The sequence below is a fragment of the Callionymus lyra genome, chromosome 6 (assembly GCF_982586985.1).
Source record: "Callionymus lyra chromosome 6, fCalLyr1.hap1.1, whole genome shotgun sequence".
NCBI lineage: Eukaryota > Metazoa > Chordata > Actinopteri > Syngnathiformes > Callionymidae > Callionymus > Callionymus lyra.
The window spans coordinates 22747321-22819409 of record NC_141823.1 but is presented as its reverse complement, the minus strand read 5'-3'; the positions used below and the strand labels follow the sequence as shown (position 1 = coordinate 22819409).

Here is a 72089-nt window from a genome sequence, read left to right as displayed (position 1 = left end):
GACCAAGCCAAGAAAGTGGGAAGTTTCTCCAGTTTTCAGCAGTTTATTATGTTGCATTGTATTTATGTTAGCTGGTAATAATTCAGTTTAAATTACATAGATCTGCAAAGTAGATTTTTCTTCAACAGTGTACAAGCAAGTAATTACAAAATGAGTTCACAAATTGTTTGGTTCCCAAAGATAATGATGTTTCACTAAAAGGAAATTTAAAAAAAAGTATTTAATTAGCATCAAAAGTACTTTAAACTTCCAGAAAACGGTTTTAAAGAAAGGAAAGGGAGTGTATTCAAAGACACCTTGCATTTATGAAACAAATCATTCTCAGTTATGCTTCATTAACACGTGAAATATGACAATAATTCCGTAGTTCATGAGTGTTGGACTTATCTTCTTTAGTGCTAAACATTGTTCTTGTATAGATGCCCTAAAACAATGAACAAAAGTTACATGAAATTATCATTTTATTCAGTTATTTGCTTATTTTATCCATTTTTTTATTTCAGTTATTCTTAACAAAGGAGTCCCCTGGAAGACATACAAGTAAAACCTCCTAAATCCTGAGAAAAATCAGCTAAAATGTACTCATTAGATGTTGGCCAGTCAACTATTCCGCAACATATATTACAATATCTTCCAAAATCCTGGGGGATGACGCTCACCCAGCCTAGCAACCAGCCAAAGATGGCAACGTGGGACCAATTTCCATCGGCTCACCACTTGTGGGAGGGGCCAAAGAGGTCAGGTGTGATGCTAGCCAGGTAACAACCGAAGGTAGGGATCTTTGTGATCCCTCCCTCGGAAGCTAGCTCTAGGAACATGTAACGTCACCTCTGTGGCAGGGAATGATGCTCGAGATCGAGAATTCCATCTGGATTCAGTCGAACTCACCACGATCCACAGTTTGCCTCTGAATCTAGCACTCTCAAACCATTTCTCCACTCTGAAGTTAGCAAGTGACTTAGTATTTATCAACAACAACAACCCTCCAACATTGTTGTGCAACATAAACATCAGGCTTTCTCAAAACTAGCAAAGAGATCCAATGAGTTCCATCTTTTCATTCATGTTCAAGCGGCCTCTCAGTTTGCACGAGCAGGCCTGGGAGAAATCAAAACATCACGCGAGAGCTGCACGCAACATGACAGACGTCTGTTTTTCTACTCTTGACGGAGGGCCCGCTTTTAATGGAACGTTTCAGCAGCAAGACAAACAGACTTAGACTTGGGTTAGCGTAAGTCCCGTCTACAGCGGCGCGACGGGCAGCGAAGCCAAAGCCAACCGCCGGGCGCGGGCAACAGCGGCGGTTTTGGCGGCCGCGTCAATTGCAGCGTGGAGCAAAACTGTGGTTCATCTGCAGGATCCTCAAACACTCGCTCGCTTTTCCTTCAGGCCGGTCACGGACGAGCTGCTCGATGAAGGGCTTCTTATGACACATCGTTCGAGTTCAACACTAGCGCTTGGGTGGGCTTCCTCCTGAATCACGGGCTAGAAGTCTACTTGTCTGGATCAGGATCGGATCATGGACTATTTAGACTGGTCGCACTTTTTATCCATTTGAAAATTGTCTTTTTTCCTTCATGTGTAGATTGAAAGTAACCCGTAAGTAAATAAGTAAGTAAGCAAGTCATTTTTATTTGTATAGCGCTTTTCCAGACCAGGCTCACAAAGTGCTTAAACAATCAAAACAATATTCAATAAAGTATATATTTTAAAGATCAAGATAAAACTGATAACACAACAGGAGTTCCAGAAAATCAAGTAAAAGCCTGAACAAATAGAAACGTCTTAAGATGTTTCTTGAAGGAGTCAGTAGATCCATCAAACACAGAGAGAGAGGAAGATTGTTCCAAAGATTAGGAGCAACAGCCTGAAAAGATTTCTCTCCTCTGGTCCTGAACCGTGTGTGAGGAACCATCAGTAGATTCTGATCCACAGACCTCAGAGCCCGAGCTGGGGTGTAAGGCTGGATCAGAACAGTGATGTAAGGAGGAGCCCGACCATGAATAGATCTGAAAGTAAGAACCAGAATTGATGTGTTCACATTCAATTATCATTAACTAATATTAAAAATTCAACTATATTTAACTTATGCTATGTTTTAATCCACAACATTGATTCTAATTTTTGGTTGTTTTGAGGAATTTAATTCCAGAATACCAGTATTGTGTTTATCTTTGTGTTCAACATTGGTGTTCTGCTTGAATCTGCACTGAAGCCTTTGTCCTAAATTAGTAGCTCCGCACTCCAGTGGGAGTTTGATGCCAATGGGATCTCATTATATCAGGAGGCAAGACTGGTAATATTCCGACGTTGCATCATCCTGTTCCCGAACCCTGCCTTGCTTGAGAGACTAATCACAGATCGGTCCGAAAGAGCGACGTCCCAGCAGACATCTTGTTTAGAGCCGAGATAAACAAGAGTGAAAAACCAAAATGACAAGTTGCTGTAAGTTCCTCACGTGTTCCTCAGATGATTTATAAATATAGACCGGGCTAGACACGGCTTAGTGACAGCCTTCATCGCAGCCGTAGTGTTATTGAAGTGGGAGTTGTGCAGTCTGTAATTAACGGTTTATGTATTGTTTCTTATATTGTTTCAACTCAATATTGTTGAGTCATTTATGCTGATTCAGAACTTTATGAATCCATAAGTTTGCATGGGAGTAGTCACTCTAAACAGAGGACTTTAGAAAAGGTGCTATGAAGTCAAACAAAGAAGTTTTACTTCTGGTTCTATATCAGTGGTTAATTTAGATGTTTCTGCTATGGCTCGACCGACATTTCAAATACACAAACAGTTAAAATGATGAATAATTTTCTAGAGATGCAAGTGTGAGTTTGTAAACTAAGAGCATTTCGGACACACTTTATCACATTTAGTGTGTTTGAGTACAATGTATAAGATATATAAGACCCTATAAGACAAATTAATCATGTTTACTTTTTTACTTTTGTGGTTTAAGGATGTAATTAATTATCCTTGCATGACAAGAAATATTTTGGCAGCTGCACTTTTCCAAGGTGTGTTTTGTTTTGTTTTTTCTTTTGAATTAACATTTAAAAGTGATCCTCATACCTTTGGATCAATAAAAACACTTTGGATGTTCGGATGCAGTTTTTTCGACAAAAATATGTCCTATAAATTAGAAGCCCCTAAGACCAGTGCAGGTCTGTGAGGCATTTGTTACCGAACCACACAGAAATATATATATATTTTTTAATAATTGCAGTTTTATAGATCATTACTGTCTTAAAGAAGTTTTGTTTTGAAAAAAAGATGGTGTTTTCTGTTAAGTAAGATTATTTTGAGGTTAAGATTATCTTAAAAATAAACTAGTATAAAAATGTTTTTATACGAGAGGGCAGTCCATGAATAGAATCCCTCTCATTAAACCAGTCTGCAGTGCAAAAAACATTTTTATCAACCACACCCAGCATGGATTGATGAAAAAAGGTCATTTAAAGTGTGTGCACAGCAACACGTGGACTACAGTCGCATTAAATCCGTCTCTTACTCCCAGTAACCGAAAAGACTAATCAACTAGAAAAGACCTTTGTGTTTTCAGGTCAGAAAGTACTAATCTGAGAATTTTATGAAGCACAAAAATATACGAGGCTGGGATGTAAACAGATCGTGTAAGAGCGTGATAGCATTCTGGCAGAGAGACGTGCGATACACCCACACACCTGCTGCTCGCCCTCCTCTGCAGCCCTTGGTGTTAATGGATGAGAGTCTAATTACTGCTCTCGCACCGGGACTACTTTCCTCTCACTTGTCTCACAGGATGTGTGTGTGTGGTGTGTGTGTTTGAAAGCACGTGGGTTAGCAACCGCCGGCTCACACACACACACACACACACACTGCTCATTAGCAGACTTCCTGCTTTGCTTTGCCTGATAATCTTCGCAGGAAAAGATTGCGATGAACGTAAAACACCTCCCGAACTCAAACTACATTCATGATTATTGTTTTGAAGATCTCGACACCGGTGCCGGTGGCGGCTGATCCGAGGTCAGTGTTATGACACATCTGTGACGCAGCCTGGGTTGTAGCATAAACTGTTTCTGTAGTGACCTCCCCCCACCACTTCCTCTCGGTCTGCCTCTCTGTTCCCCCGAGGCGTCAACGCTCGAGGTCTAAGTGGAGCTCCGAGGAGCTGACAGGTCTGCGGAGAAAGATTGCCGCTGGAAATCAGCTCATGAGCAAACGCCACCTGGTTCCACCTGTCTGATGGACGTGTTGTTTGCTAGTGCACGTCTGGCTCATTGATCAGGTCCAAACTCAGGCCTCATTAGTTCTTCATTTGTTTTGTAGCCCCATAGTTTACTTTGACTTCCTTGGACGTGTTTCTCGCTCATATCATGGTCATAAGAATGTGTTTCTCTATGGAAGTAGATCCGTGCTGTCAGGATATTGTATGTTTGAATTAACATTTCATTTTAAATGTATATTATTTATTAAATAATTTAGTTAGATGATATACATAATGAAAAGGTTGCATTTGTTTATATTAATATAAGTTAATTTGATAATTCACATCGTTCATATTTTTAAAATACCCTCAAGCTTTGACAGCTTTTTCATCCTTTATGCTAAAAGTTTTTCCTCATAAGGTTTGATATTAGTTTTGCAATAAATAAATACTAGAAGAATTAAAGATGTTATAGATCATGCATCAGAACAAAATAACACGTTTAAGAAATGTCAAAAAAATCGTATATTTAATTCAATTGTTTTAATGTTGTAAATCATGTATAATGCTCTTGCATACCACCCCTTCACCTTACGTTTACAAAGACACTGTTTCTTTAAGTGACATTACAGACTATAGATGTCACTCAAACCCTTGTGGGAGACAATGTCTGAATCAAACATGTTCCTACATGATTTAATAGGATTTATTCTGTAATTTTGGTAGTTAAACTAAAACTAAACTTGACCAGCCCGGAACACATGTTATGAAGAAACTGCTTCCTTTTACTGAAACCGCTTTTAAACTAAGAGGTCAACTTGCTAGCTTACTTGGGTAACAACAGTACTAGCTGCAGTCATAATTCTCTAATTCTGAAATTACATATTAAACCTATAACTAATTGTTTTTAAACTAATGGAATTTTCATGAGATAAAATCAAAATCAAAGTAGGTTATTAAAATAAATAGGATTTATTATTTCTCAAATAATGGGAATCTTGTGTGTAATGATATGATTTAATCTCGTAAAAATGACCCCATTAGTAAAAGATAATATTGCTTTATACATTTTTCATTTGAACCTCTTGTGTCGGGCATAATGTGAATATGGTATTTTTAATGTTTTTTGGTGCAATGGAAAAGTAGCACTGGTTAGTCATTTATTTAGCCGAACCTCCTGATGTGTGGGTCTCCAGTCATGCAACAGACGGGCGGACACAGCCGGACTTAACAGCATCTGACTGACCTTGTGGCTGCTTGCTGTTGACGGTCAACCTGAGCACAGGTGGACTGACACGCCGGCTCGATTGCTCAGCCAAGTCGAAAATGTGCTCAGAGATCTTTCCCTGGCAGGTCGCTGGGAGTGTGGAGAAGTTTGTGTGTGTGTCTGTATGTCATGTTGTTGTGTGTGTGTGTGTGTGTGTGTGTGTCAGGGAAGACTGGTGCTGGAGACAGCTGGACATTTCTTTTGTCTTCATCTTTGTTTGGAATGTCATCGCATGGTTTAGCAAGGATCAGAATAGTCGCCGTATCTTCGATAATGTTGTCAAGTTTGTTTATTTAACAGTCTAGCAACACATGTTTGGAGGATTTCAAAAATACTATCTATTCAACATGACTTATTATGGGAAATAATAGTAAGAAAACAAATTCAACAGGGTAAAAAAAAATGATAGAAATTCATGATAGGATGTCAAGGGTCATTATCATTGCTTCAGGATTTTGGCAGTAGGTTGGACACATTTTTGATTGATGGGCTGAAATAGATTCAGGAAACTCCTCAGCAGAAATAAATAAAAATGAATGAAAATACTATTGTAACTTATTCCAGCCAATCTTTTCAGTGTTTTGAATTTTTAATGGAAGCCCATTCCTGACAGGTGAACAATAAAGTTAGATAAAGAAATAAAAAATAATAGAAATTATAATAATAATGATACTACTACTACAACTACTATTACTACAACTACTACTACTACTGCTACTTATAATATATAATATATAAAAGTCTTCCGTATTCATTACACAAGGGTTTCTTGTAATTTCATATGGATTTTCAGACAAAATATCAAGTATGCTCTAAACCTAAATACAAAATAACAACATACAAACACCAGCAACAAATGTTTTACTAATAAGTACATTTCTCTCCCTACACTTTAATAGCTACTGTTTTTTAGTGACTCTTATTTTCTTAAAGGGCAACTAATATGTTTAAGTGTGTCTTAAATAGATGTTGGACTTTATTCTACTCATTGGTATGTGTCTGTTTGTACAAAACTCTCTTTTCATTAAAAATCCATATTAAAATTATTACATTAGTGTCCACAAATGTGTTTAAACACGTTTTTCTTGCGAAATACATCTTGCCATAAGACACACCAACTCTGCTGTGATTGGTCGAACATCAAGGTTCGTCACGCAGCGTCATCAATCTCGGAAGTCTCCACCTCCAAGCGACTCGTTGTATAAACAAAGCGGGACGTGATTACAGCTGGTTGGAGGAGGAGTGAAGACATTATAACATAGTATTCAGATCTCGTAACCTCTTGTTCGCCGAGATTTTATAAGGGGGAGAGCATTTTATTTGTAAAAATGTCATGGCCTTGTTTAAGAGCGCAACCGAAAAATACATGCGTTCCATGATAGTTTTTTAGCTCATTTCATTGTTGAAGCTGACATTTGATTGGAAGAGTAAATCATTGCACTGACAGTAATTGAGATCACTGTGAGTCTAATGAGCAGCGAGAATGAAGTCACTTTCTACAGATCAGCAGGAAAGTGACTCCTGTTGTTTTGCAGAGAGCTGCCGCCCCCCCCCCCCCCTCACTCCCTCATGACTCAAATGTGATCTGTCATTCTCTCTGTCATCTCCTCCTTCTCCCTCCAGACTTCCATGGCTCGTCCGAGTGAGAGTGGCATGACAGTGATGTGATGGGCCTCTACAGACTGTCAGGATGGATTGAAACCCTTGGTGATTCACTCACACACAAAAGATACACACACATCAGCGCCGGACACACATGCGGGCATGTGACACTCAAACATACAGACACCGGGGCAATCACCCATATTCACAAAGGCAACGCACACAAGCATAACACACACACACACACACACACTCACACACACACACGTACACGAACGGTTCAGTGAACCTCGAGGCCTGTCAGCCGACGGTCGCTCAGTTTGACACTGTTCCACTTGGAAACAGACCCACAGAGGAATCTCAGCTTCCTTTTTCTAAACATCAAAAACACAAACTCACCTGTTTTTTTTTTCCAAAAACAACAACTTTAGAAACAAGCATGAGGACAGAGGAAGGTTGCTGCTCTTACGCCTGTCTGCGGGTCAACTGATTTGAACTACTGGTGCCAATTGTATTTCCGCCACACTTTATCTATATAGTTAAATATATTTTTTAGAATCAGAAACAAGTAAAAGTAAATCAGATGGTCCTTGTTTCATCATTGATATTTCCTGAGAATGTTAGGGTTTTGAGGCACTAATAGTAGCAAATAGTCACACATTTATCTCAGGTTCGACTTGTTCTGGCCGGTACTTTAGGTGAAGGTACTGGACAAAAATATTATTATGTTTATACTTTTTGAAAACTGAATGCATTCATTCATTCATTCATTCATTCATTCATTCATTCATTCATTCATTCGTTCATTGACAACCGCTTTATCCCAGGGTCGGGGTCGTGGGGAGACTGGAGCCTATCCCAGAACCATAGGGCGAGTGGCAGGGGACACCCTGGACAGGATGCCAGGGCACACAAAGATAGATAAAATGATAATGGATACCTTATGTAGCTGGAAATGATCTTAGAATATCTCTTAAAACTAACTGGACCCAAGAGAAACTACACACAATCAAGAGTATTTTTATAATTAAATCACACACATACAACCACACAAAGGTATCAGGACATGGGAGAACATAAGGCTCCCTGACACCGGGAGGAAATACACCAAACAAAACTGATAAACCTAAAATGACATGGCAGTCAAAACAAGAGTAATAATTATCACTCTTGGAAGAAACAATAAGATATACATGCACCAGTGAAACATGAGAAAATACAAGGAACAATATTACCAGCATAGGAGTTTGGAGGATTTGACACAGCGGACTGGAACCAGGAAGTTGAAGGGCCTGCTGTCATTATAATATATATTACCTGTTAAGAGAAAAGCACAGCTGAAGAAAATTGTAACCAACAATGTTACTTCTCAAGTCCTTAATGTGTGCATACAACCTGGACAGATATATAATGTTATTGGTGTGACTTTAAATATTTAAGATAGCACAGTCATTGACATACTCTCTCCACGTGTATTATTTTCCTAATCCCCTTTATATGTTCGCTCTGGAATGACATCGGTATTTGCCTAAATCAATATATTTGAAGCATATCCAAACATTTTTTGGTACCAGACTGAAATCCTTTTCATATACTGAGGTTCAGTCTCTGTGTCTTTGAAGCCATATCTGTATCGTTTCTTAAGTAAGTAAGTAATTTATATTTTAGAAGGCTTTCCCTAAGCTTCATTCGTCTGTAATACTATAATAATAATACTGTATAATTGCAATTGGATTATGCGTCCCGACATGAGTGGCATATTGGACTCTGATGTTGGACGGCGGAATATAGCTTTGATTTTCCTCTTTCAAAGAGAAATAAAATACACCTTCAGACACTCTAACCTCTGGCTCATTAAGGCTTTTTTTTCATTTTTCTTTGAATTTGTCGCTTTATTGCGTTAACCTAAGAACATTTGCAACTTTATTGACACTACATGGTTACAGATGCTATGTTTGTGGAACTGCAGCCGATTGGCCCAGACTTATACCAGTGATAAATGGACCCAATGACGGCTAAAAGATTAAGTTGGATCCACCAGCTGTCAATTTCAAACAGCTGATTTGCTCTTTCTAAGATCTGGATTAAAGTAATGAAATGTTGAAGAAGTGACGCGTCAATGATGAAACCCAGCTGCACTCCTCAGCGTGAATCCCTGACGCTTAAACCTTCACTGTGCATCCACCGAAAACCATATCTGGCCAAACTCCCAAACCAAAAAACCCGGATCCTATTTCAGAGCTCACTCAGTTCCACGACTGCGGTGATGTCACTCAGCTGTAAATCCAATCAGCCGCTCGTCCAATTACGTTCAAACGTGGCCTGTGACAGGAGTTCTGAGGCTGCGGTCGGCTGAGACGGCGAGGAGGCTCTTGGCTTGTTCTTCTTGTCAGCTGCTACTTTGAATGGAACTCTCCTGTGAATCGTAACCAGATTGAGCCTGCACTTCTTCATCCTTTTATGTGCTGGCTCCAGGAAAACCTCTGACACGTTGTTTCATCGTTGCAATGTAAGGCCCAGATGGTCAGTGTTGGAGGAGCTTGTGTAAAGTAGAGTTCCTGGATCAGATGACAACATCGTTTTCATGTGCAGAACCTGAATCAACAATACTCTTGTCAGGGAAATATCATGAAATGTTCCTCCGGGGGCCACATTTATTACAGTTATTACAAGCCAAGAAAAGGAGGGAAAAGTATACAATCAAGAAATAAAATCATGGTTAACCCTTGTGTTATCTGAGGGTCAAAGTGACCCGAAGGCACGTAAACAAATGAAAAAAACACATTTGTTTTCTAGCCTCTGGGTCACCTTGACAATGAGATAACACAAGCGTTAAGATGTTAAAATTATTATTTAACTGTATTTTATATACAGTAACTTTAAAAAATGTGAAATCTTACATAAAGAAACTATTTTTCCAAATATATTTTATATTCACTTGAATATTTCCGAGGGGCAATAAGCAATAAATGCCAGAAGCTATGGACAAAAGTCCTAAAACAAAAACCCTTAAGTCATATTTAGAGACTATAACAAATAGAAACGAATACAAAATAACATTGCAAGTTTTTTATTGATATTTAACCACATGAACGCCACGTAAAAAACATTCAAACAGATAAAATACACGTATTAAAAGTAATGAATACAGTCAATAAAATAATAATAATGATAATGAATGTAAATAATAATAAAATACATTTAACTAAGCAAAATAATAAATAAAGTGAGGAAAAATATATAAACAACATCAAACACTAGTACACGTCCAAAAGTACATAAGTGTGGGGGTAAAAAGGTACAACACGAATTAAAACATTGTATTTTGTATTATCCCTTGTGTGATCTCGGGGTCAATATGACCCAAAGGCCAGAAAAATGTGTTTGTGGCATCGCTTGTGTTGCTTCTGGGTTAAGGTCAACGACCTCTCTGGCTTCTATAAATACATATGCAGTGGTGAAGGTCATATACCTTGACCTAGATACAACACAAAGGATACCACAAACACACTTGTATTCGGGTCTCTGGGTCACCTTGACCCTTGGTTCACGTTCTTGGAGACGCTTCCTGTACTTTCCAGGTTTCTGTGTCATATGTTGTGTCAGAATTCTACTTTATTTTTATTTTTATTTTTTCAATATAATTGAACGTGTTATTTTTTGGACTATGGTTCAGTTTGTCATCTTGTGGACCACAAACAAACAAAATAACAATTATATCGAGAATAAAAGATGTTAATAATCCTGACATGGAAGGGACTCTAACAATGTATTCATATATCTTATGGTGTATAAGATCCTAATGAAGATAATTGCGTGATTAGCGTCTTTGTGTTGATTCATCGCTTCATTTTAAAAATGACAACACAACACTTGACGCACACACGTGAATGAGATCTTCATTATGACAGACTTCCCCACACCGTGATTAATGGCGTTCATTAATTTATGTTGATGTGCTTAATCACCCCCGGGTGTGAGAGGCCAGGGTTACCTCAAGATGATATTTCCATCCTGGACACTCAGCAGAGTGGGACGTTACAACACTGGAGTGAGTGATTAAACTGAAGAGGCGGAGGGTTTTAATAGGCTCTGATTGGGAACACAGCAATCGATACATCATCCATCAGGATGCGGTGGAGTGTGCAGTGTATTGATCGTGGCTGGTCAACCGAACTTCATCAATTAGTCTGAAGGTGGAGACTTTCTGAAGGTAGAGATGCTACAAACGTGTTGACAGCAGGTGGATACACACAGACAAGTGGAGATCCAGGGTTCATTTCGCTTAATTCAAGTTCAATACAAGACTTTCAAATCCTTTTCTTAATATCATTTTAATTTAAATCAAGGCCATGACAATGAACCAAAATAATAATAATAATAATAAAAATACCAGCGTTAATTAAATAGGCTTAGGAACAATTTGACCTAAATGTTTATTTTAAGTTTAATTTTTTAGTCAACAGTTAAGCTTACATTGACTCTCAGTGTGCTGATTCAGAAAGGTTTCTTGCACCACAACATACACAGTGCCTCTTACATGTGCTACAGTTTTTTAGCCATAAAGAAAATGTTGGTCAGACAATTCTCATTAAATTCACATATTTCTATGTTGCCCAAATCAGACGCTTCTTTACGAAGTTCTACATGAAACCTGTTGTAGTAGAAAAGCGACGCTTGTCTGATGTAATTGCACTCATTTTCTATAAATATATAAATACAGTACATTTTCCATAATATAATGGGATTTGAAACGAACATACAAGTAAGTTAGTAAATGTCATTTGTAAAACACCTTTCTAGACCAGGGTCACAAAGCGCCTGAACAATCAAAAACAATACACTGTTAAAATATACAATTTAAAAGATCAAGACACATAAGACAAACACATGAGTCCCAGAAAATCAGGGAAAATCCTGCTCAATTAAACATGTCTTAAGATGTTTCTTGAATGAGTCAACCTTACCAGAATATGCATAACTGAGTTAGAACCATGTAAAAAACGTAGTAGTTTCCTCTTTTTTGGGATTCAGAATAGGGTCATGTATGACTAGATGAGTGATATAACGATGGAACACGCACTTGTTTTTTTTATATAAGAAATGGTTGTTTTAGACTCGCACAGGTACTATATATCAACACACAGACACACACCCATTAATGCTTGCTCCACACAGACACTCACCAGCTAATAACATTGTGGGTCTGGACTAATGGCTTCCTCTCTATCTGCTGACCTCAGACTGCTTTTTTCGGCGTCTCTCAGATCTTTAATCTTGTTAACTTCTATCTTTGGGAGCTCTTCTAAATGGCCTTAAGGCAGATGATTTGGTTTAGAACAGATTTAATTCTTGTTGCCTCTTCGACCCACACCAGCGTCTCGACACTGAAGGCATACCTGAACCTTTTCTCCCGCTTGATCAGGATCGAAGTGCTTGCTGTTAATGGAAGATAATCTATCTGTCAGTCAATGTAGAATATTTCTATGATAGTATTGTCAATGGTCATTTTTTCTAATCATTAAATTGTCGTTTGTCATTTAACACGATTAATAGAGGAATCTTTTAGGAAATGACGTACACCTGCTTCCTTTATGGAATAACTGGGATAATCTAAGCAAGACATGTATGTTAAAATTCATGCCAACTTATTTCAAGTCTTTTTAAGACGCTAGTGTTGAAGATGAGATTAGAAACATAGATTATCAATTTCTACAATGATACAGAACCTTCCATTCCCAGTTCAAATTATGTTGATTAAAAGGAATTAGTTTGGTGAATGTTAAAATCAGAATCACACTGACTGTTACGGACAGTTGGGTTTGTCTTTGTTCGGGCCTAGATTTAGAAGGCTAAAAGAGAGTTAAGTTTATACATTCTGTTTAAATCATCACATTGCATTCGTTCCCGTTGTTTAGTTAGTTTTTGTCAAATTTGTTGAAACAAGGATGGAAGTTTTAAGTACTTCTTGAGTCGTAGTCCTTTCACAACTGGAGACAGTTGCTGTGCTTTCCATATAATAAAAGTCTAAATCAAAATAAAGTTTCAAAGTTTTTTATAGTATGCTATATCATTTAATCCTGGAAATAGAAAATGTAAAAGTTCCCTAATGGTGCATATTAATTAGACCAGCATTTCCACAAAACATCTGCGTGTCAGTCCTTCAGCAGTTATAATGGAAAGCTCAGAATAGCTCGTCCTTTACGCGCCATAAAGGGATCAGATGACACTTGAAACCCGCCAGCTCTGGATGAGCTGCTGTTCTTTGTCCGTGGCTCTTTGATTGAAGCAACCGCTGCTGAAGAGCCACTTGAATCTGTCTCTAAAACACATTTGTGAGTGATGCTACAAAGAGCCTGAAGTAAAGTACACACTCCTGACGCTGCCAAAGCTTCACATCGTGACCACTGAGAAGTTGTTGATCACGTTTCGTAACAATCTCATCTCGTCAGCCGCGGAGGATGAAGCAGCTCGAGGACTTGCTCTGTCATTTACTTACCGCTACTTGAACCCTGCTACCAAGGAGACCCAGGTACTTCCCAAATGCCAATTAATGAGAGAACGGCTTGGAGTGGGTGTTCTTGACTCTGGTACTGACAGCTTAATTGTAATTTTGGGGCTCCTCTGGCAACAATCCTCTTTGCCTGACAGCCCAATACGCCTGATTCAAAGTGAAGGCTCTCCTTTGCATACTCATTTAGTCACTTGTCGAATTAGAGCCCGAATGGTCTGTTTCACACACGCACACTGTTTTACAATTCTATTGCTAAGAGAAATGAAGTTACTCATTTAAAAATGAACCTTAAATGTATATAGAGACAAACTGCTGAATTTGTTGCCCGAGCAACACTTTTCCAAGTTCAAGATTAGGTAAATATAAATAAAGTAAGAGAACATTTAACCCATATCACTAATACCTGATTACTGGCAATGATGCTGCTTCTGATTCTGATTACAAATCTTATCTGGTGACGCTTTAAAAAAAATGGGGTTCCGGTGATTCTTCAGTGACAAACCACCTACACATATCCTGATAACCTCAGATATGCGAAGTATCCCATAACAAAAAAGACCCAGGAGCGGAATTAAACAAGGTAATCCCAAAACCAGGGTGGCAGCCAGACACACTATCATCCACAGATGCAATATAACGAGCTGACGCCGGTCTGTGGAAAATCTGGCATTTAAATGAGGCTTGGCTGATTGTAAGTAGCTAACAGCCATTCGTCTCTGCCAATCCCAGTCAGAAACCACCTACGACAACGAACAGAGGAAGCAAAGTGCGAAGCAGGAAGCTAGCAAGAAAAATAAGATAAACAAGAGGGAACGTGAGAAGTTGTTTCCTTTGCTCTAATTTTCCCATTAACACAGTGTACAAGGATTACTTTTTCTTTATTTGACTTGACAAGTGAGCATATATTAGGCCCCTTCACTAAACTATACTAATGGCGCGGTGTAATCGCCCAATCACAATTAAGCTTGTCTGTTTTTAATGTTGTCTAGCTAAACAGTACTAGATTTCCAAGATGGCCACGGCAAGAAGTTATTTTGCCTTCCAGGACCTGAATTACCTTCTTCACCATCGCCCTGACTCAAGTTATAAACTCTTCTATACATCTTATAGGTATGATGCTGAATAAAACTATCCTGTGTTGGATATAGGGAGTTATAGTAAACGTTTTTTCCAGCATTTTAACTTAAAAACGTCAAAAATGTAATAGTTGGAAAAACCAGGTCCCCCGTCCCTTGAGTCCCTTAAAGGTTTTGTCTTCTGAATAATTAGCTTTACGTCAAGTAGAATCTATATGTAGCAGCATTGTTCATATATTAGCTTCTTAGCTGAATGCATTTTTTGGAATAAATAATGCAAGTAAGTGAGATGTCGCTTTACATGTTCTTTGTGTGCAAATCATGTCGGCCCGCCTCGCTGAAGTAGGTGTCCCTAAAAGCCTCTCTTAAGTGCACTGAGGTGGACGGGTGATTTTTTCTTTGAAAGAGGCAGAGTGGTGTAAAAATATGAATAACTCAGTGCACTGAGAAGACATAAGAGACTCTCCTGAACATTCGCTCGTCAAAGGATCCCAGGAGGACGTATTTGTTAGCGATGATTGCTGCTGAGCTCCAGACTCGCCGTATCTAACGGGGATATCTGCCGATGTAGGCAAAAATATACTTGGATACATACGCTTGTGTTTTTCCACATTACTTGAATTTTCACTGTCGCCTCAACTTTTGTCTGATTCTGCGAATCAAACTAACAATTGGAGACGAAGCATAACACGAGTGGATAGGAGGTAACCATTTATAACGTCAATCTAAGAAGCTAAGAGCCCTGGGAAAATACTTTTCTACTGTCTGGTCAAGGTAGATGAATAGATATGTTGGAATAGAAAAGTAAAAAACAATGGCAACAGTGTTGTATCAGGTTCCTATTCTTTGGGCCGAGAACTGTTGGATTGAACGAAAGATCCCAGGAGGACTTTTTATCGCATTTCTTTACAAAATAAAAGCATTGTTTCTACATTTACAAAAGCAGGTTTTCGTTAAAACATTGTATTTAGGAAGAGCCTGGAAACCTGAGGATGGGCGCCTTACAACTTGGCAGTGTGTAGGAAAAGACATAAACAACTGAGGACAGTAATATTTGTTTTAAAGGAAGGGTAGGTGAGGTTTTCCTGGAAAACGACAATTAACCGTCAAAACATCTTTAAATCATCTTAAGTGCCATACGTCAATCAAACGCAACCGCCATTAGGTTGTGAGGATTTGGAGGTTTAGCTTTAGGGAACATTTTTAAATAGACTTTTGAAGGAACGTTTTGAAGAACATCTACCCCTCCTTTTGAGTGTTATGTTCACTAGTCATGTGATTGTGAACGTTACATCAAGTCTTAATAAATCCCTGATTACCATGTTGTTATTTTTCAGCTGTTTTTGTTGTTTTTATGTTACATGTTACATGAACACCTTTTATTTAGGACTATTTAGATTTAATAAGTAAGTAAGTAAGTAAGTAATTTTTATTTGTATAGCGCTTTTCCAGACCAGGGTCACAACAAGACCAGTAAATGGCACTTTAAGGTTTTTCTTTTCTAAAGAGTTATTATAGTTTAAGACAGCATGAGGGTGACATAGAATATCTGAATGTCTGAATATCTGCACCACAGCTTTCTTTGCTCACAACTACACAAACGGTTATTGCTTCTTAATGACAGATGATTCCATTAAGATTTCTGGTGTCAATTATCCACATGTGACCAAGTTGAACGAACACATGACAGTCGTGGTCAACTGGTGACCTGATACTTTGCACTGGTGTGAAACTTGTGTGTGTCGAAAGGCCAAATACAGCTGAAATTGCATCCAACAGCGCATGACTCCTGCTGTCTCGGACAAGTGTCAGCAACACATCCGTCCCTGATGTGCAGAGGGTTCGCCGTGACGAAGGTCATTTTCATCAGGAGAGGGTTCTGTGTTTGGATCTACAGGACATACTATGACTGAATTATGCTAAGAATAGTTGAACCCAGAGTCCCACAAGTGACTTGGGTTCAAATTCGTTCTGATCATCACACTGTTTTTTTTTCCGATGGCCCTAGAATAGACATCAACAACAATATAAAGTCCCCGCAAACAAGTGGTGACACGAGTCCTTTCAGTAATGTCACGGAGCTTAATCAGTTATTCTCAGCTTCTCGTGCTCTGAGTGCAGGCGGGGGAAACCGTGTAGCCTCCGATCTGGCCCGGGGCGCTCGGTTGTCTGCGGGTGATAAGGAGAAGCCGAGTGCGAGCCAGCACATGGCCCTGCGCTCGCATCATCAAATCCCCTCTGCTCGACATGTTTGGACCTGCGCCTGCATTCACATCACCCTGGATTAATGCACTGAGGCTTCATAATGAAAGTGACTATCACGTAAAATATGGCTGACTCCGGTGTTATTTAAACTGATTATCATGGTGAATAAAAAACATAGTTGAATCATGTTGGTGTTAAATTCTAAAAGAAAAAAAAGTTCACTTTCTACTCACCCTTATGTCGAGTAATCCTTGTCTTTTTGGAGTAATAAGCAGAAATGTATGTCCATTATCCATCATTATTTCCATATATTCCTCCAGAGGGATCAATAAAGTTGATCTATCTATCTATCTATAATGTTCACACAACTGTGTTGAAGTCAAAGTCGACATTTGGAGGATTTGAAAATGCGGAACATTAAATGTGTGGTAAACTGTCCCTTTAAGTAGTAGGAAGTTGTAGCCACATCTTTCACAATATGTTCTTGTATCTACCTGAAGAGACGGCGTGTTTTGAAACGTGTGTCGTAGTTTATGGCAACTTTTCCTGTGGACAAATATGGTTGTGGGTCGGTCTGACTCCAATGAACACAAAATAGTGAGAATAACGTGACACTTGTGATCTGTCTTCTCAGGTCAGCCTCGTCTATCAAAGCCTGGATGTCACGGATGTTTATTCCTGGTATTACAGATGATGTGTCAACAGCTCAAATTGAGCGGTTCAAAAGGCCATTTTCAGTGATCATTTTGATAATAATCATCCATTTTCATTATCTGTGAACGGTGACAGCCAAGCGATTGTTTTGCAGGGGAATGGGAGGACAAAAGAGATTTGAAGGATGACCTTGCATTGTGTTGTAACATTTGTAGAGAAAGAAATGTGATAAAAGGTTTGTAATTACCACATCATTGTTGTGATGAAACACGTTTTCCTTCTCTATATGAGTCATCTGACAGTTGATAACCATTTTCTTGCTTCTAGAAGTGTTTTTAATTGCTTTATAATTTTTTTTAATCCAGGTCAGATATGTACAATTGAATGTACAAACCTGCTACATTACATATGGTGATGTGTTCTTAGGGATGTTCAACAAAAGGAAATAGTTCAAAAGGATCCTTAATATGATACATTTTTATTTATTTATTATTTTTTTCTTTCCTTCTACAAACATATTATGGATATAAAAAGATTAAATTAGATCGAAAATTAGACTTTAAAGTAAAAAAAACTTTTTGAAAGTTAAGATAAGATTTCCTTTATTAGCCCTTAGAAGGGAAATTGCAGGTTTACAGCAGCAAACAAGAAACACAATAAAATAAAAAATACAATAGAAATAGAAAAGAATACACTTTTTACACAAAGCACTTTTGACAATTCCTACAAAGATGTGAATTTGCAAGTATTTACAGTTCTGTTTAAATAGTTTTGCTCTGATGTCAAGAGTGTCACATAAATAGAGTCAAAGGGCCGTATGTAGCACTTTTCATCAATTATTTATTTTTCAACCATGAGTGAGATTATCTCAATAATTACACGTTCTTTTGTTCTTTGTCCATGTGCGTGTTCATTGGTGTAGCCACATCTTTAGTTGTTGGCTATTTCTGCCACTTTTTATCCACCATTATTATTATCGTTTCATCCTTTTCACAGTGACTTGTGAAAAGGATTGCCGTTGTGGATTAATGTTGATAAGGTGACCCTTGAAGATGCCACTGTTTAAGATACGGAACAGAGATTATGGATGTCAACTATTTAACAGAGTATGTATTTATGGCCAGTGTTTATGGAGGTCATTCATCTTGGTCCAAAATAAACACAAGGGTTTTTTTCTGGCCTTCGGGTCACCTTGACCCACATCTACCTGAGCCAACATTGATGTTTACCTGTTGATTGTTAACATAGCTGTTCTTCACTCGGGCAGAAATCTGAAAAATAAATGTTATTACAATGTTATTAACAATTGTATTTGCATTTTGTTCAATGAAAATGGAAAGATTAATAGATTAGATTAGATTAAATGAATAGAGTTGATTTTCAATTGTTACACAATTATTATAAAATGTATTTTAAATATTTCAATGTGATTTTGTGGTGGAACTCTGGCCATAGACACAGACAGTGATGGACATTAAAGTGCAGACAGCAGAACAGTGTAGTGCAGCCTGAGATGACTAGTGAAGAGTGGAGCTCTGCATCAATGTGGAGGAACCTAATCGCAGCACTCTGAGTTCTCGAGGTGTCAGACTCAGAATATGTGAGCATATCACATGGTTGAATTTGAGATATTCAATAAGCTGATCGCGCTTCTATCCGTGACTTGGTTATCTGATGTCTGTCACCTGCTCCGCCACAGCCATCTTGTGATCAGCTCTCTTCTGAAGTCTATTTATCGTAACTATCTGTCTATCTGCTTCGGCTCTTCCTGTTCTTCCAGCACCGAAGTCCATGACCACTTTCAGCCTCTGCTCTAAAAACCAGCACAACTAATGTGACCGTCATCAAAGTTCTGCTGCAAAGTCGTGTCCCTCGATCCTCGAATAAGTGTATTTATATCCGACAGTGGGGTTCCTCAGCCTGGACAAAACATTTAGAAAGCAACTTAAAGCAACCGCAGCGTTTGTGTAATTTTAGTTCCAAAATAGTAGGTTGTTGTGTGTAAAAGCGGAATAAACCCATTTTCCTCGTCATCAATCCATGTAGCAAAACATTTTAAAAGCCGTTTGGTCTCGGTTAAATGTGGATAACAATGGACGTGATTGTTCCTTCATTTACATTCACATGCTACTGACTTTTATACGTTATTGTTTAAATAGAGCTGAGCTTCGTGATGAACATTCCTTCAGTCTTGTTCCTTCTCGTCGTTCTTAAAACCCTCTCTGCTGCTGACCTTTCCTGAGCACAACTTTGTCTTCTAATTTACCTCCCACGCCAACACTTTTGAAACCGCCTCCGCTCTGACCGATTAGCTCTATCTTCGCTCTTATTCTCACTTTAGCAAACATTGACTCCGGGTTTGATTCCCGCCCCTTAAACACTGGACACATTTGCGACTGTGATAAGATGTCCAGAGGCATAGAGGTTTACCTCTGGAGACAGCTGAGTGCTCCAGTTGCTCCTGTGAACGTATAAACTTGTTCTCTTCCCCGAAATATCGTAATCCTCAAAAATGTGAATTGAGGCACAATCTACTGTAGCTATTATTTCACTGTGTGTCTATAAATGAGGAAGTAAAAAGTGAAAGCGCAACTGTAGATACGTTGGTGTCAAACTCGCTTCATATTTTTGGGGGAATGAGAACAGGTTTTTACATTCAAAAGAACAATTTCTGGTCTGCTACATAACATGTATTTCTTCACCGAACAGGAGGTGGAGCTGTTTTAGTTCACAATGAAAATGACTGTATCAACCAGGAGATTTTATGTATGTTGTGTCATAAAGGTACGTTTCATAATATCCTGTAGCACAAAGTATATCATGTATTTAGTGATCAAATACAACATAAATAACTTTGTGGATGATGCAAGATAATATTAGTATTATTATATTAGTATATTATTACAGTAGTAGATCCAACATTGTGTCTGTCATGATCAATTTCTTGTTTCTCTTATGCTTCCACATTTGGTGTGTGGCTGAACCTGCTGATGACGTGCAATCTTCATACACGCTGGATTCACCAGGAACAGGCGTTAGCTCGATCACAGCTCTGTCAGGTATCGCCCTGATTCCTCGTTCATGTATTGACATTTTGGATCTTTGATATGGGATGATTTGATTATTCCTGGCTCTTTTTTGTCAGCTAGTTCTATTAGTTGGTTTTTCGATTCGTTTTTACTTTGTTTATTGACCCCTTTCAGTTTTTAGTGGTTTGTGCGTCTCGCCACCACCTTGGTCTGCATCATTGCTATTTAGGTTTGGATATATTGCACATTGGACTAAAGAAAGGACTCGGATTTCATATTGTTTGGACTGCTGCTTATTTGTGATTTAATTGTATTTGCTCATTTGACCTCATGTATTGTTCATTGTCTTCCACGCCTGGGCGTTCTTGATAATATTTTATGACAGTTTCAGGGAACCTTTAAGCCTCCTTTGTTGCTCACTGGACGAGCTAGTTTCACATACAAGCCGGGTCACATTCTTTCAGTTGCTTTTTTTTAACTTCCTAATGTGTCATCCATTCTGGGAAACACTATTATTTTAAAGGTTTATCTACTACGAAAACACTGGGATGTCGCACATTCAAAGATTTCAACAAAGAATCTAAAGGAAAAGAACATTTGTTGAGTAACAGTAGTTGTTGTAAATATAACTTTAGTGAAAAACTTAAAAAATATGTTAAGATAAATAACATAGGCAGAAGAAAAAATAGACCCACTCCCTAGTAACCTCCACGGTTCTGCGCTAGGAAGGGCCGGGTAATTAGAGTTATTGATCCTGATAAATGATAGCCTTTGCCCACTGCTAAAGGGCACATGCTCAGCAAGCACTGCTGATATCTGATGACCCGGGAAAATCGATGACATGGCTGCGATCTCCCAGGCGGTTTACCTCATTCCATTTATCTCACAAGGTTGAGTGGCTCCACGGAAGACAACACACACCGGGCCCCGGCACATTAACGCACTCTGCTTAAGAATGCATAAATGCTACACAGTTCCCACTTTAAGTATACAGGAGTTCAAACACCTCGTCTCTGCCTGCAGGCTGAAGGGGCGGCATGTAGGGGGCTTGTTCCCATGGCAACCATATTTCTTTCAGCTCCGAAATGAATTCCGCTCTGCGACTGCCTGCTGAGTGACTGATGAAAAAAGATCATTACAAGACGTTTGAAATGTCAGGCATGTCAGTCCTCGCTCTCTCTTGTTTCCTGGAAAATTCCTGCTCGTTGGAAGATATAATAATAATTTATCTGAAAACGTGCTACGTATTTTGTTCATAATTCCTTATCTGTGAATTAGATTTTTTTTAATACCCACTCAGATAATGATATGATCAAGATAAAACTATGACTACAAAAACATCAGATATTTGTCAAATTACTTTATCTTTTCATCATCAAAACATAAATAAATAACATTCGTAAATAACGTGATATTTATTTAATAAAATAGAATCAGAGTAAATGTTTTCGATCTCCCGCTGAAGGCGCCGTCACTCACGCCTCTCCAGTTGAAGGACAGGATATACAGTCATAGTGTTGACCCGGTTTACACGGCAGCCACTTGGACGGTAATCACCAAGAATAACAGTGGCCCTCTCAAGAGCTGCACACTGGGTTGGCTTGTGGACCCGGTCACAAGATGAAATGGCTAAATGAGCTTGTAAATCAGACCCGACAGTGTTCGGGATTCATTCTGTGTTGAAGTATTGTACTATTCTTGCACAGCATGCACCGTTCAGGAGAGAAAAAAAATCATCAGCATAGTTTTTACACGTGCTCAACAGCTGTGGGTTATTAGGAAATAGAACCATGACAATTCAGATCCTCAATTTGAAGGAAGTGTAACACAAAACCAATGTTGTTCAGCCTAAATCAGAGCAGATTGGAACCATGCGTGTTATCACATCTAGCAAATGCTCCTGTGGTTATATCAGAACATGAAAACAAATGACCTAAGTCGTACTCGAGCTGGAGCAGCGACACACACGGCTCTTTTAACGCACTCCTCGTGCAGCTAAACTAGGGAATAATGGGATGCATTTATGCAGCTCCTCCACACCACACGTCAATGTTCAGGTCATTGACAGAAGAAAATGGTCACGTTGATGCCTTTTCATCAGAGACTCTCATCACGCCTGCACTGATCACGGTGATTCTCTCTCAGAGGCCCGGTTCATGCCACACTGGATCTATTGTGCCCAAGAATGTCATCTTTCATGCACTGGAGTTGGACTTGGAAAGCAGGTCAATATTCCAGAGTCGGTGGGTGTTCCACGGAATAGCTGCGATCAAGTTGGTGCAGCAGAGGCCAGAGAAGATATGAAGAGTTGCTCCAGGGTACGACGGTATGAAGACAGAGAGTCGACGGTTTGGATCCTGATGAACAAATGAAAACACTGTATAGCTGCACAGTCTGTATTTACAACAATACTCTTATGTCAGACACAGGTGGAGAAATAAACAACATGTTTTCTCTCACTGCAATAAAAGTGCGTAAGAAGAAACCCAGTAACCATGAACAGAAAAATGATGAAGCAAAAGAAATGAATTAACAGAAAAAGTTCAAGCTGCACAGTGAGCGACACATAAGCCAATGGACAGATTAAATGCAGCCACATGCAGACGAAAACTAAAAAACTTGTAATGCAGAAATGTTTCAATGTTTTGTCTCTTCATGATTTTAATTGATATACAAATTGAATTAAAATACTATTTCCATCGTTTAAAAGCAAATGTATCTCATCCTTTGGATGAATAGTTCAGAACACTCTGTATACTGTGGCCTATATGAAGGTTTAAATACTTACACATGTGCTAAGGTGGTCCTGCCTTTGTAAAGCAGTTTAGCTGAACCACAAGCTGGATTTTCATAATAAAAGCAGGGGTTGTCTTAATGGCTGTTGTCCTGGTTTTAGCTCATTCACAAGTATAAATGTTTTCTTTGGTATTCATTTTATTTTATTTTAGTTTGCATGTGCCTTCTTATATTAATATTTACATGCAGGGATCTCAAACTAAACTGCTGTTTAATCTAATTTGGATTAATAGTTAAGTTAGTTATTTATTATTTTGTGTATTCATTTTGGGGAATTTTCTTCAAATTACAGGTGTTTTTTTCACAAATCTTAAATGTATAATCAAATCTATAATGATGATCCATTCTGGTGTGATGATCTTTATTTCATAGCCATCCGACTTTGTACGACGATAGAGCACTTGGACATTGAAAGCCCTCTTCATTTTTAACTCAACAACTATGTAAGTAACTCTTATGTTGTATTATGACTGTATGGTTTGTATATTTCTGTTCCTGTTTCACATATACACTTGTTTTCATAGATATATTCCTTCAGTCGATGCTTTGCTAAACCATCTCAAATCAAGGGCCAGATCTTGAGTTCAAAGCTTGCTTCAGGCTTGAATATTTCAGCTTGATAAACCTGACTGCAGTCTTTGAAGGTCATCAGGTCATCTTACTTCAGAGTGAGACAAACAAGTACTGGCCATGTATTTACCATACTTTAGAGATAAACTCCTTCTCACCATAGAAATACTCCTCGTACCTTTTCTCATAGGAAGACTTTGTGTCTTCAGTGCTTTATCAACAACATTTTTGTTCATCTTTAGACTTTACTATAAGTAAGATCCCAACGTGAATCTGATTTTCCTGTAAAAGAGGCGAGTATTATGTGATTGACTTGAGCGGTGGTCATATTTGGGTCAGATGTGTTGTGTGAGCGTCAGTAAGTAGCATCCATCGGTCGCACCGATGCAGCCATGGAAAAGGAACGCTCCATTCATTGCTCTGTAAAGAATTAAAACCACCTCTGCAAATAGTGGCCGTGTTTGCCCAGCGCCTCCGAGTGGGAGTTTCACAGCGTCTGGTTTCCAGTGCAAATAAACGGTACAGAGGTCTGCGAGGGCCGACTGCCCCCTCACTCCCACCCCCTGAAGGGAAGCCCCCGCCTTTGTTGCTGCTTAATCTAGGCCAATGTCCATTGAGCAAGAAGAAAAGTGGATTTGTGTCTGGAGTGTGTGACGCATTGAGAGTCCACAGTCTGTGAGTGGAGCTTTATGACAATGTTATTCATCAGCGTGGCCTCAGACCGACACTATCAGCGGCGACAGGCACACAAAAGCCCGAATGAAAGGGTAAAAAAAAAGTTCCTGAAAGATAAATATCTACACTAATAAATCTAAGATACTTAAAGCGCTTTAGATGTGGTGTAACAACTGCGTGGAACATCTATGATTACGGAGCTGTTTCTACACAACAACAGCTCTTTTTTTAAAAAAGATCATCATGAAGAAAATCATTGAAAAATGACTCAAGAAATCAAAAATGTTGTGTTGATCAGAACCAGTTTAAAACGACATAAACAGTAATTTCATTCAGATGGATTAATAACTTTTTCCCGGTGGTGAAAGCATGTCCTTGAGCTCTGGAAGACTTTAAAAACCGGAGTTACGTTACCTCTCTGTATAAATCAAACAAATGTTTTGGATGTGAGCGCGGGATTCATACCAAGCGTTGGCTGAAGTGGAGTTAACACTTTACACTCTCACAGCAATTAATAACAGATTCACTCGCACATCATAAAACGGTTTTATCCGTCTCCCCTTTGGCAACCCACCAAGATCGTCACAGAGAGAGTCAAGTTTTTCTCATTTAAAATGAGTTTGTTACGTTTTTTTTGGACCCTGTGACACCACCCGCGGCACATAAATGCTAAATCAGTCCAAGAGCCCGTTTGAAATATTAGAAAGTACAGTTTTCAGCGAGGAAGTAACCACACTCTCAACACATCCATCCCAGTGGGGATTTAATGTTAAACACAACTGGAGCAGCCGGAGAGGTCACGTTACTCTCGCTCGCACTTAACAAGTCAAAATAAAGTCAACGAGTGACGGAATACACTTAAAACTTTGAGACTTCGCTACATAGGAAGACAAATAACACGCAGGAAGTTAGACAATTTCCTCAGGAAGCGCTGAGGGGAAGGAAAAGATAACTTTGTGGCTGATTCAGTTGATAACTATGACAGAATGTAAAGAAAGGAGTCGATATTGTGCTTTGTTTCTGCTGACTGTGCACTGTGACACCGTAACGCTGAGCACAGACACAACTTCTATTGAGAAAAACCAAAACCTCAAGATGGCCTGAAGAAGACGATGCAGTGCTAACTTGATTAGCATGTGATGCTAACACCCTGCGGTTACTCTTCTGAGAAAACAAACGGCTCCACCATTTCACAATATCTTCCTGTGACAAATCTGAAATGGGGTATTCTTCGGCCGCAGTGGTCAGTAATAGTAGTTCATGACTAGCTTAGCATTTTCACAATAATGCTAGTATAGCCTTAGTCTCATAATGCAACGCTAGCTCTGCCCATAGACAAGCTACAGTTGACTTATATTTACTTCTTGTATGAAGATGCATTCACTTTTAGTAATTAATAAAAGGTTAAGTTTTGCAATTCAAGAGTCGGGAAAACTACTTCTACTTCAACTAATCCAACAGTTTATTTATTAAACCTTTAAACCTATTGTATAATCTTAACAAACAATTTTGGCATATTTTTGTGTGTTTGTTTTTAGTACTTTTAGATCAAGGTAGTGATAGAATGCTAGAGAAAGTTGTGCAACTACAGTTTGTCTTGTCATGGTGTTCCAGTGCTGCTGTTGACACACACTTTGGCCCAGTTTGCTTTGTCAGTTGATCTTTTGCAAAGAGACGTCCCTTTCCCTCATCTTTACTTTTGTCTTTTTCGCCTTGTTCTCTACTAGTTCTTCTGCTTAGAAATGACTTTATTGTTAAAGGAAAGTAGAAAACCCCCACATATATATTAATAATCATCTTTTGTGATACGATTGACCTCATTTGATGACACAAGTTTGTTTACTTTGAGTGTGTCTTAAATAGATGTTAGACTCTACTGTACTCACCAGTATGTTTTCTGTTTGTACAAAACTCTATTTTCATTTAAATATTCACATTAGAAAATGTTCTTAAGCTCTGCCCACTGAAAACTTTATTTTGCTGGAGATAAAAATGTTTGTTTACCAAAACCAAATCCACTCTGCAGGGATCTGTCAAACATCTATGTTTGTCACCGCCGTCATTAATCCCAGAAGTAACCACCTCCAAGGGACTCGTTGTATAAACAAAGAGGGGTGTGATTACAGCTGGCTGGAGGAGGAGTAAAGAACATTATTATGTCATCAGATTTAGAATAAGTTTTATTTACAAGTGATGAGAGAACAGAACTTTTTTTTTACTCTCGTAACACCTGGTTCGCGGAGATTTCGGATGTTGGTTAGTTGCCCTTTAAAGAAAGAAGAATTTTCCACTTCCCTCTCGTCTCTGCTGTCATAGGCAGACATGAACTGAAATAACATGTAGATGTTCCATGTTGAAGGGGAGACCACAAACCCACCGACTTACACTGATATCCTGTCTCCACTCACACTAGCTACAAGCTATAGCCGCATGGGTCACGTATACGTAAAATGATTTCCGGGAGCGTATTCTCGCGATATTTGGTTCAGCTCGGCTAATGGGTCCACAGTTGGGAATCTATCGCGAGTATCGACTGACACTTGAAGAAAGGGAAGCATACAGTTTGAAACCTATTTTTTTTTTTAGGAGTAAATAATCTTCGGACGGATGAATGAAAAGCCTGCGATGCTGGAGTGAAGCTTTTGTTTAGCATCACTGTGTTCTCGCGGGAGGGTGGAGGGGAATCAAACTGATATTTAGCCCCTACTGGCTTTTTTTTTTTTTTCCTTTTTTCTCTCCCCCTGCTTTTGTTTTATGCAGAGCTCTTTTTACCACATGGTAGTGACAGATTGTTTGAGCTGAAAGGAAAAGCCATTGGAAGCTAATTAAGCATCATCCCGCCTCTCCGCGCGGAGCGACCAACGTGGGTTTAATTGACACCCTCGGCTGCTGACTGACAGCCTCGCCCGCGCCCGACCAATCGCGAGCGCGCTGGGAAGGACAGCTCGCGCTCTATTGGTTGGACGGCTGGAGCAAAAAGGGGGAGGAGCAGGGGAAGGAAGCCCCCACGTGGGTCCGCCGCTGCTGATGATGGAGAAAAGCGAGTGGATGCTGGAGGTCTTGTTAGGAACAGGTCGATCAATCCCAGTCACTCAGAGGACCCTCTGCTCGACACACATCTTCCATGCATTCTCATCTGCGCGGATTATTATTGTTTTTAATCGCGTGGATTCAATATTTATGAACAAGCGAGTGAGCGAGACGAAGAAAACCAAAAGAAAACCTTCATAAGATCTTTCATATTTATTAAAACAACTCGAAAATACTCGTTCAAATGTTGCTCTTGCGAGTTAAAAACCAAAACAATGTTTATGCCTCGTGTTTTTGCAAAGATAGTGTTTGTAAGGGTCGAATAAATAAATGCTGAATAGTAATAAATCCAGTGGATTTAAACACCAGTACTCACAATTAATACATGTTGTTCATTTAGTTTAACGCAGCGTTTTATAATGTAAAGCAAACATTATTAGATTGTATCATCTTGTTCTTTCTCTTTATTTCTCTTTGTTCTTGTTCTTATTTTATTTTGATTTATTTTTTTATGAAAAATTGCTGTATTTGCTGTGGCTATTGAAAAAAAAAAACAATTTCCCGAAGGAGACCTCCTGAGGGATCAATAAAGTTCTATCTTACCTTACCTTACCTTATTATTTTACAACGTTACATCTGATAGTTGAGATATAAAGTCGCAATTTTACACAATCCAATGAAGTTCTAGCATCGCTGAAATATATGAATAAAATTAATAAAAAGAGGTGATATTAAGAGCTCATTTATCAGCAGTTTTAATAGATGGGATGAACATGAAAAATAAAATATTTGTTGCTACACCTTTTGAAATAAAGTCATCAAATAAGCTTTTTTTTTTTCAAGCTTACATCGCATCTTAACTACCCATCGGTGGTTAAATTCCCGAATATCTTTATTTATCGTCTTTGTTTTGATCAAGTTGTTTGAAAACGTCACTTTTAAAAATCCAAAATGGCGACTTCGTGAGCTTCCCACTGCAAACCACCAGAACCAATGGGAACGGCCGGGTGTCTGAGCGTACCCCCACGTGGGGGCCCACACGTCGCGATTGGTCCGAAAAAAAAAAAAAACCCACCGTCGTCGCATCGGATTGGTCGGCGCGGCTTTTGCTCTCGCGGCAGTCGCGGGGTCCTCGTGTCAGTGCAGTCTGTGTGTGGTAGCGCGCGCGCGGCGGAGACGAAGAAGAAGAAGAAGAAGAAGAAGAAGAAGCTGCTTGTGGTGAATCTTTCTGTCGTTTCTTCAACATTTAAAAACCTTTACACGGTGAAAAAACAACCCGAACCGGGTGCTTCCGGTACCGACCTTTTGGATCTAACTCGGGTTTCTTCGTCGTTTGTTTACCGTCAACAACTCACTCGACCCGGTGACTAACGAGCTACCGAACACTTCGCCGCGGGAGCACCGAGGACTCTCCCGGGGGCTGCTGGACGGAGAACAGGTTCCCGGATATATATTTTCCATGGGCTTTATTTCGCTGCGGACGGATTATTAAAAAGACTGTACCGAGGATTAACCTGTTCGCTGGAAGGAAAAAAAAAAGGAGGAATCGGCGGCAGACAAAGGTAAAAAGAGAAGGTGGAGGAAGAAGGATTCATGGCAGCGACACCCGTGTGTCCTCGTCGATATCCGCGCTTTGAATCCAGGAATTAAACGCAACACTTTTTTTTTTTGTCGTAAACGCCAACTTCATTATTGCAAAAAAATAATGTTAATTTCCGAGCCACACACGAAACATTCTTGCTTCTGAAAATAAGCTTGTGTTTTTGAGACGGACTCTTGTGTTTTTTTTGTCAAAGGTCGACGGAGGTGATGCGTTCAAGTACCGGAGTGTGAGCACGACTCGCAGCCAAAAAAGCAGCGCTTTGTCCGCCGGCTACCAGGGGGTGGTGGTGGTGGAGGAGGTGGAGGAGGAGGTGTTGGTGATATTCCTTCTCTGACATCACGAAACCAAAGCTAACGATCGTGTGAGACGACTCGACATGTATCCACAAGGCCGGCATCCGGTAAGTATGTTAGTTTAAGATCCAACGTCGTGAGATTTATTGACTTCTAGAATTGCTAGTTGTTTTTTTTTGGTTTAATTGTTTGCCTCAGGCGTTTAGTTTGAGGGCTCGGTGTTTAAAATGGGGTTGAGGAAAAAAAACAACATCTTTGGTTAGTTTTGTAATGTAAAACACAAATGTTGGTGTTTGTCTTTGACAAACTATCAGCTGCAGAACACAGACCACCATGACTTTTTTTTTTTAGTCAGATCCAATAACCTATAGTACATGTTCAACCACTTCAGAATCATGTGTAATGTTAAAGTTAAAACCGGTTAATTGCATAGTAAAGTCATTTCAGTAATATTTCTTAGAAATGTGCCATTATACACTTGAGCTCTATTATGATAATAATGTATATTATAAACCTCAAAGTTGCCCTAACTCTATAAAAAAAAATCAAATGTCAATGGATAGAATAGTGTCTTCAAGATGCATATTAAGTACCTAAGACTTTAACATGTACGTTTTTCATATTCAAAGTTTGTAAACAACAACATGTGTTCGAATCAATATCACAGTAAATTGTAATGTTTACGAGAACTAAACTATCTAGCTAACCTAATGTGTAGTAAGACTTTAACCGATCAAGTTCAGACTTTAATACATTAGAATTCATGAACTGTGGTTTCATCCAAAGGGAAATTCACATGGCGGTTTATGAATATTTATACTAGATTTATGGGAGCTGCTGGGTAAAGAACATCTTTGCTGATACACTTGCAAAACGCTGTTTACTAGAAGTACTCAGTATGTGTAAACACGCTGTTTTTGTTATGCGTTTTTACATGTTAAACTTGGCTTTTTCTCAGGCACCTCACCAGCCAGGACAGCCTGGCTTTAAGTTCACCGTGGCAGAGTCATGTGACCGAATCAAAGACGAGTTTCAGTTTTTGCAAGCACAATACCACAGGTAACTGCCTCCATCTGACATCCATTTCATTCAATTACAAATCAAGTTAACAATTCAAGTAAATAACAAACCTTATGTTTTACCCATCCTTTGTTTTTTAGTCTTAAAGTAGAGTACGACAAACTGGCCAATGAGAAGACAGAGATGCAGCGTCACTACGTAATGGTAAGAGCACTTGTATATTCTGTGTTAAGCCTCAGGTGTGTTGTCACAGGTGAGCAGTGGTTGCCATGTTGTTGTTCTTGCTAGCTTAGTATTGTTGAATCATGTCCTGTTTTTATTGGATGAGCGGGTTGTGGGGGTGTTAGTTAGGGGTCAAATTCTCACTCTAGATGGGGTCAAATGTCTTGCTATTGATTATTAGGTGTGACTACCCCCTCTTTTGGCCCCTGGCTCCCTTTTATGACCTCCAGAACCCCCTCCAAACACGCCCAACATTGCTCAGTGGGGGTTAATGACTGGTCTGCTGACTATGGGCATAAATCAAAGGGTTTCCTGTAGCTTTTCTTCTACCTACTGCTCCTCAGGCAATAAGATGCAGATGAGAAGAAGAGAAGTTTTAATCTTAACACTATATAGTATCGAGGGTTGCCAGGATACCAACATTTTAGTAGTCCATACCAATTCCAAATCTTCAATACCATGGTTAAAAAAAGTAGCTTTTACTTTGAAGTAGACGGCTTTTTTAAATAAAGAAAACATACAATCAATAATTTGACATTTAAAGTTTGGTGATGGTAAGATTGTAGAGGCAAAAAAAAAAAAGAAGCAACAACTAGCACACATTTGTGTTGAGTGTTGAGCTGCTCTCAAATATAATAACAAACCTTTAAACATGTGTCTTATAAATGTGCAAATAAATAAGAAAATCAACAAATATTATATATTCAAACAGGGGTGATAATCAGGAATAAAAAAATAAGTAATTTATATTTATAGTGCATTTTTCTTTGCCTTTCAAAGATTTATGTGTCTTTGCTGAAGTTTCTCTTGCTTCTGGTCAGTGTCGTCCGACTGACACTGGAAAAGAAAAAAAAAATGTTTTCAGCAACCCTAGGAAAGCATCTCATAATGTTGCATCACATAACAGTGTCTTCACATTGGGTTAACGTAGTTTCAAACATTAGAAACCTGCACATTTATAGTGATTGTAGATGTAGTGACGTGTGGTAATTGTTATTCTAAATTGAGATACGATATGGCAAACTGAAATTCACTCACCTTGAACTCGGGAAATTTCGTGTTTCCCCCGGTAGTTTCCAAAATTAAGAGAGACGTTTGATGGTTTTTCAGTTAATTATTACTCTACATTTATCCGCTTTGAATCCGGTTGTAACAAAGTATTTCCAAATGTGACTCCACTGGCAAGTTTATCAATCAGACAGGGGTTTTGTTTTCCCTCGAAGTAACAGAAGCCACTGTTTTGAAGATGTATTTGATACTTAAAACCCATTCTAGAACATCTGCTGCCAAAGCACAGACTCCTTAAAAGGTTTTTATCCAATAGGTTATTTCATGTTAAAATAATATCTCAAAAAGGTGGTTTTTGGTCACTATGATTCCCAAATCCTTACTCAAAAGTTGGATCCTTTAAATTATTAAATGTGTTTCCTTTTCAGAAAGGATGATTAAAACACCTTCACTTGGCCATATATACATTTGCTATATACAAGAATTACATTTTTAACGGCTCTGCTCTCGATGCGGTGCACCGTGACACAGCTGGTGTTTATTGGCCAAACACTCAGGAGTAGGTCCAGTAGGTCGTGGGGTTTGTGGATTGTTGCGTAGTCATCATCCTAGCTGTCCACACTGCCAGCCTCACACTAGAAACCCCTGATGTTCTCTGAATCCCATTATTAAGTCTTAGCCTTGCTGTTCCTGAACGGCAGGTCAAGTGTAGCAGAATGTAGGATGACTTACAGCCACATATCCATAAATAGCCATATTATCATACACATTTGAAGGACCTCATTTGTCAGTTCAGGTTCAGCATATCATCATTTTTTTTATTTTTTGAAAGTGTATCAAGTTTTGTCTTGAGTATGGGCTGCTTATCGAGTGTAATATGTTCTTTTCTTTCTTTTGCAGTACTATGAGATGTCATATGGGCTCAACATTGAGATGCACAAACAGGTATGTAGCCATATCAGTGATGATCTGTGTGCAGTCAAAACACTGCTGTTGTTCTTACCAGTGTTTATGAAACACACATACACACCAGTGCCCACACACCCTGACCTCAGTGTCTACCCTCATGGTTAAATGCCTCCAGGAGTCGGGCACATGGAGGCTTCCTGCAGTTAAACGCTGACAGGCTAAACAACACGAAGGGCGCGCTGCCTGATAGGACGGGTTTGATAAGATTAAAGTGAAGTATTTGGCAGACAGTCCTAGGGGATGTTTGTGTGTCATTTGTCTCTCGGAATGTGTGTGTTTATACATGTCAGGAGCGACACGGTCCTCCACTGTGCCAGCTGTACTAAAAGCTCATTAGTTCAGCTGCCACCCAGTGCCGGGCATCCTGCTCGAGAAGAAAGACCTCTGCTGACGTGCGAGGATAAAGGCAAACCTCTGAATAATTCTGTTAGAATGAAGCGATCACATATCATGAGCTCTGAGTTTTCAAGAAGAATTCCTAACTATTACTTTTTAACTTGTTAAATCATATAAATGATTTTGAAATTACAATTTATTTTCTTAACATCTGGTAAGTCATACAAGTTTGCAAGTTACTGTTATCAGATTCTTTGGATTTCCCTCCAAGTATTCTCTTCTATCAATGATTTAGAGAGGCTAAAGTCCCATGTGACACTCTCACAGGCACTTTATTTAGCAGTTTTTCCACTTTTTAAAATATATATTTTGATCCTTCTCATCCTTCTCCTTTTGTATTAGACAATCAACAACAATATTAATAACATTTTTCAGGTTACGTTTAAATGAAAGACATAAAAAGCCCTTAGAAGTTTGAAAAGAACACACAGTGCTGCCATTGTGGATTCTGCTGTAATTCATTGGATGGCATCGGTTGTCATATCATTGTTGTGTTAAATGTGAACTCCTTGTACACTTGGCTCTCTCTACCTCCACCACCCAATGCAAAATAGTAATTAGTCTGTAAGTAAAGAAAACATTATGCAAATAATCATGGGTAAACTGCTTACTTATTCCTTATTTACACGTCTTCATATTTTTCAGTCCTTCTTTGTGGAAAATCCCCTCAGGCTCGCTCACTTTGTTGCCGTGAAAAGTGTGTCAGATGAACAGTGGCCTTTGTGTCATTAGGTGTGCAATATGATTTATGACAGTGGGAGTGTGTCAGAGGGTTGAAATGGCTACTTCTTGGTCCTCAGATCTTAAAGGTTAATGGCTACAGCGGGAGAGGAACGTGGCTTGAAAAGCAGCAGTCTTCACTGTTTGATGGGGACATTTTGTCGGTGGTGTGTGTGGATGTTTTTGCACAAACCAGGTGTGTTTTTTGTGTGGTTGTTATCAGAGAACTGAATGTTACAGGGAGACCGAGATGAAAGGGGGTAATGATCTTTACGGTAGATCATCTGTTTGGTTCAGTCACCTCTTTAAAAAAGAAATCAATAATCCAGGTGGAGTCAAAGGAAAACAGGTTATTCACAAGTCTTCACCACCCCTGAAAAATCCCAACTTCCCCTTATTTTATCCCTTTATGGCCTCAGTGAGAGGGTAACAGATGTCCGGCCATAATTCTTGTTAAAGCCTTTGAAAGGAGCTTTTTACTCGGTGTTGGCACTTGTAATTATGTGGGTTTGATATACTGTTCATTGATGATCACTGTCTCATGATTTGGGACAATATGTTATTTATTATGTACTTGCTTCTGGTGCGTTTGAATCAACACTTATTTGGGTCTGACTGTTCCACAAATGTATAGAAGTCAATAACATGAACAGCTGTGTCTTTCACGCTGGTGTTAAATATGCTGATGTTTGAAGAGCATGGTTTGCAGTGTTCATTTGTCTCTTAGGACGGTAAAGAGAACTGGATGGTGTTAATAACCTCACTAACTGTCAATATGAGGATTTAATTAGCAAGACCTTATTTGTCCTCAGACCTGTGCCCATTACCCCAGCATTGCTAGCATGCCTGCTTTATTCTTTGACATTGTGGTCTAATCTATCAATTAGTCTTCAGATGTGGCCTTGTCTTCCACTTAAGATATTCAGGAGTATTCGGCGCAAGAAGCGTCAGGCTTTTATGAAAACGATTACTTATCCAGATAAGCAAAAACTAAGAAAAACCCTGCAAGTGTCAAACAATGATTTATAATAAGACCTTGATGTTGCAAGCTTTCCTCATCTGGGTTTTGGGTTAAAATGGTCACTGATTCCAACGTCATTCATTGTTTAGTAAACTATTTACTAGTATGTTTGAGCAATCAACGTAAGTTTTCACATTATTTGTATCCACTAAGCGATCAAGAACCAAAAAAGATTAAAATGAAAACACTGACTATGTAAAGTATAATGTACGCTCTTCATATTTACACGAGTCCACTGCAAATGACATCTCAAACACCAGATAATCATGAGATGTTCATATTGGAAATTCACAGTCCTTGGGCTCGGAAACTGAGAATATTTCCATGGCCCTAATCTATTTATTTTATCGTATCTTTAGATGTCTAACATGTCTCAGTATTATGCATGGTCTGCCTATTTAGCCTAGATGCTGAAATAATGCTGTCAATGTACAACGCATGCTAATGTTAGAGTGACAAGTGTTGGCTAGTTGTACTTCAGCTTTTATTCTGATTCATTCTTTTTTAATAATTCATAAGAGAATAAATGAGTCAAACAAATCACCCATCATTTTAAGATAAAATGTAAGTCATTAAGAATAACACTGATCAAGTGTGTTGAATATTTCCAATTTCATCTGCATTTTTTTTAAATGTGTGTATTTGTCATTGTGATGACGGTTTAACTGCTTTCATGCCAAAGCGAACTGTGCAGAAGCAGACATAATCTCACTCGTGAGAGTTGGAAAGGTTATTTGAGGAGGCGCTTTGTTTTGATAACTGGGAAAGCTGGTGAACAGTGGAGGCTAATTATTGGATTAGTGTGTGTGTGGGTGTGTATGCTTGGTGTATTCACTGTTTAAGTGTTGACAAGGTAAATAGGCATCTCTTAAGCAGCATTAAATTAAAGAATGAAAACCACCCACTTTGCTGTAAACACTGCTGGAAAAAGTTACATCTTAATTGTGAAGTATAAAATGTTAAGAAATAAACTAGCACATTTTTGAAATGTAGGTCTTTAAGTGACTCTTTCTTTCTTCGCTCACTCTGAAAAGAAAACTCCAAAAACCAAGCACCAAAGCACTTTTAACCATCTCTCCACCCTCTGGTGCTCGGTGCAAAGGCTGGGTGTGACAAATGCAGCACTTTAAACGCACCATTGATGATGGGCATAGAGCTAGCGAGCCTCTCCAGTTGTGATGCTACTAGACGTCCCTGAGTACCTGTAATTGTGGAGTTGTGTTGAAAGCTCCTGCATGCTCAAATGCTTTGGCTGTGAGTGACAATAAAGTGTCTGGCATGGCCATCTGTGCAGCTTAAAAGCCCAGTAAAATGGCTGTAAATTCAGTCTTTTAAACCATCCGTCTTATTATCTGATGTTTGAGATGTTATTTGCAGTGGCCTTGTGTAAATATGAAGAGCGTACATTATACTTTACATAGTCAGTGTTTTTATCTTAATCTTTTTTGGTACTTGATCTGTTAGTGGATAAAAATAATTTGAAAACCTACTTTGATTGCTCAAACATACAAGTAAATAGTTTACTAAAGAGAATATATACTTGTATTCTGTGTTCAATAATGGAAGTTTCATACCCAAGAAGCCTTTTAGGAAAAATCTGATATTGATACAATGTGTGATGGCCTTTTAAATGTCCCTTTACTCTATTGAATGCTCTGCCAAACCGTAGACATGAATACGAAGAAGCCACATTGACCATAGTCCTTAACACTGTTAACTTCTGCTTAACGGGTCAAAACTCTACCCGACTAAGATGTTGCAGGCACTTCTCAAGATTAAAATGATAAGAAGATCAATTCCCTTGTACATTGATAATTATTTTAGAGGAATAAATAAACCCCAAAAAAGGCCATCCATGAGTACTTTGTGTTCAATACTTGAGTGTTAAGGCAAAGCACTATGTTTGCCTAATTCAATACAAGTAATTCTATAGATTCATTGGAAAGATTAATAAAATATTAAACTTGTCTTTTATTTGCAAAGGTAATGTTTCGAGTGTGTGGGGAAAATGTTTTTTTTTTTTTTTTTTTAGATTCATATGTGAATCCATTTGCTATTCATGGTGTTCTTGCCTTGAAATGTGTAGCAGCCATTTCCAGGGAGATGGTGTGATGCTGAACCATTCTAATGCTAGTGTCATTGTATCCAGCCCCAGCTAATGATGATGGTTTATGAGTCTCAGAGAGCTCCCTTTCTCCCTCCTCCTTCATCTGCTTTTTTTTTATAATGTCACCCCCCTTACCCCCTTCTCCCAGGCCACTGTTATCCCTCATTAATTCCCCATGCCTATCGGATCGACAGGCTGAAAATTCAATTTAATGACCTGCCTATGTGCTGCGCTTAATATGATTTTACAGGCTGTTCTGGTCAGGGCTCAGGCCCAATTTACATAACGATCAGGCCTGCCAGATAGCGTTTCCCCAGCAACAGAAAAAGGTGCAAGACGAGCAAGAATGAGGAGGATTGAGGGAGGGCAGAGAGGAGTGCTGAGAAGCTTTTGAGGAGGTGGAGACTCAACACAGTTGCCCTCACATCTCACAGGGTTGTAAGATAATTCCCGAGAGTCCAACAAAGGCCGGTCTCCCACCTCTCTTCTGCCTCCCCTCTCAGATCATACAAATAGTGACACTCGGAAAATACAAAAAAGGCCGGTGTCACATACTGTCCCAAGAGTCCCCCTCTCTCTTCTCTCTCGCCCTGTCTTCGTCAAACACGGTTAAGGTAGAAAGTGAGTGGAATGCGGGAGTCTTTAAACCCAGTGTAATATCCATCCTAATACCCCCGCACACCTGCCGGGCCCATATGCCTAATCCTACCAAATCAATTGGTTCCACTCCCACACCTTCACAAACCATTTTAACTCGGTGTCAATCAAGACCTTCTTTCTTTCAGACACATTTAGGATGGAAAAGACATTGAACCGCTTTAGACGGGTGTATTTCTTGTGTATTCAAATGCAGCACTTTGGTTGTGTTGTGTTCGCTTCGTCGCGTCTCGTTTTACTCTCCCAGCTAATATTGTGTGATCAATACAAGGATGCCTCTGATAGATGGGGCCAGAGAGTTAACCTGACTGCCTCTGCGTTTACAGCCCCGAGTCTTCGGGCTGTAATTTTGAAACATTGCTCTCATTAAGGTCTCCCCGGCCAAATTGCATTAGCATACTTTAGCCTGCTAATAAAATAAAGCCGGGGTCTGATGGAGCCAGGAGAGAATGGGGCATATATTTACTCGGAGGCAGTTTGAATTTAGCTAAAGTGCATGTACCCTAGCAGCGAGGGGTTGAGGTGGGTCCAGAATGTACAAAACTTAACACTTGGATATGTGCATACGTATAAAGTAGAATCCTACACTAATGTATATCTTTGTTAACTCCTCCAACAATTATTTTCATCTGGGAGCTTGTGAAAGATCTACCATATGTGCTCTGTCAAATATTGAATTATAGATCAGAACTGAAGGTTCTGGTTTTTCATTCTGACACTATAAGTCTTGCCTCTACCTGTTGTATTAACTGTATAACATGCTGTATAGACCTGCAGACGTATGTTCTTAAATGTGTTTCTTCTCTTTTCAGACTGAGATTGCAAAGCGTCTCAATGCCATCCTGGCTCAGATCATGCCCTTCTTGTCTCAAGAGGTGAGGCTAATCCTCTGACAACTTTCTCTCACAAGGCAATAGCAAATATTGATAGTCAATACATGGAACCTTGAGTGACTCCCATCTGTCACGACTTCTTCGTTGACGAAAATCTAGTCTTTTGAGTGCACATAAGAACAGGATCTATTTAAAGTGCTCATTAATAAAAATGTGACCAGATTAACATTGGATGTTTTTATAGTTCTTGATGCAAGTTAAAAACTCAAATGGCTAATTTCTCTGCTATACCCACAAATTGTGACATTCTTTTATTTAAAAATGAATCTCCACCAGACTGTAATCTATGTATTTCTGTGTTTTAGCATCAACAGCAGGTTGCTCAAGCTGTTGAACGAGCCAAGCAGGTCACTATGACCGAGCTGAATGCTATCATCGGGGTACGTGGACTTCCCAATCTGCCTCTGACTGTGTGTATACCCCCTTTTTATTCTTTTTTTAAATGACTGAGATGCTGGGGCAAAGCTGCATAAACTGGCCAGGACGTGTGAAACTTTAAGAAAACACGCTGCTGAAACTCACCTTGTTTCCCTCTCAAATGGATTCTCTGGAATCATAAGACTTTAATTGCGCATCTATATGCAGCATGTTCATACCCGTGCTCATTTAATGATCACTTTTAATCATGACAAATGTTCCAGTCTCTTATGCAGCTTTGCTCCCATCTGTACTGTGTTGATATTTTTGCATTTATTGACTTTCCATTGAAATGTGGTTGGACACGTTACTCTCCTATTATCTCATGATTTAAATCTTTGTGACAACCTGCAGTGTGCAATCTTTAAAAAAAAAAGAAAAGTGGATCTTTGTTTTATTCTTATCTCCTCAGCAATAGCATAGTCGGGACAGGTTTCTCATTAGCCTTCTTTAACACATCATTTCTGTCTATAAACTCTTCACTCAATATTTGGGCGTTCCAGAATTTTTGTTACCCCCTTGTTCGATTGGTGCAGAACCACTATAAGATGGACAAGTGATTTCTTTATGTGCTCAGTAGTTAGCCCCGTCATCTGAAGAGTGGAAGCCATTAGTGGCCGTCAACCTTTCACCTCCTAATTGCAGCCACAAACCTAAATACTTCCAAATATTCTCAACTCAATTGTTATTTGTTTTCTCGAAAGTTACTTTTTCGAACATCATCTGGAACCCAGATGTGTAGCCGCCCCTCCTAATGATCTCTCTGTTGCTCAGGGTCATCCGAGGTAAGCGAGCTATAGTGATTGGCGGGTCACGTCTAATGAGAGGGCAATATTGAATTTCTATAAAAGTTAATGAGGCTGGAGCTCAGCCTCCGGTTTTGAGGGCAATTACTTTTTAGTTATTTTTTTTTTCTTGTTTTTATTTTTCAAACCTCATTGAGATTGACCGAAGAGGGAATTTGACCCTGTTTAAATGAAGAACAAGCAGACTCCGAAAGAACACTGAAAAATCAATAACTTCCTGCTGAAAACTGATTACCCCTTTCAGAATGCCATTTCTTTCTTAGTCCCTCCACATTGATTTGAGTTAAATACGTTTGAAAAAACATGCGTTTTCAACTTGTCTTGATTATTACATGAATCAATGATGATGACTAACTTTCATAACTCGCTCGTAGGGCTGGTTATCGAACGTCGCTTCTTTTGTGCCAAGTCTTGACCGTGATGAAATAATGAATCATCAAATATGTTTCCGAAGAAAAACTGATGAGTGACAAAGGCAGTGAACATCAGATGCACTGGATATTATTTGTCACGTCTTTTCTTCTAAAAACAGTTTGGAGTGGACATTTACAAAGCTGAAAAATTTAATTTAAGTTTTACCATATGTATAATATTATCTTTTTGATTCTAGAATTAGTATAAACCAAGCCAGGAACCAATATTAAAGTGAAGGTGTCATTATGGAACCCAGCTCTCCTCACTTGTTAGCTGATCAAATATGTACGTGTCCAAGGGTTGTTTCTTGTGATCGTGGCATTACATTTGTAATGTAGTTAAATATCATCAGGTGGAAAATGTTGAAAAGATATCGCAGGTTTGTTGTGATGACGCTGCACCTGACAGCAGGGTTCTGCAGCATCTCTGTGGAGTTGCTTAAACTGCCAGGTTCCTGTAGAAGTAGCCTGAGTTATGGCGTTCTTACACAGGAAAAAAAGAAGAAAAGTAGCCTGTGAAAAAAATGCCAGCTCTTTATCTGAACGATGAATTGGAGGCAATTTATTTGCGAATGTTTACCGCTCCTTCTCCCCACGGCTGCCTCCAGTTCCTCTTGTCCTGCTTGAATCTGGCTAATGAGGCTTCTTGATAATGATCCCTGCACGTTTTTCCTCATTAGACGGCCTCGATGGGGATGTCCCTCTGTACCTTTTGTTCTCTTGTTATCTACTGAATATGTTTCCTGTTCTGTCAATTTTTTTCCCCTCTTTTTACCTGGTTATCCTTTTCACAACAAATGAGCAACTCCTCACACTAGTGTCGTATTGATGGAGTAAGACGGCTTGCCGTTGCCGGTACACTTTGTAGGGTTTGAGGTCCAGCTTTGCTAAATGAGCCCAATGAAAGATGGCGCCCTGCTAAATAAACCTTTAAATGCAGTGGCCCTGCTAGCTCAATGTAATCGGGTCTCTCTATTTTGTGTAATGAATGTGGCAAAGAGGATATTGAAGTCCTGACTCGCCACTAGAATTGTAATCATGCTTTTTCTGTTTTGGAGAGGCAAGTGATGGATGTGCTAAGTATTATTTAACCTTGTTTTAAAGCACTCGCTTCCCTCTCGTCTGAGTGGTTGTGTAACTCTGGACAATCTGCTCCGACAGCCTCTCACTTACCATCAGGCTTGTTCCTGCACACTGGGCAGCAAGTGAAGTAGTGACTGGAGTTTGTTTTTTTTAATGTGAAAAACATCTCAAGCAGTTCTGTTAATTTTAAACAATATTGAGTATGCAAGAGGCTTTTATTTAATATAATTTTCATATTTATTCGGCCTCACCTTTAATCACACCTTGTCAATATCATCTTAGGTTTTTCAGTATGTTAAAAGCATCTTTCAAACTGTGAACAGAAAAGTTTCTTGACAATTTAAATCAATCTGAAAAGTCTTGAAACGTCAATCTTATATGCTTATTAAATCTAATAACGGATCCAATTTTGGTTCTTGAATTTTTCAATGTGGTTTATGCGCGATGCAATTTCAATTCAAAAGTCAAGTCTGGCTCTTAAGATTTGCAAAACAATGACTTCCAAACTGATTTCCTTATGGCTCTTTAACAAAGGCAACAGATACATGGAAATTGAGTCTGACTCTTATTGACAAATCACATTCTTTTCCAAAAAATTTTTACTTATTAGAACCTGTTTTTCAGTTGTGTGCTTTCTATATATGAAAATGTTGGGGCAAACTTTAGCGTTTGAGTAATTGGCAGCAGTTTAGGTGTGAAGGGTGTTAAACAGTGCGAGGTTTTAAACCGGAACATGTTGCCAGCTCTTAAAAGCATATTTAACTGACACTTGCTTGCACTCGTACAGTGGCAGCGGTCGCTGGCTCTCTATAAGTAAAGTGGTTGTGAACTAAATATGGTTATGTGAAGTCCATGGAGTCTTTTATAGATTTGTTTCCCAGCCGACCCACTCGTCTCCCGTCTTGTCTTCGCAGCAGCAGCAGCTCCAGGCACAGCATCTCTCTCATGCAGCCCACGGCCCTCCAGTGCAGATGCCACCTCATCCCTCAGGCCTGCAGCCCCCCGGCCTGCCCTCCGTGACGGGTGCTGGCTCGGGCCTCCTGGCACTCGGAGCGCTCGGCAGCCAGGCTCACCTGCCCGTGAAGGACGAGAAAAACCACCACGACCTGGAGCACCGAGGTGAGGAGCACCGCCTGCTGCACTTCCCCTCCTCAACAAACTAGAGCCATCAACACTGGTTAATGAGGATTTGAATGTATTTTTGGGCTGTAAATAAAAACTTTTGAATTCAAAACGAATGGCTTTATAAGGTAGTTGCACTGCTCGGTGCACTTTTTCTTTACTTGCTAACTTTCTTTTAATCATTGATGCATGAACAGGGTGTATATAAACTGACTATATTGCTCTTCACTTTCTTAAAATCTATCGCTGAAACGGATAGAAGCGGCTAAAACTAAGGATGGAATAACTTTCAAGGAAATGTTGAAGCTGCATTTGTTTCTGTGTCTGTGACCAGGTTTGTTGCTTCATTCGTTGCAGACACATTTGTTGAAGTTAATGAGTATTTTATAAGAACATCTGGTACTTGGCCTGAGGCAAAACATACAATAAAAACATGGCGGTTACATGGTTAATATAATATAAAATTCTGATATAATGTTAAAAAAAATAAAGCATTAAACTATCAATTTCTATAGATTTTGCTCATCCGGTGTTTGATTTGAATTATAGTTAAGTTATTCTCCTTTTTTATGCTGTTTGATACAAGTGCTTGACCAAAAATAAAGGTTATTAGTCACTGACCAGGAATTTTGTCAAGCATGCCAAGATAACAAAAATAATACATTATAAATAATTAATTTTAAAATTTACACAAGTTATTCAAACAACTATTCAAAGAAGGTTCATAAGATCTTCATCCAATAATTTTCCGCATACATTTCGTTTTTCGTAGATATGAGCGACGCATAATTTAAAAATATATTCTTTCAAGGTTGACTGCTTACCGTCGTTGTTTTAAATGCTAAATATTAGGCTTTCAATAAAGTAAAAAAATATATACATATTTATATGAAAGAGTCAAAATGAGTCAAGTAGAGATGTAATGGTAAACAATCTTTCTAGGTTGTTTCATTTTAATGAACAAATACTAGGTTGATGTACTTTGAGTAAATTGTGAAGATACTAATTTGTTTTTTGTTTTTCTCCCTCCTGGACCCTCATCATTTCACTCGCCTCTGGCTCTTCCACTGAAAGAACGTGAATCCAGTACGGTGAGTCTGCTGCGCCCTCTCTTTATCTCCCAGACTGTGTGTTGAGGTGTTCCCTTTCTTTGGATTAACTTCTCTGTTTAATAGACAGCCGTGGTCCCAGTGTAAGAACACACACATCTCTCTGTTCTCAGGAGTGTATAAGCTGACTGAATTCAAATAATGAAGTCTGGCCAAATAAGTCGGTGCCATCTAATCCATGTGGAAAATGACTCCACTCACCGGGCAGGGATTAGCAGTCGGCTTACTCCTTTAATTTCAGCACAATTAAAAGCGACTTTGACCGTCCTTCTAGTCATTCTAGGTGATTTACTTTTTCAAAGCTCCAATTTCTGGCTCCTTTTCATCCCACTCCCGTCTGTACGCACATAACTTCTTTTCTCTGTCTTATCTCTCTCTTTCTCCCCCCCCTTGTATCTCACTGTCACCCGTCTCATGTTAAAGTCTCTGTTTATTGGACCGGATTAAGGCTCTCAGTTTGCTGGAGCGCACTGCTTGGTCAGATTGAGTTCCCATTGACCGGTCGTCCTGAATGAACCCACTCATGTCTGAAGGGAACCAACACTCTTATGGTGATTGGTGTCTGTCAGAGCTGCCTTGCCTGATTTCCCCTCCTCTCCCCGCCTGCTGTCTGGTCGTGCACAGACACACACAAAAACACACACGATCAATGTTCATCTTATGTTGTCTCAGGTCATCTGATAGCCGAGGTGGAGGCAAGTGCAGGGTTATTGAGTCTAAGCTGCCCTTTAAAGGTCACAGGAGATTTGATCCTGTGTCGATGTATTGTCGAACAACAGCCATTGAGAGCCTCTGACCAAAATGTACTCAAATTCTGCCGTCTTTTGTGCGACAAGTCACTTGACAAATGAGATCACCACGTTCTGGCATGAAAGTCAGTGGGATAGAACACAGAAAGTAAACACACTCGTCACTGGACTTCTGTAGAGTTCTCTCTCTCGCTTAAATGAAACTTCAATGGTCTAATATGTGGGTAGAAAAGGTGTCAAGACACACTTGCACTAATTGTATCAAGAACGAGAAAGGTCACTGGTGCTTCCATTGATCTGAACAAGTGTGAACTTTTCGCTCACGATCAAAGCTTGTTTCACAAGATCTTTGTTGTTTCTATTCTGATCAGCCTCTCAAAGTTTTTGTCTTTCAAATGTCTCCCTCACTCGTCTTTCAGATAGAGTAACGATAATTACACATTAGTTTCTTTTCCTCGTATAACCTTTAATGTCAACTGTGTTAATGGATTTATTAAAAAGCCATTTTCTGCTATCATCACTTTCTCCTCGCATGCCTGCTGTGAACTGAAAATCTCTCCTGGTGTTGTTGTTACCGTTTTATCTTCTGCTTCGCTTCCTTCTACGCTTCCTTTTTCCACTCATCACGTGGAACACAGCCATGCCAAAAACTTCTGTCGACCTGTCCAGAGTCATTGTCCGTTTTCTTTACTGTCAACATCATTAAGAGTAACAATGGAGACAAAGAGTTTGGAGAGAGTTCTACATTTTAGACTGAATTTATTCACGACTTCTTTACATGTATCTTGTGTATGGACACGAATAACAAGATAGGATAATAAAAACAATGATTTGTATCGGATGGGAACACTATTTGAGTACTGTATATAAAAAATAAATAATTTAGGGACAGTATTTTGATTTCCATCTATGAGACAAATATTAAACAACCAATAGAATGGCTCCTTTCAAGTTTCAGAAATATTTACATCTTCAGTCTGGGTAATTGACATACATTGGATTCTTTTTTCTGGGAGCATTAAGAAAACAATTTTAAGGCCGTATTTTATTGGAAAAGCCATTTAAAATATCACATATTGAGTAGGAAAAACTGCATTTTTTTTTCGTTTTCAGGTTTGCATTTCAAAATTTCAAATAGAATGAACAAAAGATACACTGACCTGTTTGCATCGGAATTTATATTTTTATTTTTCTGTTGATTAAATAGGCGTAAAGCTTCGTGTCTGCAAAAGTCCAGCACACAAGAGTGTGTACCACAGTCGATCCGCTCTCTGCTCGACAACATGCAAAGATGAAGCCACATGACAGGAAATGTGCGCACGGACAGCTGGTGACTGTTTGTTCTTGTTGTCGTTGGCAGAATAATTCAGTGTCTCCTTCAGACAGCTTGCGGGCGGCTAGTGAAAAGCACCGCAGCTCGTCCGACTACAGTTTGGATCCCAAGAAGCGCAAAGTGGACGACAAGGACAGCATGAGCAGATATGTGAGTGTGTTTGTCTGTGTTTTCATTCGCTGCACTTTTGACATTAATTCGTCTTTAACATATCGAAACATATTATTCAGACGACTTCAGAGTTAGATGCCACGATACAGTTAAATAATAATAAAGTAGCAATTTTAAGCCAGATTTGAACTGGAGCGTAGAGAACACATTTCTCATGGTTGTAAACCTTTTCAAGTCGTTATTAAAGTGATGGATGCCCATGATGAAGTCGCTGATCATTTTCAAACCATAACCACGTAGAGGGCATTTTTCCATGTCAGAAGCACTTTTAAAAAATCTCCAGCTCGCTAAATGGTTTTCCATTATCCATCATTTCACTGTGTGCGGACATGCAACCGGTTGACGTCAAGCTCTGAATGTCGTTGTGTAGGGAAATTGATTCTTTAAAAGTCCTATGTAGCGTACCAGCTCGAGCATCAGGTGCAATCGGGGGTTAAGTGTCTTGCTTAGGGACAAGTCAAGTAAGTAAGTAAGTAATATTTATTTATATAGCGCTTTTCCAGACCAGGGTCACAAAGCGCTTTAACAATCAAAACAATACTCAAAAAAGTATATACTTTAAACCCCTGTGGAAAGGGAGAGGTTCACCATATTGGTAACCCAGGGGCCAATTACATCAAATACTTTGATAAAAAGCCTACAAGTTCTTGTTCACTAGTGCCGAAATATCACCCAAAGATACAGCAGTGAAGGAGGACCAAGAGGAGGAGAGGGGCTCAGAGACAGTAGGTGTTCCAAACAAAGGGGGAGAGATTTTCTCTTTGATCAATTTAATTTTGTCAATGAAAAATCTCAACAATGCATTGCTGTCAGCTTCACACCGAGCTTCAATGCCTCATCAGTGTTTACGTGTCTCTCCTCTTGAATGCTTCAACTAGTGGATTTTTAAATACATTTATATAGTTTTTTACACTTCAATTTCCATATTCTAATTTTATCTAATATTACAGGAAGTCCCTTCAATTCTTATTTGAACATTTTTTACATCAGCAATTTACAAAAATCTTAATTTTCTGCTGTTCACAAATGTTTAAAAAACATGACAAAAAGAAGCCTTATGTTGTCACAATGTTTACAAATTTAAAAGTTTGAAAAATCCATGTTCTATTGTGTGTGTAGTTTGAGTTAAATGTTAAGTATCAAGTAGTTTAAAGTTCGTCTTGTCGTGGTTTCAGGACAGCGATGGCGATAAAAGCGACGACCTGGTGGTGGACGTGTCCAATGAGGTAGGAGCTGCAATCTGCCTGCTCGCTCACACTTGTGTAACCACGGCATGATGAACAAACACTCTCGTCTCGGAGAAGAATCCACAGCGATGCCATGAAGTCTGTTGTAATCTTTTGTTTGCATGTGCGTGTTTCTGCTGAATTTCTCCCCCACTGTTCATACAAAAAAATTCAACACAAAGAAAAGAAAAAGTTGTGGCTTATGAATGCGGCGTGTTTGTGTGTGAGAGGTGACGAGTACACACAAGTGTGTTTATCTGTGTTTGCACATGAGGCCCCGGTTTGTTTGACCCACCAAACACACTGCCGGCTTTCCTTCGCTCCGTTTGCTCAGTCTTGCTCCGGTTTCACCTTTTGTAGGATCCCGCCACTCCTCGTGGGAGTCCCGCCCACTCGCCACCGGAGAACGGACTGGATAAATCCAGAGCCCCGAAGAAAGACGGACCCAACAGTCCGGCTTCAGTCGCCTCCTCGGGAAGCACGCCTTCGTCTAAAGCCAAGGATCACGGCCATGTGAGTGTGTTTTGCCGACTCCGTTGCTGAAACGCTGTGTGTCAAATAAAGCTGGTGTTAGAAGGAGCGAGTTGAACTACAGGAGGCTTTGGAGACGCTGGCTGTGAGGGGCTTTAAGGGGCAAAGGGTTGATGCAGGAAATCAAACCCTGCAGCTTACTGCTCTCAATCTCCTTTATAGCTTACCCAATAAATGGTCAGCTCTTCCTCCCTGGAGGCTGTAAATAACCCAGACACCATCTCTCCCTCCTGCAGCCTCTTTATTGTTTTCTCCGCACGGCTGTTACCCCGGCTAACCCGCCTCCGACAACCCCTGCTAAAACTTTCTCACTTTAAATGAGCTTTCCGGTGCACGTGGCTCTCGTGTCGTCTCTCATTCATTCAGTTGACAACCTTCCCTCTGAGCGGCAGAGACGGAGTTATGGCTGCGGTGATCGGACCACCGTCTAACTTATTCCAGACTTCTTTAACAAGCTCATCTTCTGTTCGAAAGGATTATGTCCTCACGCTAAATACACACTCCCGGCCTGTAATGAAGTGTCACTGCTAGATTGGATTACCTCAACTTTACAGCTCAGATTGTCTCACAGGATTTACTTGTGGGTGAAAATATTTTCTTCTTGAGGGATTTCCTTCAACCGCAGTCGGGACTTATAAGGACACGTTTCTTTGCATGGCGACTGACCAGTGTGGCTTTAGCCTGGTTGAACTTAAGGCTTCAAGCAGCACTACCTGCTATAGTTTTTTTTGAAGATTATATAGTGATAATTTAAGCCATGTACACTGAACAATAGTAAACTACACCTACACTGGAAGATGTGTTTTGTATTCAGCATGTATACAATGTTCCCTTGTTTATTGCGTAGCTTACTTTCTGTCATGCTTCGCCGCCCAGCCAATCAATAAGCGCTGTTGTAACTTTTGACATAGCAACATGGAATACATAAAATATTTTTCAATATGCAGCACTGTGTGCAAAAACAAAAAGAAAATCTGTGAGAGACAGCAGAAGATGTACCGCGAATTGGCGAGCGAACACTTAAATCAATAATTGAAAGTTCAATATATATTATAGTAGTATTTTATATTTATAGAGCGCTTTTCCAGACCAGGGTCATAAAGCGATTAAACTATCAAAACAATACTCAATAAAATATATACTTAAAAGGTCAGGATAACACCTGTATTTTAAAAGGCACTTCACCTCATATTACAGTGAACATTTAAAATGAGTATTCCTGATCAATCATAGTCAGTTTGAAATAATTGTTTTAAATCTGATCTTCATCCAATTTGAAATTGATTATCAAATATTTGATCTGTTTACCTGATGTAGAATGACAAGTCGTCAACGCCAAGCCTGAAGTCCAATACACCAACACCCAGGAACGAGGCTCAGACACCAGGAACCAGCACCACCCCGGGACTGCGGCCGCTAACCATGGGGAAACCACCGGGCATGGAGGCACTCGGTACTTTAACCAGCACACACATTCTTACTTGATTTGTAAAGAAGACTTGTGATTGAGCGGTTAATGAGTTTTCTTGCATCGTGATATTGGGATGTCTATCTTGGTGACATGATAGAATGTTTTACACTAGAGTCTTCGTAATGATGTTTAATTAATATTGTTGAATTTGATCTGTTGAAATCGGTATTTTTTCCTTATCAACTGATTTTCATTGTTGACCCATATAGTTATGTTGATCTTACTTCCATGTCTCCTCAGCGGCTCCAGCTCTACGCACACCTTTGTCAATTGCTGGTTCTTACCCGACACCTTTCGCCATGATGAGCCACCATGAAATGAACGGGTCTTTGACCAGCCCGGGGGTCTACCCGGGTCTCATCTCGCCACAGATGAGTGCCGTTGCAGCCGCCGCCGCGTACGGACGCTCTCCCATCGTGAGTCCCTCCAGCTTTTCATTTAAAGAAAAAAAAGACAATATTGCTCAGTAGCTGCGCCATTATTGACACACTTGACTTTCCAGATGGTTTATCTCACACCATGGTGGCAGGACGTGGCGTTCCGTACACATTGGTTTGAGGAACTTGAGCATTCACGCTCTGTTTCTTATTGTGAATGTTCCTGCTCCGCTGGAGCTTGTTGTGTAAACATAATGAGTGAGAACAAAGACGACCTTGCGCCTTCACTTTGAAGTTCTTAAGTTAGCAGCACAAAACAAAGACTGGTTCGGTTAAGTGAATCTCGGCGTTGGAAACTCTCCCAGGCTCTCATTAGCATTAGCAAGAAGAATGCTGTAGCCTTGTGTAAAGCTGCTTTGTTCGACGGCGCCGTCTTTGTCCTTCAAGGGGTTTCTCTTGGAATTCTTCTTTTGATGGGTTCCCAGGATGTCAGCAGACAGGATGAAGCATGATTTGTAGTTTGGAATATTAATTTAAGCTGATACAGCTCTCCGTTTTGTCTTCTAGGCCGGGTTTGACCCTCATCCTCACATGAGGGCTCCAGGTCTGCCAGCCAGCCTCACCTCCATCTCCGGAGGGAAACCGTAAGTCTTTGATTTCTCTGTCTCCATCAATATATGTTGAATTAATCAACATAAAAGTCCTTTAAAGCTATTTTTGGAGCAAATTTTAAAAATGCAGACAAACTCGATCAGACCCAAAAATCCTTGAATTTCATACTTTTCGATCTAAAGACTGAATTTTCTATATGTATTTTGGACAAAGTACTCGAGTTCAAATGGACCGTCTCTCTCTGCAGGGCGTATTCCTTCCACGTGAGTGCTGATGGTCAAATGCAGCCGGTGCCTTTCCCTCCAGACGCTCTGATAGGACAGGGCATCCCGCGTCACGCTCGCCAAATCAACACGCTGAGCCACGGCGAAGTGGTTTGTGCCGTCACCATCAGTAATCCCACGCGTCACGTCTACACCGGCGGCAAAGGCTGCGTCAAGATCTGGGACATAAGCCAACCAGGAAGCAAGAGTCCAGTCTCTCAGCTGGACTGTCTGGTGCGTTTTCTTTTAAATCTACACTTTTTCTCCTCCTTATGGGACCTTTATTGGAGTCTGTTGACATTTTTGGCTGAAGCAATTTGTTATTTAAAGTTTATATTTATGCCTAAACCACACACATGACTGAATGAATGAATAATCGTTAAAAAAAAAAGATACATAAAAGTGTAACAAAAAAAAAATAACGCTTTTGCTAGAGTTTATTTTTGAATGGTTGAATTTAAAATTTCAAATGTTGAACATTTTTTAATTTACTTACTGAAATCATTTAATTTTCTTTCAATAATTAAATCAAGCATTTGTATACATTAAAGTGGAATTTGTTTTGTTGATTAAATAAAACAAATATTGACTTAAATATATATATATTTTTTAATTATTTAATTATTCAATAAAAGATTATCAACCATTTTTTAAAGATATTTTCAAAGTCAATAGTTTTAAACATAGTGTTTAATGTTTTAATTCCAATTAAAACATATATTTAAAAAAAAAAAATACAATTAAAGCCTTTTGAATGCAATAATCTCTGGTGGAACTTTTGTACCAACATTTTCTATTGAACTTAAAGGAAAATATTCTCATTTTTAAAATGCAATTATTTAAAAAAAACAAAAACAAATTCAACCTTTCAATATAGAAATTAGTGAATTAAATTATTCAATAAAACAATTCCATGCATTAAAAAACAACAACATTGGAAATGTTAAATTCAATTTTCTGATTGCACTGACAGAGTATTTTACTCAATAAAATATTTCACATTTTTAGCGAAACCGTGTCAACATCGGCCAGGAGGCCATTAAGGTCGAAAAAGGAATGAATGAGTTTAAAATGAACCTCACATGCTTCTGTGCAGAAAATGATTTATTCTGGTCAATGTCTCAGTAGATGCTGTTGACTAAAAGTTGCCCGAGTTAATATTTAATAAGCTTCTTTGATACTTGTCATTGTCAGCAGTCATTGTTGCAGCTGTCACTCACGTCTTTACTGTTGCAGCGTGATCGTTGCTCCTGTCAGTAAAGAGACTGGGTTGTGCTCACGCTCGTGTTTGGTCTCCAGAACAGGGACAACTACATCCGCTCCTGCAAGCTGTTGCCCGATGGCCGCACCCTTATCGTGGGTGGCGAGGCCAGCACGCTGACCATCTGGGATCTGGCCTCTCAGACCCCTCGCATCAAAGCGGAGCTCACTTCCTCTGCGCCCGCCTGCTACGCTCTGGCCATCAGCCCTGATGCTAAAGTCTGCTTCTCCTGCTGCTCCGATGGAAACATTGCCGTGTGGGACCTCCACAACCAGACCCTCGTCAGGTCAGGAACCTAAAGAAGATCCACCTTTCAGCGGTCCTGAGTACTAATGTCTCCGTTGATCTCTTCACATTCCAGGCAGTTCCAGGGCCACACCGACGGAGCCAGCTGCATCGACATCTCGCATGACGGCACCAAACTCTGGACCGGAGGGCTGGACAACACTGTCCGCTCCTGGGATCTGAGAGAAGGACGTCAGCTGCAGCAGCACGACTTCACGTCCCAGGTGAAGATCCTGTCCGACTCTTTTACCACCTGCTGCCTCGATCAGCTCGACAAAGCTAACTGTGCTCGTTGTCCTCCAGATCTTCTCTCTGGGCTACTGTCCCACCGGTGAGTGGTTGGCTGTGGGGATGGAGAGCAGCAACGTGGAGGTTCTTCACCACACCAAACCAGACAAATACCAGCTACATCTGCACGAAAGCTGCGTCCTCTCGCTCAAGTTTGCCTACTGTGGTAAGAATAGCTGCACTTTTGATACTTTTGACAAATGAACAAATGAACAACCTCTATTAACTCAAACACTTTCACTCATGAAACACAGTCTAGACTTAAAGTGCAGGTGAAGTGATTTTCTTCAACCTACTTTTGAACCATTCACTGGTTCAAAGTAATGTGTGATATTGTTTTTATTCTCAATATATATGTTATTTGAACTTAAGTATGTTTTAAAAGAAGGATTTTTCACCGTCACCTCTGTCTCATTGACTTCTATTGTACAAATAAGATAGATAGATGGATGGATGGATAAATACAACTTTATTGATCCCTCTGGAGGTCTACTTTGGGAAATAGTTTTTCCAGCCAGCACGCAGCAATACAGAACAAGAACAAAGTTTATATAAAAAGAAAGTCATACTCTTGAAAGTATTGTCCAATGTTCATATTCTTGGGTTATCCAGTGATTGAATAAATAAGGAGCTCTTGTGTTTCTGCTTTACATTAAATATTTTCATGGTCCTCATTCAATGCATCGCTTTTCTCTTTTAAGGGAAAGTTTAAATCATCTCTTTCAACAAATCCCACATTCTTTTGATGTTATCTTTGTAATTAAATATTTTATAATCGTGATGACATGAATCCGATGTCGGATCCAGCAGTGTGAAGTCATGTGAGTCAGCTGAGCTCCACTGTGTGTTTTTAGAACATCCCCCAAAAAATGTTTCTGCTCTGTTGATGTTTAAAGGTCCCTGGCCACACATTTACGAGATATTCTGTGGAAGCAAAAGTTGTTTTTGAGCAGAATATAATCCAGAATGCCTGCTTGATAATAAGTGCTGAACATCTTTGCTCAGAGAACGTCTTCACGTTTCTGTGTAACTTCCGATTGTATTCCAGACGGAGCTTAAGTGCGAGAGGAGGAGGGGGCTTAGAACAAGCGAAAATCATCATTTTATAAATAATTACTGATGATTTAAAGATGATTGCAGTTCAAAAAATACACCAACCTGGTGAAAATACTGTACTTACAATGATACTTGAACTTGAAACGCAAGATGATGAGAAACTTTATCCATTTTTGTTTTCATCTCTGGAATTTGGTGTTGATATTCACTAATACAATGACAGCGGTTCTGACATGGAGCAGTTGTACCGTGGCTGAGAAACATTGCGAATATTTGGGCTTCATTCTTGCTGTGATTACAAATTTGCCCCAAAACAATGGAAACAAAAGACTCTTTTGAATGTTCAAAGTGAATTTGTATTTGCTGTAGTTTTAGAAATATTGTTTACAATTGGTGGGATAGTTTGCCAGTGTTTAATTTCAAGTGGAAGGTTGCACGAGCAGATGTGTGTTCGTTGATGTGTGAAACTTAAATCAAGGTGCGTTTTAAACCCTTAATCATGAAGGAATTGTGCAGGGTTGCCTCTAAATGTCACCCTCAAAGCGTCAATTAGCAGGCAGCTAATTAACAAGCATTAAGAGGAAATGGATTTGTACTCCTGAATCCTTTTGCCTGTCGGGCAGAGCAGCCGCCTTTTCAAACGTATGCCTTAAACAAATGAGCTTTTAGTAGCTTTCTTTCCTCTCTAAACATGCATTTATTTTCCATCAACAAGCCCCTGAAGCATCGGTTCACTGTGACGAGAGACTCTCTCGCTGTCATTAATTAAATCATCAGACAACTGACTCGTTCGCTCTTTAATCTGAGCGTAATTGAAATAATTAGCTGAGTGACATGGAGTGTCTCTCTATTAGGTTCCTTTTATCAGCCGTCACATTCCTAATATCATCCTCCCTCGTCTGCGGCGCTTCAACTCGGCAGCTGCCTCGACTTTTTCGATCGTGTCAATGACGTGTTGTGTTTTTACAGGTAAATGGTTCGTGAGTACTGGGAAGGACAACCTGCTGAACGCGTGGAGGACACCGTACGGAGCCAGCATCTTCCAGGTACATCACAAATATGTCTTTTTCATTCCCTTAGAGGTGTTGCTGTCAAGTACCTTCTTCAAAACAAAACAAAAAAAATTCTTAAGTAACATTTAGTTTTAATTTGAATAAATATTAATCTTTTTATTTAAAGATTCTGAAGGGGGAAAGCATGTTTTATATATTCTAAAATTAACAATGAAATACATTATTATGCCATAAAATGAGTGTAAAAACATTACCCATAAAAAGGACAAATAAAAGAATGAAAACACTAACAAATCGTATGTGGAGTTGAACTAGTAATAAAATGGTTAGATAGCCATTAGATACTTCCCCAAATTGTCAGTTAAATTTTGAACACATTTGGCCGCATAGACGGAGTCCATTGTTGACTCTTGATCTAGAGTCAACAATGGACCTGTTGTTTTTCTGGTGACCTTCCTGGAGCTATTTGTTTTTGGGGCTGTTTCAAACGAAGAAATACTTTATAGAGTTAACCAGGGACCACCAAAGGTTAAGCTTGTTTAGAGTTGGCGGCAGGCTGGAGCCGTTTACTTTTTTTTGGGTCTTTGATCAAACTTTGATTCATACTTTTGTGAATTCTTGTGTTTCACATTGAATTTGAGCATCAGTTCCATCTTAACTTTTCCAATCACATCTTTATAAAGGGTAACATTTTATGTGATGATCTTTTTTATTTTTTATTTTCAAAAACAATAGCATCTTCTTGGCCCTGGACGATTAAGTTGAGCCCGATGCTGATAAATGCTGAGTCAGACACTTTTGAAATCATCTCAGTTATGACTCGACAAGGTTACTTTGTTTAGATCACATGACCTCAGTGCCAGATACGTGTATTATTCTATGTGTTCCGGTGGTCGGCTGTAAATCAACGTAGATAAATGTACATGTTGACACGGTGACCTAGAGAGATGTCAGTGTTTAAGGTAAGATAAGGGACAGAGATTATGGATGTCAACAATTAAAGTACATCTGGAGTTGTTTGTTGAAGGAGAACAAAGACGGAGATAGTTGAGATAAATTAACCTCAAAGAGAGAACAGACGATGTCAGAATCAGACTTCCTGTTAGGTGAATACACGTGTGTTTAAGAAGGTCCTGGTCGCTCTCATTGAGGTACAAATGTCTGAGATCATTTGTAATCTCTGGTGATACGGATCGACTGACTGTGTGTCTTTACTCCTGCAGTCCAAGGAGTCGTCGTCCGTCCTGAGCTGCGACATCTCGGCCGACGACAAATACATCGTGACGGGTTCAGGAGACAAGAAGGCGACGGTCTACGAGGTCATCTACTAAAGGATGACGCAGAGATACAACCGAAGATCTTTTTTTTTTCCCCTGGATTTTTCTTCTTCTTCTTCTTGGCCAAACCCACCGAGGCAGCCGGTCCTCCACCTCGGACCCAAATGTCTTGTGAAAAGTGTACATACTGGATTAAATGGATGTTTTATATACGTATATATAAAGTCTATATTTTCATGTCCTGGTGTGCTTGTGACTGTCTGTTTTATTTTGGAGGTTTTCTCAGTCACCGTGTAGAAAAAGAAAACTCTCTTGTTGTGCGTCCTCCAGGATGAGGAGCAGGACTTGAACATGGCCTTCGTCTCAGTGCTCTTATCAGTTTGGACCGAGTGGCGTCGTCGAGGAAAAAGCGATGTTCATCATCTTTGTACATAAACATTTTCAAGTGCTGCTCTCTCAGGCTTCTGTTTTGGGGCGTTTTTCGGAGCCGTTTGATACGAACCCTGGACCTGCGGCACAGACTCTACTGACTTGATTCTCAACTGACACTCAGTCCAGCCCGCGTTCTCAGAACCCTCTTTTCTTATCTCGTGGAACTTCATGGAAGTGTTTTTCGGTTCAACAGGACGTGCAACACGTCCTAGCAGCCGTCGCGCGTCACCATGTCGAGGCGTTCGCACACGCGTGTACCAGCCGGCGCGCTGTGAACGCCTCAGTGAATATTTGTGGTTTCAACACTGTGCTCCTTCTGATACCCACGGAGTTTCTCTCAAGAGAGGCGCCAAGTATGTAGCAAAAGGTGTCGGCACTGAAGATAAATGTACAGTTGTTAACGAATCAATAAAACTGTTTTTGTAGAAATGTTCAACATGGTACACTTTTCTGAATGAAGTTTGAAGTATTTAACCGGTTGAATGATGGGTAGTTTGATAAAAATCTATATTGATAAGACTCGAGAGGCTTAAAAAAAAGGTGTGTTTGCGATAAAAGTGTTTTTTTTTTCTTAGATTCTCCTCTGCAAAATTAGATGTTACAAATACAAAAATTGTGTCAACTTTTTAAAGTTACAAATCAAAATATTCTAATTGCTCATTTTTTCCCGATAAAAGAAAATAAATGAGTATAATTGTCTTGATACATCACAGGATCACACAAGAGTTAAATAATTCGGAGGGATTAGTGCACTTTTCAAGTGTAGATGTTGGTTCGATACATACATGTGAGAGTGTGTTGTTCATAATATTAAGACCCAAGGTTAGAGGTTTTTCTAATTCACTTATTTTTGTAGATGATTTAATGGTGAATAAAAACATCCTTTCTTTCTCAAAGGTGGAAACTAGCACTCTTGTTTCTCACATGCACTTAGTTGTCTTACCTCAGGCTCTCACATCAGTCATGAAGAAAGACTCCAAAGAATTCATTGTGACAAGGACAAAAGACAACTAATCAAAGTCATCTTAAGAAGTGACGAATAGACTTTCGTTATTTAGTGTTCTGTGATACATTGTACGGCAGTTTTCTCTGGGATCATTTTCAAGAAAGTCTTTAATAATAGTTATTTTGTTGCTTTTCTGCCTTTTATCTTATTATTACATCATATTATCATATTTGATAATCCTTAGTACTACTAGTTCTTCACATAGTAGTTTTATCTGTTGATGTTGGTAAATGTTGTTAATTTATTTGCAATTACAAAAAGAATAATATTTTGACAATTTCTCGTCAAAAACACTTGCTAACCCTTTGTAAGAAAAAAATAAGTAGTTCCAACAAAGTTATTTTTGAAGTTTTACACAAATTCTTGCACTGGAATTTGAAACCTTTTGTTCGTACAGTGCACACTAGAATATTAGCAGCACTTACTAAATAAAATTTAAAAAAGCATTGAGTCGGTTCTTTACGCTGCCGTCTCCAAACATCTCCCCGTAGATTCATTGATGCCAACCTTATGTACAGCAAACCTATCTTCAACCACCAGATCGATTATTTTCACTTTTGTTCCTATTCCTCTCTGCCTGATCTCCTCCAGCTGTCTGATAACTGATAACACCTGCAGTGTGTAAAACATGTGTACAAAGTAGTGTCTAATAGTCCGGAAATGACAGCACTTATTTTCTCATGCGTCATAGTTCATGAATAAAAGCTACAATGTACGAGGATCGTCAAGCGCAGGATGTGCTGAAATCTCAATCCTGGAGTTTCTACCATGAAATATCGTTTGTTTTAAAGCAAAATTGCTGTTCATCAGTCATCAGTGGATATTGTTTCCTGCTACAGGAAGTGGAGATGTGAGAGAGAGACTCACAACTTCCCATCTGGGCCCTCGGAGCGTGAAGACGAGAGTGTTAGCGTGACTCCCACTCAGGAGAGAGGAGTAATAGTTGAGAGATTGGTTCGCAAGTTTCCCCGTCATGTTGGACGCCGACATCTCCGATCAGCTGGTGACTCACTCCTCTGGTCGAGTTCCATCATCGTCGTCTTCTCGCCCACATGTCCTTTCCCACTTCCCAGCCTCCCCGCTGCCGGTGGTCTGTGAATTCATTTTCACGTTTGTGGGGGTTCTGGCTGCGAGGCTGTGACTCCTGGCTGCGAGGGGGAGACGACGAGAGGCTTTGCCTCCGACGTGTGAGAGGAACCACACGTATGGATGATCTGCATGTTCAAGCGTGTTTGGAAGTGACATCACAAACCAGCTGTCACACGCGAACACCAAGAAACCTTTCTTTCATTTCCCAAAAAAGAATTGAAAAGAAAAATTAAAACAGCTAATTGTAGTAAAAGGGGTCTTTAGTTATTGAAAAAAACAAGGCACATCATAGTCTGTAAATGCCTTTAAATCGAGATAAAGAGTTCTTGGTCGTTCTGGAGAAATACTTGAAACTCAACTTCTCTGTTGCTCGTCTATAAGATTGACGAACGTTCTTGTGAGCCAAACCTCTTCTTTTGTGTTCTTTACCAGGGGTCCCCAACTTTTTTGTACCACAGACCAGTTTAAGGTTAACATTATAGTCGTAGACCAACCCTCAGATTAAAAAAGTAAGAAATAAAATATATATAACAGGCGAAAAAGTGTATTTGCGTCTACCTACGTTTGATTGTACGCCGACGATGGTGTTCTGTATGTGTGAGTCTCCTAATCTTTAGAGACCTTCAGCCAATGTGTGAGTGAGTTTGTGCGTTCTTTATTTTTTTGAGTAAACTTAACTGAAACAAGCTTTTTGACATGTCAAGACTCACAGGCTAATTATAGTTTGATTTTAAAAAATAAAACTCCTTTTTAGTACCGGTCTCCTGACGGGGGATGGGTACCTACCTATGTGTTATAAGAATATGGTGCTTGTGAGATAAACATCTTCTCTGTTAGTCTTCTGATGATTTATGGGACAAACATCTTTTTAAAGGGGGGTCCCCAACTTTTTTTCTACCAACGACCGGTTCAATGTCAGCATTATATTCACAGACCAACCTTATGATAAAAAATTCTAAATAAAAAAACATGACAAGTAAAAAAGAATGCAATTGAGTGCATGAAAAATACATCTTAACTCTGAATAAGAAAGAGTTTTTTGTATTTGCGTCAACGCATATTTGATTGTATGCCGACGATGGTGTTCTGTACGTGTGCGTCTCCTCTCGCGCTCTTTGAGACTTTGTGCTAATGTGCGAGCGAGTTTGTGTTTATTCATATACAAAGGAGTCTGAAACAGGAACGTTGTTTCTAAAGAGTTTCATTTTCACGAGTAAACATGTTTATTTTTTTAAGTGAACCTGACAGAAACAAGCGTGTTGATGTCGCAAGACTCACAAGCTAACATAAAAATTGGGTTTTTTCAAAGTATAACACCCTTCGGTAGTATAGTATAATATCAGTCGAAGGTGCTTATTGGACAAACATTTTCTGGCGTTATATTCACAGACTGACCTTTAGATAAAAAAGTGAAAGTAAAATAGCATGACCGGCAAAATAACAAAAAGGAAGTGCATGATAAATACATCTCAAAAATGACTATGGATTCTTCTTACTTATTCATGATACAATAGCATCAGTTTATTCTATTTTAATCATGTTTTATTTGGTTTTACAAACAAACAGATTTAATATATATATATATTTGTGCACTTAATGTGTTTATTAAACACATGACTTTATTGATTTATACAACTTTTTTCTTATACATTGTGTAAATTTGAGTTTTCACAGCAGTTTATAAAAAGTACACATTAAAAAAATAACAAAAACGATAATATTTCCTAATAAATAATAATTAATACAATAATAAAAACTAATACAATAATTGGTAATGATAATAGAATAATAATCAAAGTAAAATTCAGTAAAGTAAGGAAATGAATACGATAATAAATACACACAACAAAATTAAAAATCTGGAGGGAGTGAGTCCTTATTAAAAAAATGTTTTTATTTATTTAATTCAGTGTGTAGAAAGAATAACAAAAAAACATTAATTCACGTTATTTACTCTTTTATTAAGAAACTAAGATAAACTAACTTCTTTATATTGTCCAAAAAAGTGCACCATAGTACTGAATCAGCAAGAACTCTATTTGTTTATTTGCATCTACGTATATTTAATTGTATGTTGACAATGATGTTCTGTTTGTGTCTTCTACCTTTTTTTTAAAACTTTTTTGTCTTAACATTATTTGTATGAAAAGAGGACACTTTGTGTTTCAGAAGAGTTTTCACTAGTTAACAGGTAAAACATTTTTAGTAAACCGGACTGAAGACTCACTTACTATCATTTTTTAATGGAAAATCTGGTCTAATTTCAAAATAAAACCTTTAAGACAATTATAGTCAACTGAACAAAACTGATAAAAATTACTTTTTTTTCTTTCTTTCTTTGTGGTCCAGTAACAAATGCCTCACGGACCAGTACCAGCCTCCGGACCAGGGGGTCGTGGACCTCTGTTCCATAAGACTGATGACAGATCTGTAGCATCTGCTGCTTCCACACGAGCGCACTGACCAGGCTCACCATCACAACAGTGCTGGGGATAAATAAGCCTCTTCACCGCCAGCAGATCAAAGACCATCCCTGGCCTCGTGCTTCACCTCCGCTCTGTAATCTGGAGACCCTCGAAACCTTTCAGGACCCGATTCATCCGCTGACCCGTCCAGAACCTTTCATCAGAGGCTGCCGGACACGAGGGCCACTTAGTGTGTTGATTATTCACATCAGTGAAAGCTCTCAGGGCCGCTCTTGATCTTTGATCACACGGCAGGTTTTTTGTGAATTACTCGTCATCAGGATCCATCCGAGGACGTTCACAAATACACAAAGGCTCGCGGGAGAAGATGTTTAGCGTCAACCATGAGCTCTTTGTGCGGCTACAACTACAGATGAAGGCCACTCCTCCCCATCCTCCTCTCATCCTCTATGAGTCAGTGGGAAATAAACACAGTCAGTTGACGAACTCCAGCTACTCCTTAAGAAGAAATAAAGAAGATTTAGAAGCCGTCACTGACAAGAGCACGAGCTACAGAAAAGCAGACCAAGGACGGACCCAGTTCTGCTCAAGGATTCACGTCAGTATGTTGGACCATGAGACTTTGTCTGTCAATCATTTAAGGGTCAAGGTTATATATATTTTATTTTTTAAAGCTTTCCCCTAATGGTTCACCGGATTGTGTTGTAGTCTTAACTTTAGTGGAGCTAACCTTGATTCCACCTCCTGCTGCTGAATATGATGCGAGACAAGTTCTAAGTAGTTCCACCTGTATGTCTGTATTTACACAGATAGTCAACATTGTTTTATTGCTGGCAAACAATTCTGTTTGTTTTTTTTATTACCTCTTTGTCACATGCTAACTATGGATTCTTCTTACTTATTTATGATACAATAGCATCAGTTTAATCTATTTTAATCATGTTTTATTTAGTTTTACAAACAAACAGATTCCATACATATATATATATATATTAAACACATGACTTTATTGATTTATACACCTTTTTTCTAATACATTGCGTAAAGTTGAGTGTTCACAGCAGTTTACAAAAGTTCACATTAAAAAATAAAGAAAATGATAATAAACTTAATAAATAATAATAATAATTAATACAATAATAAAACTTTTAAAATAATTGTTAATGATCATAGAATAATAATCAAGTTAAATCACACTGAAGTAAGGAAATTAATAAAATAATAAATACACACAACAAAATTAAAAATTGGGAGAGAAGAAGTCCTACTTAAAAAAAAATGTTTTTTTTTATTTAATTCAGTGTGTAGAAAGAATAACATAATACAAATTCATTCACATTATTTCCTCTTTTATTAAGCAACTAAGATAAACTAACTTCTTGTGATGTCCAAAAAAGTGCAGATTTTTACATATAAATAATATAATAAATTTCCTCCACAATTGACTTTCAAAGTATTTGTAATTTATGTCCATAAACATCTCTAAAAATCTATATTCACGAACCTTTCCACCGTGAACCCCAACAATCAACAGTATTCAAGCTCAGCATTTAGGGAGGACGACGTACGCCAACACACCTGCAGTCGTGTTCATGGTGCTGCCAGCCATTACTGGGGTAGAAAAGACATTAGAAGTTAATTATTGCTTTTGTTGTGTCTTGTCGCTGTGAACAAAATAACACTTAATCATCAAATCTTGCAAAACTTTCCAATGGTGCTCTCAGCCAAGACACTACAGGTGGTCTGTGCTCTACTTGCTCCCTTGACTACAGCAGAAACACATTTGATGGAAATAGTTTCTCATTGAGTCATGTTAGAATATTTAATTTGATTATTTAGGTCTATGGATTCACCTCAATCATTTTGACAGTCAATAATTGAGTTAAAAAAGTGACATGACTAGAGTCTAGTGAGAGAAACTTCTGATGAAAGGAGGTCGTGGAGGAGAGACAAGGTCAGGGTGGGAGGGGGAGGAAGACATAGGGCTGGTCGTGGTGATGGTTTGGGGCGGGGCTCTGTTTTGAGCCTCTTCTCCTGGAGGGTCACGCGGGTCAAAGGTCTTCAGGAAGCTGAACCTGGAGTTGACGTGACAGGCGGAGGAGCGAGAGGTCGTCTGAATAGACGAGATGTAAAGAGAGCGGAAGAAGAGAAACAGTTCTTTCAGTGTCGGGACGTCAACGTTGACGTGTCGAGACACAAGCTGTCGACGACTGATGACACTTCATTTGTCAGTCGATCACTTTGGCGTCACTCACATGACGTGGAGTTGCTCAGATGAGGGGTGGGGGGTGGAAGTGTCATCTGCTCTGATTCTGACGCTAGAAAATACTGTGAGCAACTCTCAGGTGACTCCTGGTATTAAACTGTCACCATCATTACCCGAGGCACTCGTCGTGTGAGTGACAGTAGACCTTATATGTCATGTATATTTATAATCTATTAAATCACTTTTCTTTCTCCCCTTAGTCTGACCTTTGCTGCATTTACGTTTCAACGTTCTATTTATTTTACCGACTTTATACTCATAATCAAGAATAGAAATATTGTTGAAAATCTCTCAAACAAATGAAGTTGATGAAAATAGTTTTAATCGCTATTTAATCGCGATTAATCTTAATTAATCAACACACTGTCATTTTTTTTATGCTTCTTTGTTTAGCAGGATGGTTTCTGGAAAGTGAAGTTAATTAAATATGAATCTCAATATTTACAAAATATTAAATATTGATGATGAAGTTGATGCATTGATTGATTGTCTATTAGACATTAATCACTCGGATACACAGAAATAAAAAGTATTTATATCACTTTTGTTTTATTGATTACTATTGTCTGATTAATTTCACATTAACCTGTGACCCTTGACACGTCAACACTGTTGTTTCAGTGAAGTTTATAAAAAAAAACAAGCCAGTAAACTAGTGAAAACCAGTAAAAACCAACTCTATATGAGACTTGTTGCTCAACATTATACTTAACATTCATGCTAATGCTGGTCATGCTATTTGAATGTGGCTCTTCTATCTGAGAACACAAAGGTTGGTGAGCTCCTGCTGCAGAGTATTGAACTGGATCTGGGTCAATAACATAACTTTGATCTATTCTGGTTCACACACTTTTTTTTAGCGACTCCTCCTCTCACTGCTGCTATCATTGATTCAGAAAGTTCTCTGGTGGAAAACTGACAAGACTCACCACAGACTCACTGTTTCCAAAAAAAAATGGAGATTATATCGTATGATTTCTGTCTCGTAGACAAACTCAAAAATAGCATGCAACTGAAATGAATCATCAAATGGTTTTAACTGGAAGTCTTAAGCGTGTCCTCTGACCCGTCACTGGACGTCCACAATAGTCCTCCTCATGACCCCGCTGCCATATATAGGCCTAACATCCGGAGAGTGGACTCCGGCTCTGATTGGATGCACTCGTAGAACCTGACAAAAGCGAGCGAGCAGGGAGGTGAGCCCGCTGAGCCGTCACAGAGATCATTTGTTCTCTTCTGTTGACTTAAGCTGCGCCCTCCTCCTCCTCCTCGCTCTCCTGCGGGGCGTCAAGCATGGACGGATGGGTGAACGCCCTGATCCCCTGCTTTCCACCGAGAGATACGATCGGCTGTTTAGACAGAGAGGATTGTATTTGCTCAGCGCGATTGATCAATCACTTCAATTGACTTTAACTTCTTCATTTGTCTTTCGTCTTTCCTTCTCTTTCTGCAGCAGCAGCTGATGAAAACAATCGTTGTTAAGAATGTGGATTACATCACTGGAACGTCCTGAAATTCCAGATTCATCTTTCTTGTCATATTTGCCTTCCAAAATAAACCATAAAAATAAAATGGCCTAACTTTGTCCGTCCCTCTGACACCATCAACACTTCCTGTTCACTCTCAGTTTACACCTCATCATCTTGAACTCTGACTCCTCTAACTCTTATTTATTTCTTTGTGTCAGAGTGACTGTGTGTAAACAAAACCTCTTTCAGTCTCGCAGTTACTCTCACAGTCGTCTCCACCCTGTCTGCACTCTCTTCTTCACATCATTCAGTCTCAGCCGCTCATTCAAGATGAAAACTTAACTGATTTTTTATTTTCTTCTCACCGCTTAAAAGCCTTTAAACATGCGAAATAATTGTTTGCAAAGTATTTCTCAGTAACACCAAAATAAGACTGATTAATTTTAATAATTCAGACACCGATCATGCACTACTGAACATTTCTTTCGTACAAAAATGTTTTATAAACACATTTTTTTCGCCCATAAAACCAATGATGTTGGTGAATCATGTTAAACTGAAGGCTGCACCAAACAATACATGAATGAATAAATAGAATATGATAAAAGATCAATCCTAAAATAAAGGGAAGTTAATACTTGTCTTCAATCATCTACTAAATTTGACTTGGGGGAAATCCTGCTGTTTTTTTTAAATAATAAAATTATGGAAAACTATTTTCCATTTAATTTTCTTTTTACATTAAATATGTCATAAAAAAAGTCTTTAAACAGTTAAAACCCTAAACCCTTTTTTTGTGTTAGGCCATGGTGAGTTTTTGCCTGAAATCGTGTGTTTATTTTTAAAAAAACGCGGCAGTGATTGAACATGTTTACGGAGGTTTCTCTATGAATAACATGTCCTCGCTTTGGTCAGATGAAGATAGATCTGTATGCCGGCGAAGCAGCCGAGGATGAACCCACACACGCTCCGACAACACTTGACTTACTAAGCGTCTTGAAAATACTGTTTCATTATCAAGATGGTTTGTGTGAGTCAGAGCGTCTCTCCAGTGAATCACTTAAAGTACGAGTGACCTCCCTGATCCGACTTCTCCGCCTCGGCTGGATGCGGCGGGGCCTCGCCGTGGCGGCTGTGTTTGTAATTACAGAGGTGGATTAGAGTGCGAAGAGTGGAGGACACGTGGAATCTCTGTATTGTGTGTGAGGAGAAGAGGAGGTCAAGTGCATCCCTCAGGTATTCAACTGGATGCTGTTAGATGGAGTGGATGAAGCCTGGCCCAGGATTAACTGCTCAAGTGTTGAGTGATGAGGCGGGAGGTGAAGAGGGAGACCCGAGGACGCTCGGGAGGATCCTCACAACACATCATTCCATCTGAAAGAGGAGATTTATTTCACCTTTCCAGCAGTCGTACAGCTGGAGCGACGTGTAGGATTATCTTACAGTGATTTAAACCACAAGATGACACGTGGTATGAAGCGGACGGAGGAGTTTCAGGTACGGCCGAGTCTCTGAAATTAATAGAAAATTCCAGTCAATCCTTTTATCCCTGCACTGAGCTGGCCCAGTGCCGGTTCTGTGTGTGTGTGTGTGTGTGTGTGTGTGTGTGTGTGTGTGAGTGATTATCCCCTAGCAAGCAGTAAGCTGAGGGTAAATGGCTCGCCACTGTTTTTACATAAACAAAAACTTTGTGATGTGACAGCGAGCTGTTGCCAAATACGTGTCCCTGGCAGTGGAGCACGGACGCTCGCAGGTTTAAAGTCTGGCACCGACCGGACCGACGAGGTTCCGTTAATTAACCAGGCAGCCATGATGATATGTGGTGTCACTGGCCGTGGTCCTGAACCGTAGAATCCATTCCAGTAGCGAAGATGAAGCATAACATGCAGGAGTATATTTCTTAGCTTTGTGTTGCAGTTGCAGAAAAAAAGTATTGGATTTACGAAATGAATTTTAATTGTAATATTTACACCACAAAATGTTATTAAGCTCCACACAATGGAGATGAAATCTTGTTTATCATTACACCAACCACTCTGCCGTGATTGGTCAGGCATCAAAGCTTGTTACCACACGTCATCAATCCCGGGAGTTTCCACCTCCAAAGGACTCGTTTTATAAACAAAGCGATTGTGATTACAGCTGGCTGGAGGAGGAGTGTAGCCCATTATTACATCATAATGGACTCTTGTAACCACTCGTTCGCTGAGATTTTAGACGAGAGAGAACTTTATGAAGTAATAAGTTCAAAACATGGTCATGATGAGAGACTTACTGTATCTTGGAGAGGAAGACTTCAACATTTGAAATGTGAGTGAGTCGGAGAGTTGGGTTTTCACGTTAGATTAACTAACTAAATAAATTAATATCAAATTTTGTGGAGACTTACTTGAACCTATTCAAGACCTGAGCTAATGGTTCTGAGTGATTTTATCCACTGTCTGGCATTTGACTCGATGTCTTTGTAACAGTCAGACAGATAAGCGTCACATTCCAAATCTTTCCATGTCATTACATTTTTTTGACGGTGCATGAAAATACAATACAAAAAAATTATAAAAACATTGCTTAGTTCGCTAAAAACGTACACTGTAAACTTTACAGTATCTTTTGTGTTGTCTCTCGGTGAAGATGAACAACCTCAACCACTGCATATGAATTTATGGAAGCTAGGGAGGTCGTTCACCTTGACCCAGAGACAACACAAGGGATAGCACACATTGTTTTCCCAGCCAAGGGATTGAATGTTAATTGATAGTTTCCTATTACATTATTTATTTAAATAATGAAATGAAGGAAACTTTTTTTTTAAAAAAAGGTGCAAAATTCCAGCATGAAAACGTTCAATTTTGTTGTTAAAAAATAACTATACTGAAACAGTGATGCTTTTATGTTTATAATAACGTTTAAAATATGTACTTTAAATAAGACCTTTGATCATTTTAAATACATTTTATCATCATTATATTCTATTGTCAGTTAGATTATATATTTTTTAAATATTGTAATTTATCATCTTTCACTCTAGTTGTTAGCTAAGATGCTAAGATGCTAAGATGCTAACAACATGCTAAGTGTTTCAGAGTGGATCTGAATTCTCAGAAAAAGCACCTGATTGTTTTCTTCAGAACTGATGATCTTCCAGAGCACACTGCTAGTCTGGTTAAGACTTGAAGATTTGTCTGGCATCAACCCTTAATCTGGTAGTCAAATAATCTGTCTCAGAATGTAATAATTCACGTGGTATGTCTTTTGATTTGGATAAGCGCTTCACAATCCTCTTACTGGAACAGATCAGTAGAACTTCTCACTGACAAGTTCTAGAGTCCAAAGAGGACTCGCTCACTTGGCCATTAACTCTCACAGATAATCTGTAATCTCTCCAAATCTGTTGCGACACTTTTTCACACACGTCTCAGGATGACACCGTTGTTCGGTTTTTAAAGAGTGTCTGAATTAAGGTGATTGATTCTCGGGACAAACTGTGAGAAACTTGAATTAATCCTGCCGTCCGCCATCTTGGAACGTAATCCAACGCTATCAAATAACCGTGGAGACGGGAGGAGGACAAATCATTCAAATCCTCGACTCAATATTCTTTATCCTTTAAGGTTCTTTATAATTTAATAAACAGGATTAAAGTCATCGGGTAGAACACAGCTAAGCGATGCGCGTTCCACATTTCCTGTTTTAGCCTGCACTCGCTCTTATTAAGCCGCGCAAGATTACAGACCTTTAATCTCCGCGAACACATGTTGTGAAGAATAAAAGCAATTTTATTTGGGAAACCAGAGTCCAAGTTTAGCCGTGTATGAGCTTTCTCCGTAATCTTTTATTTTTCACCCTTTTTTTTCTTCTTGCCCTCGGAGAAAATGAAAAGTCTTTTGATAGAGCCGTGAGTCGAGGAATTAAGTGTGTGTTTGTGAAAACACACGATGTGTGTTTGCTGGTTTCATGAACGCTGCAGCAGTGGCGCAGGTATTAGCGCTGATCCAGCCCTGATTTCCCAGGAATGTAAATCCACCTGTTTCGGAACAGACGGGCGTTCAGACGTATTTGTTGTCACACAACTCAGACACACACACACACACACACACACACACAGAGTGTGTGCTCAACACAAGATTGCTGCTTGTGTTCGCTGCACTTTTCAAAAGATGACGATAAGCCAAAGCTTCAAATCCCAGACTTAGCATTCTTATCAAGAGCTGCAGGAGCGAATGGGACGCTTTAATGTGTATGTGTGTGTGTGTGTGTGTGTGTGTGTGTGTAACAACTAAAAGCATGATTTCAGACTTCCTCCACTTACGCGGCCGCACTGGCCCTGCTAGCTTACAGCGACTTAACGACACTTAGATTTAATATGTGTGATTGATGATGAGGCGTCATCTGTGCTGCTACGACTTACCACACACAGATTAAGATTAGCGATGTCCTGAAAGTATGATGTCAAGTGTCAGGGGAGATCTTTCTGCTTTGTGTTGTCTGCCTCTTTGGTAGGGGTTGTTTATTGGTGGGAATCTGGCGATACCATAAGTATCACGATACAGGGGCCATGATACAATATATTGTGATGCTGAAGGATATATATGGAGTTTTGTAGAGTACTCTGGCAGAATTTACGGACCATGTGATGTAATGCCTTACATTTGTTTTGAAAGCAAAATATGTCCAGAAATAAGCTTTAAAAGATGCTGGAGTCCACTGTATCCTCTAGTCCTCAGTTTTCACGTTTAAGTGGGATGAAGAGTAAATGTATGTGACAACTCTCCAGAACAAACACGGGTCACCAGAGTCCAGCCAAACATGCCAAGTGATTTCTAAACAAACCTTGTCAAAAAAAACAAAACAAACAAAAATCATTAACTTGACATGGCCAATGTGCCTTTTGTTTACAGTGATTCAAAACCAAAATTCAAACTGCACTCATTTTCTACTTACCCTAATGTTGACAAAGTTTTGGGATTATTTTTCAGAGCAAGCTGTTACTTTTTAGAGCTATAGGCAAAAATGCCAATTTTAATGTAACAACTGGAGCTTGACTTTCTTCATCTTCATCTTCGTCCAAAAAATGTCGCACTTAAAAACATCCAAATACCTTTTAAGATGTCACCTATGACACTAAATACACATACATTGCATTAATATATATTAAATTCCTAACATATTTGCTCCTGGTATGAATACACATATATTTAACATAAAAACAAAACAGTTTCCCTCCAATGTATTATTGCTAATAAGTTCAGCTTTTAATGAAGCTACAGTTTCTATACATGTATGTGTATTACTTAATATTCCAATGAAATAAGTTCCTGATACAGTAAAAGGTTGATGTATCGTAAGAACTTTTTTGATATGTACAGTATGTTTATAGAGTGAAGATGTTTCTGCAATGACACCGACATAACGTTAATTTACATCTTATTAATAATTGATCAGTCAATAGTTTGCTCAACAGTCCAGGAAACTTGTTCACTTCACTCTAATGAGTCATAATCCAGCTCATCAGCAGCTGCTCCATCAGCCAGTGATGTCACTTCCTTGGAGAGGCTGTTTACAGAAGCAGCAGCCGAGTGTTCATGTTTGCTTCTGTCAGAGCCGAGAACCAACAACCGCCTTGATGGAACAGAACACGTGGTACGAGTGCGTGGATCAGGATCAGCTTGAGGACCAGTACAGGCTGCTGGTACAGGCTGAAGACAGATTTCTAGAACTGACTTGGTGACATGATCTGAAGAGAGGGAGCTTTGCACCATCATCAAGACATTTAAATGCAAAGGATGGAAAATTGTTGGACCTAAAATAGAACCTTGAGGTACACCAAAGGAACTACAGTAATGTGGAGGCTCTTATCCACAAAGAATGAAACATTCTTAACATAAAAATACTGGAAATACTGGAAGCAAATAAGAAGAAGCTTCAGATGGCGTGAATTACACAATTTGTAGACTAATATAATTCTGTAAATATCAAACATTATCTCATAATATATTGTTTTATCTTAAGATTCTTAATATTTATCAATAATTAGATTTTCTCTTACATGGCCATTTTTTTTTTTTTTTTATAAACATTTGATAAATAACACAATTATTTTAGATATATCTAATGATTTTTGTGTCTTATTTTGAGAAAGAAAAATAAATTCTATGAATGGTGAATGAACAGGTTTATATTGCTGTAAATCTAAAGATCCAATTTCCTTCATAATAAAATCATCAAACACAACACTTCAAATTAAAATCTCGTACTGTTCTCTTCGTTTATCATCTGGAATAAATGAATTACTTGCCTTTAATTGGCTCTATTAGGCCTGACCAACAACTTGATTTAATCTAATACCGTGAAGAACTTTCTGCTCCATTGCGAACACTCTTTGAAGTTGTACTTTTAATTTTCTCACCGACAAACCTTTTATATGATAGTGGAAGAAAAATGGCTGGTGGCTGCTGCACTTCTTAAATGTAAAAAAAAAAGTTTTAAAGTGACACATTCACTGGATGAAAAAGAAACATGAGTCAGGTTTCATCTCTTTCCTCTGCTCTTCAAACAGACAGAAACAGAGGAGGATTGTGGGAAAACAGGAGCAGCATCCAGGCTACAAAGAGAATCAGTTATCAAGGTAATGTTGCTTTGATTTCTTTTTCCCGCAAAAATAAAAGCTTCAGATGGCGTTCGTTGACTGAAACATTAATGATCCTGTAGCTCACGGACACTCATCTCTGCTTTATTCTCTCAAGTGATGCTAAAGCTCTGGTTTGATGGCAATGATCCGTCGCTGATGCAGGAACAGTTTTCAAAACCAAACAGGTCATCATCTCACATCAGGATGTGAACTCTACTAATCATAATAATAACAAGAGCAGCCGCTGAAGACTTATTTTCTATCAAATCTGAGCATCAATCATGTTTTCCATCAACGTTTTTTACAGACTCAGTGAGAGAAATCAATCATCATAGAGCAGAGGCTGACGTGAGATCGACCATCTATGAAGGAAGCACTCGTATGAAGCTACGCATGAAACATACTTCAAGTGTTGATGTTCAAAGTGGAATTTTGAAAGTCTTTCATGGCTTGAGGGCAGAGAAAAAAAAGAAGATGATAGTGTGTTTGTGTTGTTCTTTGAGAGAAGTGTGAAGGTCAACGCGACACATCGACTCGCCTGATGCTGCCGCTGGCATCGTCGCACGACCGACGAGTCTTTTAACCAACGAAGTCTTCACCGAGATGGACCTTAAGAGCACATGTTGTGTTTGTTGTTGACAAAACACAATCAGCCGTTTGTGTGTGAAGGTCATACAGCAGGAGGTCAAATCTGACCAAAAAAAATCCATGGTAATATTTCACAACAATTGAGTTGTGAAGAATTCAGTGTCAAAATTCTTAACTTTGTTTTCGTCTTTAAGAGGTCTAAGAAGTCTTCTTTAACAAACACTCTGATTAAATTCATTTTCTTTAACTTTTAATCAGTTTTCTCTTAACACTTGTTGACTTTGATCATCTCTGTTTTGATCTGTCTGTTTTATCTTATCTTAATCACTGATATCTTCATAGTTCACACACATTAACATGAACATTAATCTACTTTGATTTGAGCCAACTATCTGATGGGAAAAAATGACTTGGAGAGACAGATTTGACAAATATCGACACAAATTTAGTTTAAGTTTGTGTTGGTGTTTAGCCGTTGTGCATTTTTGTGTGTCTGAAATACTTGGGTGGCTTGTTTTTTATCAACTTTTTGCTTCATGTCAAGATGGACTTTCCGTCCTTTGACCTGGTTTTTCATGTTAGCTTGTTAGCTTTAGCTAGAAGTATCTTGTTTAGATATATACATTTATATCAAATATTTGGATTTTTTTTTCAAATTGTTTTGTTGACAGAAAACCTTGAGCAATTAAACATGTTCAACTCATTTAATTGCAGTTATATAACAAGTAATACTGTTGTATTTAGCAGGATCATTACTTTTTTAAGTGGCAGCTGCTAATTATGTGAACACAATTCAATATTTA

General features: G+C 39.1%; 1 protein-coding gene across 5 annotated transcripts; it reads left to right on the top strand.

The window, feature by feature from the left end:
- Window positions 1-28761: 28761 nt before the first annotated feature.
- On the top strand, window positions 28762-56250 carry tle3b (TLE family member 3, transcriptional corepressor b). Of its 5 annotated transcripts, none has more exons than XM_087794307.1 (21): window positions 28762-29172; window positions 29407-29613; window positions 30465-30565; window positions 30667-30730; window positions 32657-32701; window positions 38439-38501; window positions 38825-38899; window positions 42153-42357; window positions 43435-43451; window positions 45579-45701; window positions 46898-46948; window positions 47309-47461; window positions 48797-48932; window positions 49191-49366; window positions 49895-49971; window positions 50187-50436; window positions 51502-51749; window positions 51825-51972; window positions 52052-52202; window positions 54062-54138; window positions 55329-56250. In XM_087794307.1, exons 2-21 carry the CDS (start codon window positions 29590-29592, stop codon window positions 55434-55436), a joined length of 2292 nt encoding a protein of 763 aa, XP_087650433.1. In that variant the 5' UTR covers window positions 28762-29172; window positions 29407-29589; the 3' UTR covers window positions 55437-56250. The 5 variants fall into 5 exon arrangements, with proteins under 5 accessions (XP_087650433.1, XP_087650430.1, XP_087650429.1 ...); XM_087794304.1 differs by having other exon boundaries at window positions 42153-42358; window positions 43394-43451; XM_087794303.1 differs by having other exon boundaries at window positions 38825-38929; window positions 42156-42358; window positions 43394-43451.
- Window positions 56251-72089: the final 15839 nt, after the last annotated feature.

Coding starts and splice junctions, on each gene's coding strand:
- tle3b (XM_087794302.1), top strand. CDS start 29,590: ATGTATCCACAAGGCCGGCATCCG. Junction 42,359..43,393: donor CACGACCTGGAGCACCGAGG/TGAGGAGCACCG, acceptor TCTCCCTCCTGG/ACCCTCATCATTTCACTCGC. Junction 49,972..50,186: donor TCCATCTCCGGAGGGAAACC/GTAAGTCTTTGA, acceptor CTCTCTCTGCAG/GGCGTATTCCTTCCACGTGA.